Source organism: Mirounga angustirostris, unplaced genomic scaffold (genome assembly GCF_029215605.1).
Source record: "Mirounga angustirostris isolate CCGP_5_RB_7025 unplaced genomic scaffold, mMirAng1.0.hap1 SCAF_5, whole genome shotgun sequence".
NCBI classification, from domain to species: domain Eukaryota; kingdom Metazoa; phylum Chordata; class Mammalia; order Carnivora; family Phocidae; genus Mirounga; species Mirounga angustirostris.
Window position 1 is genome coordinate 58486280 of NW_026991713.1, and position 67536 is coordinate 58553815.

Genomic DNA, 67536 nt, shown 5'->3' on the forward strand with positions numbered 1-67536 from the left:
TAGGGGTGGGGCCTCCAACGGAGACGGGAGCCAGAGGAAAGGAGTGGGCCCGGGGGCGAGGAGGAGGCGGCCTCTCGAAGACCACCTCGTCACCTTGCCTCAGCCCAGCCGCCCGGCGCGGGCGCTCAGACTGTAGCTCCGGGCCGCTTTCCCCACCTTGGCTCGCACACGCTTCCTCCGCTTGCTCGAACCGGGCGGAATCAGGCGCCGCTGGGTCCCGCCCTCCCAGGCCGAGGTGGCCCCGGGGCCGGGGGCACCAGGAGGACCCCGGGCACCCCGAGGTCCGGCCCTCGGCGCCTTCCCTTCGCGGGGGTGGGCGCTGCCTTCCCGGTAGGGGCCACGTGGCCCTGGCCGGGCGGGGGGCTCGGCCCTCCCCTCGCCGGCCGGGTGACTCAGGCCGCAGCTGTTCCCGCGTCACATGAGGGAGGCAGGCGGCCACTGGGCGGAGGAGGCGGCGGGGGAGGGGGCTGCGGCTGGAGGCCGGGGCGGGGCCGCGCGGCGGGCGGGGCCGCAGCCGGGGGGGCGCTGCTAGAGAGCCCCTGGACCGCGGCTGGAGAGGAGCGCACAGCCTCGGGGAGCCCAGGTGAGGCCGCGGGGCGCACGGGCGGCCTCGGTCTGGGTGGGAGGTCGCGGGCAGCGTCCTCCGCTGGGGCCCGCCCCGGGTCCCCGAAGATCCGCCGCGCTCCCGAGGCCCTCGCAACTTTGCAACTTTGCAAAGTTCCGGAGGCCCGGGCGGGGTTAGGTGGGGGGCCGGCTGCGCTTGTGTTTTGGGGGAGGTCAGAGCTCCGGAGAAGGCGGCTGGGGCGGGCGGTGGTTCGCGCTTGGGCCGAGGACCGTTTGTAGCGGCTGGCTGGGTGGGGAAGGGGTGTTGGCCGCTGGGGGGCTGGCGGGCCGAGGGTGGGCGTCGGGCTCCGGCTTCGGTCGGCGCCCTGGGATCGGGCCCGGGAGGCGGCGGGGCGGGTCCGGGCTTCGCGGCGGTCGCCCCCACCCCTCTCCAGCCCGGGAGAAGAGGGGGCTGGGAGACGTGGATCTGACCGCGGGTTTCCGGGTGGGAGGGGCCGGGAATGGGGGCAGCGCAGGGAAGGCCTCGAGGGCCGGCAGGGAGCACGGAAACCGAGGTCCTCCCGCGGCCGGTTCTTATCCCCCTGCGCTCCCCTCTGCCCCAGGCCCGGCAGCCATGGCGGTGGAAGGAGGAATGAAATGTGTCAAGTTCTTGCTCTACGTTCTGCTGCTGGCCTTCTGCGTGAGTGGGAAGGGAGACGATGGGGACGCGCTGGCAGGGTGCGGGGAGACCTGGATCCGGAGTGGTGAGGGCTTGAGCGGCCGAGAATGAAGGCAGCTGGAGACCAGATGCGGGAGGAGAGCCCGAGGAACAGGCCGAAGACAGCATGGCCACCCCACCCCCTCCAGCTTTCGGGGTCCTCTGAGGCTTGTTTGGACCAAGAACGGACAGCGTGGGTGCGCAGCACCCTCCCCCTCTCCCCTTCTGGCCCTTCCTGTCTGGTGACCCAACCACTTGTGATACCGGGCAATGGGGCAACCAGCCAACGGCCGGCCTGATGGCTATCGCCGTGGGGCTTCCCTCTCCTCCCCACCCTCCCCTCCGCTCTCCCTTACCCCTCACTCCTTTCCAGTCCCTCATCCCTCATCACTCCTCTCAGCTGCTTGGGGGTGGGGAAGGGCTCTGCCCACCTCAGTTTGCTCCTGTCCTGGGCTCCTGGCTTCAGAGGCTGCTCTTTGTCCAGGGAGGGGCACACCACTCCTGCCTCTTTTTCTTCTCCCTTCTCCTCCCTGGCCTAGTGGGCCTGAGGAAGCCTAGTCACAGCTGATGAGGATGGGGCGGGCTCTGGAAGACAGTGAGAGGGCAGTTCTGGGAGCCCTTGAGGCCCATAGGAAGCACCACTCTAGGTGAGGAGTATGTGCCCTGGGGTCAGGGCTTTCTGGGAACTTCTCTTTTGGCATTTGATCAAACTGTGGGGCCAGTATGGGTCATCCTCTTCCCCTGCAGTCAAGTTTCCTGGAGGTGTGAGAATCTGCCTCTCTGGGATGGGGCTCCGGCCGTGTCCTGGGTGTATCTGCTGCCCTCCACCACGGAGGACTGACGGGTTGTGGGTCTGGCCTCACCCCGACCTGCCCTCCTCACAGGCCTGTGCAGTGGGGCTGATCGCTGTGGGTGTAGGGGCCCAGCTGGTCCTGAGTCAGACCATCACCCAGGGGGCCACGCCTGGCTCCCTGTTGCCGGTGGTCATCATCGCAGTCGGTGCCTTCCTCTTCCTGGTGGCCTTTGTGGGCTGCTGTGGGGCCTGCAAGGAGAACTACTGTCTTATGATCACGGTGAGCTGGGTGTGGGGCCAGCACGGGGGTCCAGGGCTGTGGGGAGGGTGTCCACGGAGGGGGCTCACGAGGTGAAGTGAGGAAAACCTTTATGAGTGAGCTAGAGGCTGGTTGGGCCACGGCAGGCCACTCTCACCAAGACTCCAAACCTGACCCCGGTCCACCGTGCCCGCAGTTTGCCATCTTCCTGTCACTCATCATGCTGGTGGAGGTGGCCGCAGCCATTGCTGGCTATGTGTTTAGAGACAAGGTAAGCCGGGGAACAGGGGAGGGCCCTACCTCAGAGGTCTGGCTGCTCTGGGATGTGTGTGCCCTGAAGTTTGACCTCAACAATGCTCCTTCCTCTTCCCAGGTGATGTTAGAATTTAATAAGGACTTCCGGCAGCAGATGCAGAATTATCGGAAAGACAACCGCACGACTTCGGCCCTGGACAAGATGCAGGAAGATGTGAGTGAGGTTGCTGGGAGCAGGGGTAGTGGGGGAAGAAGATTCTTACCTTCACATTGAAGGTGGAGGTTCACGTAATAACCTACTCGCTATTTCTCTTCTCCCGCAGTTTAAATGCTGTGGGGCAGCTAACTACACGGACTGGGAGAACGTCCCTAGCGTGCCCAAGGGCCAAGTCCCTGACTCCTGTTGCATCAATGTCACAAAGGACTGTGGGGTTTCTTTCCAAGTGAAGAACATCTACCCTGAGGTAGGGAAGAAGCTGAGATAGCAGGGGACTTGGGAAACCTGGGGAAGATTTCAAGGGTTGAGAGAGGGACCAGGGATGGATGTGGAGAGGGTTGGGGCCCTGGGATGGGAGGGGATCTGGGAGTGCTAGGGATGGGGGGAAAGGTACAGAGAGTAGGGGAGAGCCAGAGGGACCAGGGAAGGTGGGTGGGAAGTTTCTGATGATGTTCTTGCCTTGTGTGCCCGCTACCCTTCAGGGCTGTGTGGAGAAGATTGGGGGCTGGCTGAGGAGAAATGTGCTGGTGGTGGCCGCAGCAGCCCTGGGCATTGCCTTTGTGGAGGTGAGCGGCGCCCCTGGGACTCATTCTGGGGCATCTGGGCAATAGGGGCAGTGGGAGGAGGGTGCTGCGGAAGTCCTGGCCTGGGGACGGGGGCCCTGGTTGTGTTTGGGGTCTCTTGGGTGGGCCTGGGATACTTTGCCTTTCTGACTCCTCTCCACCGCTCTATCTTTACTTTTAGGTACTGGGAATTGTCTTTGCCTGCTGCCTCGTGAAGAGTATCCGAAGTGGCTATGAAGTGATGTAGAGGGTCTGGTCTCTTCAGCCCCCTCATCTAAGGGAGTGGGGTAGTACACCAGGTTTTTCAATTAAACGGATTATTTTTTCAGACTGAAAAAAATAGTCTGTTTGTCTTGAAGAGTGATAACTTTAGCCTTTCCTTCTCCTCACCCGTGTTCCTGTCCTCTGGGATCTTGTTCTGTGTGCACCTTGGGAAGGAAGGCGTATTTTGGGGGGGTGTTTGGGAAAGGCGGGTTTTGCTGAAGGCGCTGGTGGGGCTTGCAGTGGAAGTGGGGATCTGGAGGAGGATGGGGCCCACTGCGCTCCCTGTCTCCTATTCCTGTACTGCCAGGTACAGTGCTGCAAGGTTCATGAAGCCATGTCCTGCAAAAGTCCAAGGGATTCCCCACAAAGGCCCTACCCGGGAGAGGCCAGCCCAAATCTACCATGGACATCTCTTCCTTGGTGTTCTGCCCGCCTCTGAGGGCCTAGCAACTCCCTCCCAACAAAGGGGACCTGGCTCCTTTTAGGGTGGTGGTAAGTTGCTATGACACCTTTGTGGCCAATACCATCCTTCTTGACTCAGATAAGAGGACAATTTAGGGGTTCCTGGGTGGCTCGATCGGTTGAGTGTCCGACTCTTGGCTGACTCAGGTCATGATCACAGGGTCATGAGATCAAGCCCCATGTCGGGCTCCCCGCTCAGTGGGGAGTGAGATTCTCTCCCTCTGCCCCTCCCCTCGCTCGCATGGTCTCTCTCAAATAAATAAATCTGTAAAAAAGAGGGGGCGCCTGGGTAGCTCAGTCAGTTAAATGTCCTGCCTTTGGCTCAGGTCATCATCTCAGGGTCCTGGGATTGAGCCACACATCAGGCTCCCTGCTCTGTGGGGAACCTGCTTCTCCCTCTTCCTCTGCCTCCTCCCCCAACTCGCGCTCTAGCCCAAATAAACAAACTCTTTAAAAAAAAAAAATAAATAAAGAGAGGGGACAATTTAAGTGGGTATTACCTTTTTTCCCCATGGAACCCACCCAGCCTGGTCCTGACCCCTCTTCACTACCTTCCCTCCCTCCCAAGAAAAATAGGTTATGGCCCTTTGTACTCTGAACACCGAACTGCACCTTTACTCTTAGTAGAAAAGAAAGGAAACGTCCAACAGTGCCCTCTGGTGGCCATTCCAGGTACAGCTTCAAAGAGCACCGATGCGCCCAGTGGTTGCTAGTGGTTTTGCAGGTACTCAACAGGCCAGGTACCCTGGGCATTAAGTCAGCCTAGGGGGTAGCACTTAAATGGGGTCAGTCTCCCACTGGACAACTTCATTTCTGCCCACCTACAGTGTTTTGTTGTTTGTTTAACAAGACACATTTATTGAGTGCTTATTTTGTGCCAGGCATCAGGCAGTACCAGGGTGGGGGCAGAAACAATGTCTTGCCAGAAGGCTGGATTCAGCAGACTGCCTGGGCGGGCTTGGGAAGGACCCAGGTGAGCACAGCATCCACCAGGCTGGCTGGCAGGTAGGAGGCTGGCAGCCAGAGCAGCTTGGCGTCCCAGCCTGGGCTGTAACGGGTTCTGGGGTAACGAGCAGTCAGGGCATGCTCCAGGCACCTGCTCACCTTGGTCAGGTCCGTGTCACAGATCAGGTTCATGATGCGCCGCTGCACTTCCAAGTCTGCATCCCAGGAGGTGGTTGTAATCAGTGTCCCTTCCCACTCCAGCCCATGCCAGGCCCTGTCTTCTGGGTTCTGGAGCTGGTCCCCAGCAAAGGTCAGAGGGACCCTTAGTCCCTCCCCAGTTTGGCAAGTGGGCAGGTTCCATGTGGCCTGGGTGTTCTTCTGTGGCACCCCATTCACCCTCACGTCCTCCCAGCAGGCTGGTGTAGGACAGGCCTTTCTGGCACTCTCCTTTCCCCTCGGATGCCCGTGTGGGCCCAGATACTCACATTTGGTGAGGAAGGCCTCCCCATAGCGGGCCTGTGTGGCGGGAGGTAGCCGTGCCCAGCACTCCTGCAGGGTCTCCTCCAAACACTTGAGATTTGTCACAGAGGTTCGGAAGAAGCCAGGCTCCACGATGGAGACTCGGACCCCAAAATGAGCCACATCCCGCCTGGATGGGGATAGAGGGAGGTTTCTGGCTTCTTGCCTTTATAGGAAAGGGATCTCAGGGACTTGGGTGTGGGGGCTAAAATGGGCAAGTTATCACAGGCCGGGAACCGGGGTATTGAAGGTAAAGGGGATCCCTGCTGTCCTGAGATGGGGTAAGTGGGCCGTGTATTTTTGAGGTTTGTTTTCCTTTGTAGTCTAAGATCTAGAACAGGGGTGAGTAAACTTCTTAAAGGGCCAGACAGTAAATATTTTTGGCAATACAGGCCTAAAAATAAATGATATCAGTCAGGTAGGTACTTACATAACCATTTATAATGTAACCATTTAAAATGTAAACACCAGGGGCGACTGGGTGGCTCAGTCGGCTGGGCATTCGACTCTTATTTTGGCTTGGGTGGTGATCTTGGGGTCATGGGATTGAGCCTTGCGGTAGTGGGGAATCTGCTTGAGATTCTCTCTCCTCCCTCTGCCCCTCCCCCCATGCACGTGCATGCACTCTCTCTCAAATAAATACTCTTTTAAAAAAATAATAAAATGTAAACATACCATTATTAGCTGGTAGGCAATTGGCCAGATTTGGCCTAAGAACCAGTTTGCCAACTCCTGACCTAGAACTACCCCATTCCCTAGGTCCCACAGCATAGGGTTTAGTCCTGGGTGCTGGACATGAAGGGTGTAGACTGGTATTTGCTGGGCAGACTGCAGACACACAACTAACCTCCTTGACACAGATGCAGAAATCCAAGTATAAAGTATGTGTTCCATGATGCTGATTGGAAAATTAAAGGACCAAGGGATAGGTACAAAAGTATATGAAATTCTTTCCTGAGTGATGGTGAAGAAGGCAGGCTTCCTATAGAAGGTGGGCTGGCTGGGGGCACGTGTACTGCTCAAAATTCAGGCCCTGATCCCCTGTGGTACTTGCTGAGTGTCCTTTGTGCTCTCATGGGACTTTGAACATTATTAATTTTTTTTAATTTCTTTTTTTTTTTTAAAGATTTTATTTAGGGCGCCTGGGTGGCTCAGTTGGTTAAGCGACTGCTTTCGGCTCAGGTCATGATCCTGGAGTCCCGGGATCAAGTCCCGCATCGGGCTCCCTGCTCAGCGGGGAGTCTGCTTCTCCCTCTGACCCTCCCCTCTCTCATGTGCTCTCTCTCTCTCATTCTGTCTCAAATAAATAAATAAAATCTTAAAAAAAAAAAAGATTTTATTTATTTGACAGAGAGAGAGGGAACACAAGCAGGGGGAGTGGGAGAGGGAGAAGCAGACTCCCCGCTGAGCAGGGAGCCTGATGCGGGGCTCGATCCCAGGACCCTGGGATCATGACCTGAGCTGAAGGCAGACAGGCGCCCCCAATTTTTTTTTTTTTTTTAAAGATTTTATTTATTTGAGAGAGAGAGTGAGCACTAGAGAGAGCAAGCATGAGTGGGAAGCAGAGGGAGAGGGAGAAACAGACTGCCTGCTGAGCAGGGAGCCCGACACGGGGCTTGAGCCCAGGACCCTGGGATCATGACCTGAGCCAAAGGCAGATGCTTAACCTACTGAACCACCCAGGCGCCCCTGAACATTACTGTTTAAATATGAAGGGCAGGAGAACATAAAGATGAGGGGCAGGCAGACCTGGGGGTAAGTCCCACTGCTTCCACTAACTAGTTGTGTGGTCTTGGGTAAGTTATGTTACCCTGTGGATATTAATGCCTATCCCTTAGAGGGCTGCTGGGAGAAACAGAGGAGAAAATGTTCTGTCAAGGTACTAGCTCATCACAAGTAGTAGTTACTAATACTACTACTAGGAGCAACAGTTAGTTGAGCCCTAAACTGTCTCCTCTTCAGGATCCCCCCATGCTGGGTTTTAGTCATCTCTGCAGGGCAGCCCAGGGCTCTGCACCCCTCACCTCAGGCTGTCAGAGAAGGCCTCCAGGCCAAACTTGGAGACACAGTAGCCCCCACCATTGGCCGCCAGGCGACCCAGGACACTGGTGATGTTGACCACCCGGCCCCGGGCCTGCTGCAGCAGGGGCAGCAGGGCAAGGGTGATGCCGATGGGACCGAGTGTATTCACATTCAGCACCCGCTGGAAATCATTCTGTGTGAGCCACGGTGTGGGCCCAATGATCCCGGCCACACCAGCATTATTCACCAGACCAAAAAGCCCTGTGGAGAGATGAGACAGATACCACAGGGTAGGTAAGGCATTCCGACGCGCTCTCTCCCGATCATTGCTTCTTCCCCACGCAGTCCCTCCCGCTTCCCGCTGCCCCTGTGAGTGAGCACCCCGCATCATGGTCCCAGTGGCCCCGGCACTACTCACCTGCTTCCCCAACATGTGTTTCCACCCACTTGGCTGCCCGCTGGACACTCTGGGGATCCGTGACATCCAGCAGGGTGGTGTGGAGGCAGGAGGAGGCCACCCGCTCTAGGTCCTCTGCCCCTGCGGGGGTCAGGCAGCCGGCCAGGACTCGGAAGCCTCTCTGGTCCAGTCTCAGGGCCAGAAGCCGCCCGAAGCCTGAGTCACAGCCGGTGATGAAGACGAAAGCATCGCTGGCGGGCAGGCTCTGCTGGTCCCTGAGTGACCACAGCACTGCCCAGAGCAAGACTCCCAGCAGCAGAGGCAGCCACATGGCCAGAGCCCAAGAGACCGGCAGGTGGCAGCCGAGGCTGCGCAGGAAAACTTGTCTAGTTTACTCTGGCTCTTAAACCCTTGCCCCTAACCTCCTCCCTAGCTAGAAGTCTGGTCTGAGCAGATTGAGAAATTATCTGCTTGGCAGGTAACTGGCAAACGCTGGCTCACCTAAGCAAAGCAAAGATCCAGGCAGACCCTGTATCTGCGGCCACCTCACCTAAAGCCGGATGAGTCGGGGCCGGGGCACAGGAGCAGAGGAATCTGCTTGGCTTTCACCTCTCCTGCTAAGCCAGCGGCATCTGAATTCCCTACATGTAAACTGGGCCTTATTTTTGGAAACATGTCCAGGGCAAAGAGCACTTCAGTCCTGTTGGCCCCAAACTTCTCACCGCATCTCTGAACCTGTTTTCTATTCTACCAGTGGGGCCAGCACCCGCCATGGCTCAGCTGGGAGCTGTGGAGGGTCAAGGGCGATCGTGTGTGAGGAAGCACATGAAAAGCTTCCGGCTTGGACTCATCAACATGTGCGAGCCTAGGAGAGCCCCCCCAGAGTACCCAGCTCCCGGGCCCCTGCTTACCTCCTCTGGGGAAAGCTAGCAGGTAGCACAGTGCCTGAAGCGCCTTCTTTTGCTCCGTTTGAGAGACTTTGCTCCGTTTGAGAGACTTTGCTCCCAGTCTTTCCAGGCTCCCACACTAGCTACAGCTAATGCCAAACTCCACAGCGGGTAGCCTGGGTCCCGGAAGTATTAAGTGTGTGTGTGGGGGGAGGGGCTGGGAGGAGGAGCCAGGGAAGCTGGAGGCCCCCAGTCAAAGCCAAAGCTTGGCACAGGCCAGGCGTGCCCAGGCCCCCTTCTCGGCTGTCTTTTCCAGCCAGGGTGCCTGATCACCTCTGTCCTGGACTACCAGGAGGAGGGATATGTCAAGGATGGGCAGCTGCCCCTCTCTGTTGGTGACCTTGGACCTGCCACTCCCCCTCCTTCCAAGTCCCCAAGCGCCCCCATGCCCAAGAATTAATCTCCAACCTGGTCCGGACTCATGACACTGCTTAGCACCAGGCTGGGAGAGGCCCCGAGCACGTGGAGAGGCAGAGAGCCAAAGCCGGGACCAAGCCTGCTCTGTGTCATATTTCTCCTCTGCAGGAAACTGAAGTCCTGAGTTAGGAAGCTTGGGGCAGGCACAACTAACCTTCTCTGGGGAGGTGTGGGAAACTTCCGCCCTCTGCTTATGCAACATGCACCAGCACCAGGCCCAAAGAGGAAAGGGGGGTGGGACAGTAAGAGGACGCTGGTTCCACCCTTTACCCAAAAGGTAACTGTCACTTAGGGAAACAGTCTTTGAATCTTCCACTCCTACCCACCACGCTGGGCTAGTAGCTCTTTGAAACATACGACGAGAAATGGAGGCTTGTGTTTTATTCTTGGCCTGTCAGCTTCCCCCATGGGGGAAGGAGGAAGGGTGGCGTGGAGGGAAGGGAAGAGGGGCTAGGAGGGGGCAGACTGCAGCTGCCCTTTGTACACATATTCCAGTGCGGTGGCAATGGTGCGCATGTCCAGCTCGATGCTCCGAGCCCAGTTCTCCACATCCCCGATTTCCTGGGAAGGGGAGGAGGTGGGAGGCTGGGAATCAGGGTGCGTAGAGTGTGGCAGGCAGGGACACCTCCATCCATCCCCTAGAAAGGGCTTTGCTTGAACCCACCAACTACTTTTCTCTCTCTAGCTTCTCTGAGACTGGGGCCATAGATACCATCTCTGGGACCATCCCCATTTCCTTTTTAACCTGAGGCCTGAGCTGACCTGACTGGAGGCAGTCAATAGGGTCCCAGTGATGTAGGGAGTGTGGCCCACCTTGAGTGCCTGATTGAAGTTCTCCACCATCCCGATCCACTGGCCTGTTTGCTTGGCAAACTGGGCAGCCTGGACCTGTAGGGTCTTCACCTCATGGTCCAGCTTTCTCTGGTTCATGTAGGCCTGGGCCACACTAGAGGTTGGAAGAGGGATGAGATCACCTCACCCAGCTGGTGGGGACTGGTCTCCAGGACTAATATTCCACTGCAAGGGTGGGAGGGCAGCCAGCAGCCAGACTGGGGAAAACCTCATGATTTTGGCCATTCTTGGATGTGATGCAAATGACTACCATTCATGCAAATGAACCAGCTTCTTCCTCCCACTCCCAGCATTCCCAGGAGAGCCTAGCTGGGAGCTGACTGAAAACTTACCATCTCCTACCCCGCAAAGGAATTCCTAAAGCTGGGTGAGAGAAGGGAGGATTAACCTGGAGGGAATATCCCTGGGGAAGAAGCTGGGAGGGTAGCGGGGGCTCAGAGAAGCTGGGAAAATCCAGCAGCAGGGACACATCTGGCCGTGCTTGGAAGCCCAGGGATCTGTGCAAGAAGTTGGGAAGGGAAATTGAGCCCCTCCCTGAATCTGGGGTGGGATGGGAGAGCAGCCCCCCTCCCCAGGAACTCAGGGTCAAGAGAAGATATCCCAAGGGCTTCTTCTTGGCTCTCAGTCTCTCTCCCAACCCTTCTCCTTTCGCCCACACAGATGGAGGAACACACACACACACACACACACACAATCTCTCTCTCTCTCTCACCCTTTCTTCCTTCTGCTCTGGGCAGTTTTTTCCTCCTCAATCAAGATTGGCTGCAGTTACCATTAATGCCAAGAAGTTGCTATCACCAAACCCCTGCTCTGCCCCCCTTCCCCCAATCTCCCCATCCCACAACAACTGTTCTCTCCCATTGGCTGGTGAGTCTTTCACTCCCCATCCTAAAGCTCTAGGTCATCTGGGAGACTCCATATCCGGTGCCCACCCCCCACTGGAATCTGTGGGGGCTGGAGGGGGCAAGGGGTTGAGGTGGGTGGAGAGAATGGGAAGGACACCTGACAGGGGCTGAGATAGACTAAGCTTTTGTTTTCCTTTCCAGGGAACAAGAGGACCCGTGGGCAGCAACACAAAACCCTTTCTAATCTGGCTTTGGCTTAGCTGTCCTCTAAGCTGGAAGAGGGGTGGCCGCTAGCAAAGGAAGAGCAGAGGGAGAAGTCTGGGCCAGTCTCACAGCAGAGCCCAAGAGGCGCCAATGTGGGAGGGAGAAAAGGGGGCAGACCTTGTCCTTTCTCTTTGGGAGACAGCTTGGCCATAGTGGGGGGGGGGTAGTGTAGGAGCTGAAACAGTAATAGCAGGGGGGCTCCCAATGCTTTAAGAGAGTCGCCTGGCAGTTCCTAAAATCCTAGTTCTTCCTGTTGACCTCCCACTTTCACATTGAGTGAAGGGAGAAGTCTGGAGGGGAGGGAGATCAGAGGCCCCAACCCCGGCCTCCTTGTCCCCTAATCTTCCCCAGAGATGAGTAATGAAGATGACAGTCCCTGTATGGCTCATTTGGGTGACTCAGTCTCTGGATTCACAACCAAGTTATTCTACTTGTCCTGGGGTGGAAGGCATCATACTGCCCCCTTTCTTCTAATCATCATCTCAGCACTCTTCTGGGTCACTCAGGGTCAAGAGACAATATTCTTTGCTCCTTCCCAAGTCTTTGGTTGTTGCTGGCATTCTCCTATAGGTGGTCTCTGGACCCGGAAGGAAGGGACGAGATGGCCTGGCTCTGCTATAGCTCGTAGCATAGGTTCTGCCCTCACCCTCACCAGCTGTGCCATCTCTCTCCTGTCAGCTGCTCCCCAGGCCTGCCAGAGGGTGGGAGGTAGAGAAGGAGAGGGTGGCAAGTTTCGGGGAAGGGAGGTGCTTGCCCTCCTGCTGAGGCAACAGCTGCACTTGGAGGGGTGAAGGGAAGTGGGCAGATGGCATCAAGCTGTGAGCACCAGGGAGGTTACTGTGGGGAGGGGGGACTCTGGCCGCTTCTCCAACCACTGCAGCTGCTCCTCCTTGTGCAACGTTAGGGGTCAGAGCTGACTCAAGCCTCTCCCCATGAAGTTAAGCTGGCGGAGGGGAGGGGAGGGAATGAAGGGAGGGAATGAATGGAACACCTCACCCCCTCAACAGCAATCTGAGGTCTGGACCTTGTCAATGCCTAACTTGTGTGTGTGTGTGGAGGGGCGGGGGGTGGGTGCTGATGGGGAGTTCATACCCCACATTGAGGTGATCCACCAAAGCTTCTGTCAGGCAGGTCGCTGCAGTGATAGCCTCTCGCCTCCTCTTCTCTGGGGATGGGAGGATAGGGATTGGAGCGGAGACTCGGTTTTCTGAAGGGTGCTAAAGGGTCGCCACCCATTAATTACTACTCCGCTAGGTGCGGGAACATCTCAACTAATCTTACAGTGCCGGAGTTGAAAAGGACCTTGCAAAACATAAAGCAAGCCTTTTCATTTTATTGTTTTTCAAAATTTTTATAAAAAAAATTTTTTTTTCCGAATTCTTTTCATTTTAGAGGTGGGTTAACTGGTACTCTGGGAACGGAAGCGACTCGCCCAGGGGCGCCAACGAGTCAGTGGCAGCCGCCCAGGACTCCAGACCCCGGCACTATTTTCCCACTATCTTGGCTTGAGGAACGGTAACTCCCGGATTCCCAGGCCAGATCCTCGAAGGGCCCCACCCCCATTTCCGTCGTTTCAGGCCTCCAAGACTCTCATCTCAGTCGGGCCCCAACACCCGGGTCCCTCAGGAGCGTCCCTTCCCACTTTCGGGCCGAGAGGCTCCCTGGGCCAATCGGCACAGCGCTGTTCCACGCGCAGGGGCGGGGCGAGGATGCGGGGAGACGGAGCGTGGGGGGCATTAGGGGGAGGGGGCGGCTCGCAGTGTTGCCAAAGGGACCAGAGCCCGTTGGCAAGGAAACGGGATTTCCAAAAAAGCGCCCCCGCCCCCTCCCCGCAGCCCGCGCCCACCAGCCCGCGTCCTTCCCTGCATCTGGGCCGTTACTCGAGGTCCAGGCTCCGGGCTGAGGCTAGGCCGCGGCGGGAGAGAAAACGGCGGACGGGGACGATCGGCTCACCCTGCAGCTCCTTGCGTTCGTTCTGCTTGGCCTGGTGTTCTTTCAGCAGGCGGGACAGCATGGTCGCGGCGGGCTGGGGGCTGGGGGCTGGGCGCGCCAGGCCCCCTCCGACCGCAGAAGCTGGAATCCGCAGCGCGGCTCCCGCGGGGCCCGGGTCACGTGACCGCAATGTCACGTGAGGCCGGGACCGCCCCCTTTTGAGCCCGGGGGTGGAGGGTGTAGAAGATCTTGGCTTTGAACCGAGGGACTAGGAGAGGGTTGGGGGCAAATGAGCTCTGGTGTTTTGCGGGGGCTCCCTTTTTTGTGAGTGTTGGAAGTTTTCTTTAGTACGCGTATCGCGGAGCCCGTTTTGATCGTCTCCTTTGGATCTCAGGGCTCCCGGGAGGGTCGGTACTGCCGGGCTGTGCATCATTGTTCCATTACTGGGGGAGCAGAGGCTCCCTGGACTCATTGGAATTCTTTTCCTTCCCTCGCCTTTCCGTCCTGGCAGCTCTGGTCGCTTCTCCGTTGATTCTCAGCACCCTCCCTCTGGGAGGGAATGCTTTCCTCTCTTTTCCCGCCCCTTCGCTTCTCACCACCCTGCCAAGATCCCTCAGCTCTGGTGATCACTGTAGAGAAGAAGCATTTTCGGCATTTCAAGCGGCCTCTTAGGGAGCTTTGCTAATTTGGCTGGCTATGTGTGGTGAATGTATAATGCCATCTCTGTCCTTTTGTGGTCAGGGAATGCGAACCCTTTCAGTCTTACCAGAAGAGTAAGTCCTGCTGTCACAGTAAAAGGTAAATCATATAACACCTCTCTCAACTAAAGAGAAATGCTTCCGGGATTAACTCCAACAAGAAAAAATTATAAATATCACCATCATGTTCTTGATATTGCCATCGTTTCTCTTGGTGCACCACGCACTAACATGCTCAGTGTCTCCGGGCAAGTTGCTTATGCTCTGGATTTTGGTTTTCTCCCTAGGAAAATAAGGGGATTGGATTAAATCAGTAGTTCTCAGCCCTGGCTAAACATTAGAACCACCTGGGGAAGTTTTTAAAAATGCTCTGGCCCTAGACTGAGTAAGTAGATCTCTAAGGAGTGGAACCCAAGCATAAGTATTTTTTAAAAAGTTGTTCATCTGATTCTAGTATGCATGGGACGTTGGGAATCACTGGACTAAACCATATCTAAGGCTGTTTCCAACTTTGGCATTCTCTCCTTTTGTGATTCAGTTACATAGTAGAAAATTGGCTTCACGATGTATACTTACAGGGGAAGAGAAATAGGTGCTGATTTAGAATAAAACAGTCTTGAATTTCCTGAGAAAGAGTTGAGGATTACTGATTGATTGAGTCATTCAGCTATTTGCAGAGCAGCATCTTAAGTCCTGGGAGGTGTGCAACAGTGAAAGGATTAGTGAATGAAATGGTTAAGTGGTAGCATGAAGCAGAGCGGTAAATGCCACCAAGATAAAAATTCTGAATAAAAATGTTGGATACTGCATATGTATGTGTCTATGCTTATATGTGTACTATAACTTATTTTTCCAACATTTCCTGAGTACTTACCATGGGTCAAACCCTTTACACATATTAATTCATTTAATCCCTAGATCTATGGTGTGAATTATTGTTGCCCTCAATTTTCAGATGGAGAAACTGAGGTACAGAGCAGTTAAGTAATAGAGCTGATAACTGGTAGAGCTAGGATACAAATCCAGGCTATCTGACTCCAGAGCCTGAGTGTAACCACTGTCCTATGCCGCATAAACCATGGGAAAGACCCCAGGAGGGGAGGCTCTGTGTTTTGTCACTATGCCCTTCTAGCTTGTGGGCACAGTTGGAGGGAATCCTGGTTGGGGAGGAGTGTTTGGGAAGAGGCTCCGTTCCAGCGTGGGGTTGATCAATAGAAGCGGGAAGAGTGAGAGCGTCACCGGGCAGCCCAGTCCTTCCCCCAACCCCCGCTTGGCTCCACCTTTCAACTGCAGTGAGCAAGCAAAATAGAAGCACATTGGAAGATGCTCGGTGCCTCACTCGCAGAGACGTGGGGCCTGGGAGAGAAGAGCAGGGGTTGGAGGGAGTACCAGAAAATGGTTACTTGGGGATGTGAAACAGAGGGCAGGGGCTAATGAGGGGGGTTGGTGTTGGGGTTTTCGGTGGTGAGTTTGTGAATGTTAAGATTAGGCTGACTCAGGGAGAGTGCCAGCCCATCCTGTATTACCCTCACCCCCCTGGCACAACCGCCTGACATTTTCACAATCAGTATAGAGACTGCCGGGAATCTGCAGACATCAGCCCCATCCCCCTCCCCACACACTGGCTGTTCCTTTGCCCTAGAGCTGGGCAGAGGACATGGGTACCTCTATCTGGGGACTCCAGCTGATCTCTCCAGGGTCATCCTCCAGATGCTCTTTTTCTAGGCTTTTGCTGCTCACTGTGTAACTTCAGTTTCTGCTGAGTTGAAGCTCAGCTCCCCACCCGCCTTTGGGTGAGATGGACACAAGCTTCATGAATCTCTGGAGAATGACTCTTGACATTTGAAATCTCTTTCTGCCCGCATCTCTTTATACTCCCCGCCCCCCAGATTTTTTTCTCTTAGAATGAATGAATGCAACTCCACGCTCCTTTCCTTCCCCACTCATTTCCTTGTTCTTTTGAGGTCTTTTCCTGAGTTAGCTTTACTTAGCAAGTTCTAAACTGAACGCCTGGGCCAAACATTAGGGCCGGAAGCTGCTGAGTTGTTAAGGGTTGGATGAGGACTGAAGGAGAACATTGGAGTGAGTGGAGAAGGCTTCTCATACTGGGAAGCCTGGCTGGGTTTCAAGAGGGGGGTACTGTTGGTGGTGTGGCCAAGTTCCAAATGTTGGACTGCAGCCAGTGCTCAAAGAAAAGGGGCCCTCAAGACAGTCTAAATGGCTCCCCGTGGGAAGTGACCTCCCAGTCCTTCTCCAGAAAATGCATGGGTTTCCCTTGGATCCTCAAAGATGAGAGCAGTCAAGTCATTTCCCCAGTGATTCCTCTCAATCACATTTATATTCTCTCTCTCCCAGCCACTCCCATAGTTCAAGCTTTGGCTACAGCCAGAATTCAGAGGCAGGCAGAAGGATTCCAGTGCTGGAGAGGTGGGTGGGGTGAGAAAGTCCTCATGTTGTGTGTGTTGGGGAGGAAGAGGCTGACCCTGGGACATATGCTCCAAGGCTCTGCTGCCAGATGAGGTGGAGGGAGAAGTTAACCCTGCAGTGTGTTCTGGAAGTGTTTGCCTGTTAGCTAGAGGCAGCAGCTGGAAAATGTGTAATCTGGGGAAGCTGAAAAACAGGGATCCCAGATGGAGGCAAAAAAGGTTGTTAGAGGGGGAAGGGGCTGGAGAAAGCCTCAGCTTCCACTGAGATCCGGCTGTAGCCTTTGCTGGGCCTGGACATTCATTTTTTTTTGAAAGCTCTATGCCCAAATAATTTTTAAAATTATTTTGAAATAGTTCTAGACTCAGAGGAAGTTGCAAAAATAGTACATGAAGTCCTGTGTACCCTTCACCCAGTTTCCCTCACTGGTGACATCTGATATAACTGTAGCACAATATCAAACCCAGGAAGCTGACATAGGGACACTGGTCACTGGCTTACAGGCCTTATTCGGTTTTCATCAGTGTTCTACACACATTTATTTGTGTGTGTCAGTGTGTGCGCGTGTGTGTAGTTCTACGCAGTTTTAGCCTGTGTATAGATTTGAATAACTACCACCAAAATCAGGATGCAGATCTCTTCATTACCACAAAGGAACTTCCTGTGCTATCTTTTTTTTTTTTTTTTTGCATTTATTTATTTAATTTATTGAGAGAGAGAGAGAGCACAAGCTGGGAGGAATGGCAGAGGGAGAGGGAGAAGCAGGCTCCCCACTGAGCAGGGAGCCCAGACTTGGGGCTGGATCCCAGGATCCCATGATCATGACCTGAGCCAAAGGCAGACGCTTAACCGACTGATCCATCCAGGCGCCTCTATTTATTTATTTTTGAAGTATAATTAACACACGATGTTATGTTAGTTTCAGGTGTAATGTGCTATCTTTTTATTCTCACCTCTTCCCATCCCTGTCCCCTGGCAGTCAATAATCTCTTCGTCATCTCTATAGTTTTAATTGGTTTTAATTTCATGACTTTCCAAACTCTTGACTCAAATACAAGAAGTTCTTGGCAGGTTGTTTATTCAAACACCGAGCTTCATTCTCCAGATCCCTCTAGCTTTTTCATTCCGCTCCCCCGCTTCACCTACAACGTTGTGGCCCATTCCAACAGTCTTGTCTCACTTCTCCTTTAGGGAAAATCGACATGTCTAAATTTACTAGGCTGGTCTAGGACTCTTACATTCCCCCGCCCTCCCTTGCCCCACTATTTATAGCCAGGCTAATTTTGGGCAGCCTCTCTCTCTTTTCCTGCTCCTTCCTCGTGTGGCGGGTGAGATGACTTCTCAAATATTTGGGCAGAGGAGGTCAGAAGCAGATTCTTGGCATTGTGGTTTCAGCCTTGGATTTAGCAGGAGCCAGTGGGGTGAAGATGAAGGGAGGCAGAAGCTGCAGGTGCAGAGAGGAAGGCACCTGGGCCTCTAAAGGCATTTGACCCAGGTTGGAGATCTTGGCTCAGAGTCAGGAGTCCTGGGTTCTATACTGATTTTACTACTCTGCATTCTCATATCAGCTCTACTGTCTGGGGCTCTGAGATAGAAAAGGGATAGAGAAGGCAGATCTGAGGGATAATAAAAGTAGGATCCTGGTGCCGGCTTGTTGGCAGCACATGTGTTTCCTCGATAGCCCCTAGTTAGAGGTGTGCTAGTCCCCTTGAGGGAATGTCTACAGTATAGTGTTGCAAAAACAGAGGCCCAAATCTTCAAATGTATAGTAACTTACCCAGGGCAAGGATTGTCCCAGGGCCAGCAGAGTGAGAGCCTACCTTTCTGTTTGTTTTTAAAAGTATAGTCTTGGAAAAAGAAATAAGAGAGACAAAGGGAGCATGGGAAGAGAAATTAGGTAGGGTGCATTGGGGCTTTTAAGAAAGTGAGGGAGAGGGGCACCTGGGTGGCTCAGTTGTTAAGCGTCTGCCCTTGGCACAGGTCATGATCCCAGGGTCCTGGGACCGAGCCCGGCATTGGGCTCCACGTTCGGTGGGAAGCCTGCTTCTCCCTCTCCCTCTCCCACTCCCCCTGCTTGTGTTCCTGCTCTCGCTATCTCTCTCTCTGTGAAATAAATAAATAAAATCTTAAAAAAAAAGAAAGGGAGGGAGAAAAGAAAAGATATATTTTTTAAGATTTCATATTTAAATAATCTCTCCCCCCAACGTGGGGCTCAACCTTATGGCCCTGAAGTAAGGGTCACATGCTCTCCCAACTGAGCCAGACAGGCACCCCATGAGAAGAGAAAATCTTAAGGATATGATAGACTTGGAGGGACAGAGACAACATTGGAGGCATTGAGAAGTCTTCAGAGAAGGGTTCCAAGTGATAGAGACAAGAAAGGGGACAAAAATAAAGTTTGGGATGAGACAAAACCAGATAATGAGAGAGGGAAGGGAAAGATGGATAGGTGGATATACAGAAGACCGACACCCAGTGAGAAGAGGAGGTGGGAGCAAGCGAGGTTCCAATTGTGCCAAATTATTTCCTATCTCTCCTCCTGGCCCCATTTCTGGATTGGAGTTATAAATAGCAGAGGGCTGGAAAATGTCCCCCCCCCCCCCCTTTGCTTCTGTCTCAGCCTGGGGGGAAGGGAGAGGAAGAGAGGCTTGTGGCTCCCTGTGGAGATCTTGCAAAGCCCCACCCAGATCCTTCATGGATCAGCCGGGGACGCTGCCCTCTCCAATCCTTTCCCGTCAGAGGTGGGAAAAGGACAGTTCAGGGAAGGGGTCTGTGAGTCGAAGACATCCTTTCCATCTCTCTGCCTCTTGGGTCCAATCTTTTTCATCCTTGCCCTTGCTCTTCTTTGACCCCCACTCCCTTTTCCCCAGCTTAATTAATTTCCTCTTCCTCTATCAATCACCCTCAGTAATTTTTTCTCCCTTCATTCCATTCCATTCCTTTTTTTTTTTTTTTTGAAAGCTCTATGCCCAAAGTGGGGCTGGAACTCACCATCCCAAGAGCAAGAGTCCCGTGCTCTAAGGACTGAGGCAGCCAAGAACCCCCCCAGCCCCCACCATTCCTTATTGATCAAACTCTTGCCCTTCTTTCTCCATCTCTTTTCTCTGTTTTCTTTCTACCTGCCTCCTTTGCTCTCCTCCCAGACCTGCTGAGTTTCTCTCTCTCCTGCTGCCTCTGTCTTTTCCTCAGTTCTCCTGAATGCTGACCATGTGGCTACTAGCATAGCCGTTGTCACTGCCGGGCTCTGGGTGGTGGGATGGGATGGGGCGGGATGTGGTTTGATTCAAAGAGCATGCTAGGCGCTCTACGTGACCACGGAGAGAAGGGAGCACCAAAAGACCACACAGGACCCTGCCCTTTCATCTCCCTGTCTGCATCTCTCTTCCCAGACTGTCCTTTAGCCTCAAGCACTTCTCATTTCTTACCCTCCTTTCTCTTTTTGGTCCCTTTCTGTCTGTACTTGTCTCTCCCTCCCCATCCCCAGGCACCGCCCCCACCACTCGGGGGCTGGGGCAGGAGTGGGGGGGGGAAGGGCAGGAGCGCGCAGGCGGGGGCGGGGCCAAAGCCCGGGTGGGGATCCTGGCGAGCAAGGCCGGTTCCCACCCCGAGTCGCCAGCCTGGACCTCCCTTTGCGACACCGCGAAGCCTCCACCTGCCGCGCGAGCGAGGGGCGGGGCGGAGGGCGGGGCCGGGGCGCTGCCCCTGGGAGGAGGCGGGAGCCGGAGCGCTCTCCTGGCCTGCGGCTGCTGCAGTCCTAGCCGGTGCTGGGGCAGCGGGGCAGCGAGGAGGTGGGGCGGCGCGGGGACGGGGCGGTGGAGCGGCGGGAGAGGGGTGGCGAGGAGAGAGATTGCGAGAGCCCTGAAAGACGTGCGAGACTCGAGACCAGAGACCCGCCGTGGGAGACCTGGGGCTGCGGGAGGGAGCGAGTTTTCTTGCGCTCGTGCGGAGCGCGCCCAGGGTTCGCCGCATGGCCGGGACTCCAGGCCGTGATCCTCGGGGCGCCCCCGGGATTTGTTACTTTCTTGGCTCCCTGCTGGCCGGACTGCTCGTCCCGGGTGCTGTCGCCTTCAATCTGGACGTGATGGGCGCCCTGCGCAAGGAGGGCGAGCCGGGTAGCCTCTTCGGCTTCTCTGTGGCTCTGCACCGGCAGTTGCAGCCCCGACCCCAGAGCTGGTGAGTCACTGCACCCGCCCAGAGTCCCCGTGCCCGAGCCACAGACTTCCCCCCAACCCCCCACCCCATCTCTCAGTCTTCCAACCCCATGACGATTCAGGGTATCCACAGATATCCCATACTTCAACCTTGCCTTACCTGCCTTGGGTCCGGAGACGTACCCTCAGGGCCTGAGACCCAGGGTCTTGCTTTGGGGATGAGTTGGAGAGGGAGGCCCTTGTCTTGGCAGGTTTCCCCCAACTTGCATCCTTGCCTCAGTCCCAGGGTCTGGGACTCCCCTCCTTCAGAGGGCTGGATTCCCTCAGGAAGGGGGGCTGGACATCTCGTCTCTGCTTAGGGCAGGAGGAGAGGGAAAGGACGGAGAGGTTGAAGACTCCATGGGAGGGATGGAGGGTAGACTCCAGAAATAACTTCCCGTCAGAGCATTGCCATGGGGTGGGATGAAGACAGCAGGACATTGGAGGCCAGGAGAGCCCTGCCATTCTATTCTGTGGCTCAAGACCACGGGGAGGTTGGAAGAGGACCTGGGAGGGTATGGCAGCTGGTACTAGATGGTTTTATGACAGAATGACAGGAAGCAGAGCCCCCAAAAGTTGTAGCAGCAGCAGCGAGAGAGAGCGAGAGCGAGCGAGCGAGAGAGAGAGAGAGAGATATCCAGGAGGGATGCTGGCCAGGTTGTTCTCCTTCCTCCTCCTCAGGAAATTTCCAGGTCTAGGAATCTCAGCATTGGGGGAAAGCAGGGAGGAGTGAGGGGCAGAGGACAATTCTAGTTATTTTCTAATCAGTTCAGGACTCATGGGAGATGGACACATATGTGTGGGGCCTGTGTCTGTCATGTTTCCTGTGCTGTTGGCTCCAGCTACATGTATGATTTTAAAAAGAGAGACAAGGGGAAGAAAGCTTCCCACCCCCCTCCTGCCAGGGGGCTTTTCTTTCCTAGGCTGGTGCCTAAGCCACACTAAGTGTCCATTACTGGGATCAATGCTGTCCACTGGGATTGTCTTCTCCCTGATACCATTGGCTTGGGGGCAGAGGGTAGGGACAGGAGCTCATTTCTCTTACCCTGCTCGAGGAGGAGGGGCTAGCTCTAATCTTTTTTCTTCCATTATCCCTGTCATCAGGGAGCATGGTCAGTGGTCCCCCAAACTTTGGAAGAGATAGAAAGCAACTGACTTCATCTCTTCTTCAGCCCTTCTATCTGCTTCCTACCTCATCTCTGTCTCCCTCCCTCCCTTCTTCCCCCATCAGCCAGAGTTCCAGGACTGGAGGCCTTTTTAGGACATGCTGAACTCTCTGAGCTATTTCCAGGCAAATTCTAGGTTATTTTTAATAGCTTGGTCTCTTGTTATTTCCCCCTCCTCTCTGAAGGTGGCCCCTGATTCGGTCTCCGAGAGCCAAGCTGGGGGCTTTCCCAGGGGGACCTGACTGCCTAACCCTGCTTTTGCTCCAGCAAGGGGTGCTCTGCTGCCTGGTGGCACATGAGAGACCAGCGGCCTTGCTCAGTCCCTAGCTTGTGTGTTGCAGGTCGCCTTCACCAGCATCCACTGATCGAAAGGCCTCACCTGTTTTGATGTCTTTCAATCTTCCCCCTGGATGAAACTTTGAAGCCTAACCTTCTTTGCTCTGTGGCTTCAGCCTCATTTATATCTTGCAACTGTAAAACGGAGTTAAGCACTAGTACTACCAGGTAGTTGTGGGGTTTAAGAGTTCTTAGTATATAGAAAGCCCTTAGAATAGCGCGAGGCCCAGAGGGAGTGCTGTGAAAGTGTTAGCACTGTGATTCGTGTATCATGCTCCACAGAGCTAGAGAATAGCTTCAGTGCCTTACTGCAAGCCTGGATCCAAACGCTTGGCTGGATCTCCCTGGTTAAGTCAGCCTTCAGGCCAAGCACCCTCCCCAGAGGGCCACCCAGATTGAGAGTCAGGGAGGGCAGGCCTTGGGTCAGAGCCTTGGAGTGTGTGCAGAATTGAGAGGTGCGGTGGTAGTGGGCTACTCCTTTGCTTCCACTTAGCCAGGCTGCTGGGGAATCCCTCTGCCCCCAGCTGCCAACACGTTCTTGCTTTTGCCTGCAGTGGCTGCAGCGGAGGCTCTTGTTCTGTCCGGAGGCCTGGGGTGGCTGGGGATGGTGGGATGAAGCCAGAAAAGTGTGTGATGGGCGCAGAGGTGGAGGGACTAGAGAGGCCGCATGTGGGAACTCTTGTTCCAGGGAGGGTGGGCTGGTCTGGTCCCCACTGAGAGTGAGGCTGGCCATATATATGTATGCGGACCAGCTTCTTTCCTCCATGTGGACCCCTTCCCTCCACCCTCCTCCCTACTCTAGACCTCTAGGGGAGATATTAGCTTCTCTTGGTGCTTAGCTATGTGCTATGAATAAGAGAGCCCCAGTCCTCCAAGATATGGCCATCTCTGAGTTTGGAGGTGGGGGGATACTCTGGACTTGTCTGAAAGTTGGCCATGCCACCTGGTTTCCTTCTCTGTGCAGGGTACCCTTCCCTTCCCTTCCTTCTGTTCTTTTTCTGGAGTGGTCTGTCTCAGTGTTCTGGAGATGGCCTGTCATTGGTATGGTGGAAAATGCATGGGTTTTGGAATTAGGCAGATGTGGATTTAAATTCCAGCATCCTGCTTAACGCGTCTCAGTGGGTTTCCTCATCCGAAAGACAAGAAAAGAATCCTCACATAGGATTGTCATGAAGCTTAAACGAGAGCATGCATGAAAGCTGCCTAGCCTGATGTCTGGACCATTAGGTAGAGGGTGACCAATGTTAGTTCCTCATATCCCTGGCATCTAGCCGAGGGCCTGACCCACAGTAGGTGCTGAATAATGTTACTGCCTGTCTCACCGGTGCCTGACATGGGGCTTGGCAGGCGATAGGTTCCCAGTACATAGTTGTTAATGAATGCCGAATGCATGCCCTCTTCCTTGCCGCTCCCCGCCCCCTGCTTGGTCTGGACGCCGGCTCTGATGCGGGACGACAGCTGCTAAGAGACCAGAGCTGTGGGAAGGGAGAGTGGCTCTGTGCCCTCCCCTCCTCCTCAGAACTGGCCCAGTGCCCTGTAGATGCCTGTCTGCAATATTGCCTGAACAGCTTCGGGCCCTGTCCCCCAGCAAGGGAGATGGAGGAAAAGAGTGTGGGAGAGAGGCCTCGGGGTTTGCCCTGCCTCCACTTTTGAGTCTCTCCTGTGAAGAGAGATCCTTGTAGTCAGCTGGGTGCCAGTCACCTCACCTTACCCCTTCCTTCACTCCTGGCCTGGGGTTCAGCCCCAGGGGACCCAGGCAGCCTCCATTCCCAGCACAGTCCTCCCCTGGGGAAGAAGCCTTGGCTGTGATCATGGAAAATTGTCCTGCCAAGAAAGTTGTAGCTGGGAAAGTGTCTGAGGGGGAGGTAGGAGAGAGGACAGGGTGGGGGCAGGGAGGGTGGGAGGAATGGGGAAAATCATGGATGTGGGGAGGGGAGGGACGATGGATGGGAAAGGGGATTCAGGGTATGGGCAGAAAATGGGGGTAGGATGGGAGACAGATGAGAAATTTGCCCCTACCTCCATGCCAGCTAGAGTGACAGATAGAATCCCGGGCTGGCAGTGTTGCTGGGAGGATGGGGTCTCTGATGGGTCCCTGATGAAGGGTGACGAAGGACAGGCCCATATCTAGCCCCTTGCTTGGCCTCTGAAGCTGGTCCCTGGGCCACCTCGTGGTGCCAGTCTGGGCCCCTGTTACTTTTGCTCTCAGCATTCTTGGCATTTCTGGGAGGGTTCCAACTGGACTGGGTTTGGGGAGGAGGGCAGAGCTTGGGGATGGGGCCAGGAAGTGGGTAGGAAAGGCCTGGTCAGGAACAGGTGCTGGGAACAGGCGGTTCTTTCAAACTAGCTGTGCTGGCCAGGCCACTTGGCTTGGCGTGCGCGTGCACGCGCGTGTGTGTGTGTGCATGTGCGCGCACGCGCGTGTCTGTGTGTGTGTATCCACAGTGCACGTGGGCCCTCATCCAGAGAGTATGTGCATATGTAATGTGATGATTGCATGGCCAAGCGTATTAATTTGCCCTTGCCAGGACTCGGGGAACCTGACTTCTGGCCTTCCTCCTTAGTTCTTCAACATTTGCTTGGTTCTGAGGGGTCGGGTCTGGGCAGTGCTGGGGAGGCACGGCACTCTGGCTGCCAAAGCTGGCCCCTGCCCCATTGTGCAGGCTGCTGGTGGGTGCTCCGCAGGCCCTGGCTCTGCCTGGGCAGCAGGCGAATCGCACCGGAGGCCTCTTCGCTTGCCCCCTGAGCCTGGAAGAGACTGACTGCTACAGAGTGGACATCGACCGCGGAGGTGAGGACCCCGCAGGGTTGGGGAGGGGGCATGGCACAGGAAGGGGAGGAGAGGACTCGGCCTCCTCTTCCCTCTCCTCATTTCCACCATCCTGCCTCCAGCTGACGTGCAGAAGGAGAGCAAGGAGAACCAGTGGTTGGGAGTCAGTGTTCGGAGCCAGGGACCTGGGGGCAAGATTGTCGTGAGTACCATTTCTTGTGACTGTGTGCCAGGGTGGGGGTGTGTGTGTGCACAGGTGTGCTTATAGAACACAGGTTGGCGTGTCGTATGATGGCCTCATTCCCAGGACCAAAGGTAGAAGACATGGTGCCTGTCCTTATAAATTTAAAACCATCTAAGCATCCATCTATCCATTTGTCAGACTCTTACTGAGAACCTTTTAAGCATCAGGCATTGTGCTAGTTACTGAGAGAGGAAATGTAAAGATGGGAAAAAGCCTGGTCCATGGCTCACAAAGCCTACTGAATAGTTCTGGAGACTCTCGTTCTCTGTTTCTCTCTGTATCATCACTAACACGTGCAAACACAATTAATAATTGGAGTCACCGTAGGGCAGAATATGGTTAATGTTTTTTTTTTTTTTTAAAGATTTTATTTATTTATTTGAGAGAGAGCATGAGAGGGGGGAGGGTCGGGAGGGTCAGAGGGAGAAGCAGACTCCCTGCCGAGCAGGGAGCCTGATGCGGGACTCGATCCAGGGACTCCAGGATCATGACCTGAGCCGAAGGCAGTCGCTTAACCAACTGAGCCACCCAGGCGCCCCTATGGTTAATGTTTTTGAAGAATTTTTTAAATTTTTGTTTATTTGAGAGATTGAAAGTGAGAGAGAGAGCATGAGCAGGGGGAAGGGGGAGCAGACTCTCCGCTGAGCAGGGAGCCCGATGCGGGACTCGATCCCGGGACTCCAGGATCATGACCTGAGCCGAAGGCAGTCTCTTAACCAACTGAGCCACCCAGGCGCCCCTATGGTTAATGTTTTTGAAGAATTTTTTAAATTTTTGTTTATTTGAGAGATTGAAAGTGAGAGAGAGAGCATGAGCAGGGGGAAGGGGGAGCAGACTCTCCGCTGAGCAGGGAGCCCGATGCGGGGCTGGATCCCAGGACCCTGGGATCATGACCCGAGCGGAAGGCAGACGCGTAACCGACTGCGCCACCCAGGCGCCCCAGAATATGGTTAATGTTAAGGGAGCGGTACAGTCCCCAGTATGTGAAAGTCCAAAGGAGGAGTGGAGAGAAAAGACTCCCGCGGGGGCAGTGCGGGGTAGAGTTCAGCCAGCCTTTCAAGAATAAGCAATGCTTCAAGAGTGGAGAGAGGAGGAAGTTCTTCGCAGGCCAAGTGGTGGCACTTACAAAGATCCAGAGTCAGGACCAGCTTGGCCTGTCGGGGATAAGCACATAGGGGGTGCTGTGTGCTGGCTTAGTGGGGCCTGGGTCCCCAGGCAGAATGCGGAACAAGGCTTCTTCCTAACAGCGCAGGGAAGTGAGCGCAGCTGGGATAGGTATGTGTATGTCGCCTAGCGCTGGGCTGGGTGGTGGTGCCCAAGTAATGTGTGTGTGTCTGCGTGCTTGGCTGCACGTGGGCTGTGTAGCTCCAGCAGGTCACTGGCCCACACGGGGCTGAGGGGCGGATGACCCCGTGTCGCTTCCTCCCACAGACCTGCGCGCACCGCTACGAGGCTCGGCAACGAGTAGACCAGATCCTAGAGACCAGGGATGTGATTGGTCGCTGCTTTGTGCTAAGCCAAGACCTGGCCATCCGTGATGAGCTGGATGGTGGCGAATGGAAGTTCTGTGAGGGGCGCCCCCAGAGCCACGAACAATTTGGGTTCTGCCAGCAGGGTACAGCTGCTGCCTTCTCCCCCGACAGCCATTACCTCCTCTTTGGGGCCCCGGGAACCTATAACTGGAAGGGTGAGTCACCCCTCAGGGAGGGGAGAAGGGAACCAAAACGTCCTCTTACCTCAGAGATGGGACTGGGGGCAGCACGTGGCCAAGCATGCCCACACGTTCACTGCCATGTCGCCCTGGGGCACTGCCGCGTCCTCCACCCCCGGCATGCCAGCACGCACGCGAGTGGGGGAGTCTCCCCGCCTTCGAATGGCTGAATGTTGCCCACCATGCTGGCATGAGCCCCCACACGCACGGCTGGGCCTGCTCGCTCCAGCGCGCCCGCCCCACGGCATCACCCCCTTTCCCGTCTCCGCACGCTGCCGCGGGCTGAGCTGACACTCGGTGAGTGGGGCGGCAAGTCTGTGGGACCGGCGGCTTGGGCTGGGGAAGGGGAAGGGGTAGAGATAGGGCTGCGAAGGAGAGGAGGGGCTTCCCTGTGTGCCTGTCTTAACTGGTGTCTGGCCTGAGAGGTGCTCCTCGCTCCCTGGCCCGGGCACTAACAGGTCTGTCCTTGCAGGCACCGCCAGGGTGGAGCTCTGTGCGCAGGGCTCAGCGGACCTGGCGCACCTGGACGACGGGCCCTACGAGGCGGGGGGTGAGAAGGAGCAGGACCCCCGCCTCATCCCGGTCCCTGCCAACAGCTACTTTGGTAGGGACCCCTCCCTGGCCCAGAGCTGCTCTAACCCTCTGCTCCTCTCTCTTGTCCTCCCTCTCCACGCTCCCATCCTTCTGTCTCTGTCTCTGTCTCTGTCTCTCACCTTTTCTCTCTCTGTCTTTCTGTTTCTGATTCTTATCTCTCTGGTCTTTTTGTCTCTCTCATATTCTTTCTCTCCCTCTTCCTCTTCTACCTCCTTCTTCTTGCCTTTATGTCTGGCTCTGTCTCCCCACTCTGTGGCCCCTCCTCTGGATGTCCCTTCCCTGGTGTTTCCCCCCACCTGCCCCCCGCAGGGTTGCTCTTTGTGACCAACATTGATAGCTCTGACCCTGACCAGCTGGTGTATAAAACTTTGGACCCCGCTGACCGGCTCCCAGGACCAGCCGGAGACTTGGCCCTGAATAGCTACTTAGGTTTGTAAGCTCCCACCACGTCCCCCTGGGCCCTGGGGGCTTGGCCTGGCCTCCCCTCCTCTCCTGCCCTGCCCTCACCAACACACACCCAGGGAAATACATATTGGGCCCAAATTTCAAAGAAGAGCTAGGCCCAGTGACCAGGCCGGAGAAGATGCCCCGAGGGGGATGGCCTAGGGGGCTGTGAACAGGGCTCTCCATGGAGGAAGAACCAGGTGGGTTGAGGCTGTACTGGGAGAGGAGGGTAGAGCTCTAGTGGGACTTGCTCTGAGGGATGGAGAGTGGACACATGCCAGAGAAAGGTCTATCCTTGTTGGTAAGTCCCTCTCATTGTTTCATCTGCAGCCCTGTGCAAAGGGGGAGGAAACCAGGCCTGGGAGATGTTTGGGTGAATCAAATTCTTTCCCACTCCCCCTTCTCTCCCCTCTATCCACATGAAGACTTCCCTTCCCTGCCAGCAGGGATGGAGTGGGGGGCAAAGAAGGTGCATTAGATGGGGCTGGGGCCTCCTGGGTGTGCAGAAGGTAGAGCAGCTCCCTGGGGACCTTAGGCATGGTGCCCTGCTCGGCTCTTGCCCAGCTGGCTGACCTTCCTAGCCATTGCCTTTCTCTTTCTTCCCCAGTCCCTGAGGCTGACCTCATTGCACTTCTTGTGCCAAACTCTAGTCTCTGGGTGTGGGAGGGCTGCCAGGCCCTTGGAGGGGGAGGCAGGGCAGTCCAGCTGTGGTGGTGATAAACTGGAGGGCACCTGTACCTTTTGGCTCCAGACCTGTGAGGAGGGGGCAGAGTGGGGGGGGCGGTGCCTGGACGCAGCTAGGCTCCTGAGTCTTTCTGGGAGGGCTCACTGGTAAGTCACCCCCCGCCAGGTTTCTCCATTGACTCGGGGAAGGGTCTGGTGCGTGCAGAGGAGCTGAGCTTTGTGGCAGGGGCCCCCCGTGCCAACCACAAGGGCGCTGTGGTCATTCTGCGCAAAGACAGTGCCAGCCGCCTGGTGCCCGAAGTTGTGCTGTCTGGGGAGCGCCTGACCTCTGGCTTTGGCTACTCGCTGGCTGTGGCTGATCTCAACAATGATGGGTGAGAATGGGCACAGGGGAGTGGAGCCTGGGGGAGGCTGGGCGGGCCTCCGGCATCTTTCTGACTGCCGTGGCTGGGGAGGGAGCCACACTGACTGTTTCCCTCTCTCCGTAGCTGGGCAGACCTGGTAGTGGGTGCCCCTTACTTCTTTGAGCGCCAAGAAGAGCTGGGGGGTGCCGTGTATGTGTACATGAACCAGGGGGGTCACTGGGCTGGGGTCTCCCCTCTCCGGCTCTGTGGCTCTCCTGACTCCATGTTCGGGATCAGCCTGGCTGTCTTGGGGGACATCAACCAAGATGGCTTTGCAGGTGTGATTGGGAACTGGAAAGCCCCGGGGGAGGGAGGGTCAGAGGCAGGGATGGGGAAGCGCCTCAGAGGTCAGGGGGAGGCCTTCTGACGGCTCTGGGAGAGAAGCAACCTGGGCTGGCATCTGAGCTTTACCATTTACCAGCTTTGTGACTTGGGTCAAGTAAACTTTCCGAGCTGGTAATATCTGCAGAGAGTAGCTAAGAGGCTTAAAAATGATGTGTGTAAGATGCCTGGGACTTAGTAGCCTCTCAATAAAATAGAAAACATACTATATGGAACTGAGTGACTGAGGGAAGGTTGGGGTCCGGATGACTGCCCCCCCCCGCCCCACCCCAGTCTGATTACCTTTTTCTCATACCCACAGATATCGCTGTGGGGGCTCCCTTTGATGGGGATGGGAAAGTCTTTATCTACCATGGGAGCAGCCTGGGGGTTGTCCTCAAACCTTCCCAGGTGAGGGGTTCGTTGGGATGAGGTGTGGGGGGAGTGGGTGTGGGGGGAGTTAGGGGGGCAGCAGAGGGCAGGGGGCAGAGCTGGGGGTCATGCTGTGGGGGAGCTGATGGTCTGGTCCTGCAGGTGCTGGAGGGTGAGGCCGTGGGTATAAAGAGCTTTGGCTACTCCCTTTCGGGTGGCCTGGACGTGGATGGGAACCATTACCCGGACCTACTGGTCGGCTCCCTGGCCGACACTGCTGTGCTTTTTAGGTGAGCTCCTTCCTCTCCTCTGCCTCTGCCTCTGCCTCTGCCTGCCTGGGATCAGCTGCCCTCTTTCCCTGCCTCAGAGTCTCATGTTTCTTGTGCTCGACTCCCCATTCCCCAGGGCCAGACCGGTCCTTCATGTCTCCCACGAGGTCTTCATTGCTCCCCGAGCCATCGACCTAGAGCAGCCTAACTGTGTTGCTGGCCACTCGGTCTGGTGAGGCGGGGTCCAAGGGGAGGCAGGGAGATTTCAGGGCCCACTTTTCCCCACTCTCCCTTTCTCTGCCCAGTGCGGGGCTGGGGGCTGGGGCCGGGGGGCAGGAGTGAGGCATTGGCCCATCAGCCTGGCCTGGCTCAGGAGCTACCCTTGCCCCCACAGCGTGGACTTGAGGGTCTGTTTCAGCTACATTGCAACCCCCAGCAGCTACAGCCCTATTGTGGGTGAGTGAAGTCCTCCTCCCCTTTCCTGCCCCGCTGGGCTTCAGGGTGGGTCACTCTGAGGTAGAGAGACGGGCATCTCAGAGATAGGGTTAGATTAGAGCAGTTCCCCAGCTCACTGGCTCTTCTTTTCTCTCCACATGCCACAGCCCTGGATTATGTGTTAGATGGAGACACGGACAGGAGGCTCCGGGGCCAGGTCCCCCGTGTGACCTTCCTGAGCCGTGGCCTAGATGACCCCAAGCACCAGGCCTCAGGCACCGTGTGGCTGAAGCACCAGCATGACCGAGTCTGTGGAGACACCATGTTCCAGCTACAGGTGGGCCCTGACCCCTTGGCCTCTGAGGGTCATTGTCACTGCATGATTTCTTTTTTTTTGATTCCTTTTAGCTTCTTCCCTAATATGCTCACAGCTCATTCTTTGATCTCAACTTTTGGGAAGCCTCCCTTATGGGCTGACCTCCTCTTCACCTGCTGCCTTCTTGTGCCTTCTGCCTTCTGTGTGCAGAGTACAAGTTCTATCCTCCCTGGAGATGGAGATGGCAGGTTCCCTTGTCATACCTGGTCCTCAAAAGCCCTGGATCCTGGTCTCCTCCCTTTTCCACCCCAGTCGCTCTCCCTCCCCCTCACTCTGGTTTCTACCTCTCTCTCTCTCATCTCTGCAAGCTTCTTGCCAGGTTTCAGAATCTGTGCTAGGTCTGGCTGGGGCCTGAGGGTTGTTCTAGTGTCCACGTCCATCCTTCCTCTTCCCAGGAGAATGTCAAAGACAAGCTTCGGGCCATTGTGGTGACTCTGTCCTACAATCTCCAGACTCCACGGCTCCGGCGACAGGCTCCTGGCCAGGGGCTGCCTCCAGTGGCCCCCATCCTCAGTGCTCACCAGCCCAGCACCCAGCGGGCAGAGGTGAGCATGGGTTCTGGCTTAGCTCAGGAGAAGGAGCTGGAAGGAGTAATGATCATCATCCCTCACAGTGACAAGCATTCATAGCTTCCAAAACTCTTTCACAGGCTACCCCAGCAGTTCCCCATGTCTCTTGGTGTTGTGACAAGTAGACCACAAAATGGAAAATGGCTCAAGTGATCATGTGTTCCTCGTTAGAGGGGACACTGATCTTCCATTCTATGCGTTCATTCAGGGGCCCAGGCTGATGGGGATCTGTCATCCTCAGATGTGGCCCCCAAGGTCCTTAGGTCACCTCTATCCCTGTCAGCTGGAAGGGGGAGCGTGAAGCTCCTCGTATGGCTCTCCTGGCCAGCCTGGAAGTGATGCCCTTCACTTCTCTTCACATTCTAAATCCAGAATCAGTTACACGCAAGGGAGGCTAGGGAGATGTGGTCTGGCTGTGGGCTAGCCTTCTGGCCTCTACCTCAGCGCCATCACTGCTCGTTTTACTGAGGAGGACACAGCTCAGGGTGGTTCGGTGACCGGCTCAGTATCACACCGCTAGTAAGCAGCAGATCTGAGGGTTGAAGCCCTGTTGCTTAATCTTGTGATACTCCACCCCACTGTGTGCCTTGGCGACACATTCACCTCCTGCCTCACCCCTAGGAATGACCCTCTCCTCACATCTCTCCCTAGATCCACTTCCTGAAGCAAGGTTGTGGTGAAGACAAGATCTGCCAGAGCAATCTGCAGCTGGTCCATGCGCGCTTCTGTGCCCGCATCAGTGACACGGAGTTCCAGCCTCTGCCCATGTGAGGGGGGAGCGAGGGGGCAGCTGGGGTGGGAAGGCAAGAGTTCAAGGAAGAGAAGGAATCCCTCTCAGGAGGGCCAGGCCGAGGGGCGGGGCTGAGCTTGCAGACCGAGGGCGGAAGCTGATAATTCAGAAGATGAGGGTCAGCGATGGGGCCACAGAGGCTCTCCTGGCAAGGAATAACATGCCTGCACAGGACGTATAACAATACACAGTTTATGTGCAGTGCACTGTTTAGTCTCCCCAACCCAGTGAGGTAGGCATTATTATTAGCTCCTTTGTGGATGGAGAACAGGGGGCCTAGAAAGGTTAAGCTCCTTGCCCCAGGTGAGGAAGTAGGGGAGCTTGGACTGGAACAGCGGTCTCCAGGCTCCCCATCTGGTTCTCTTGAGTGTGGGAAGACCTGAGGCTTGGACTGGCATGGAGGCCGATGTGGGGGAGCCAGTGGGAGGGGAGACCAGGGAGTGGAGGCAGGCAGCATGCCCCGGGTGGGGAGCAGGCAGGAGAGGGAGAGGCAAAGGAAGATGTTCAGATTTAGAGTGTGAGTGGGATCTGACCTCCAGGGATGCAGATGGGACAACAGCCCTGTTTGCCCTGAGTGGGCAGCCGGTCATTGGCCTGGAGCTGACGGTCACTAACCTGCCCTCGGATCCAGCCCAGCCCCAGGCTGATGGGGATGATGCTCACGAAGCCCAGCTTCTGGTCACCCTCCCTGCCTCTCTGCACTACTCAGGAGTCCGCGCCCTGGACCCCGCGGTGAGGGCCTGCGGCAGGGTGGGGTGGGGTGGCGGGGGCTCTGGTAACCCGGACTGACCTCTCCTCCTTTCCTCACTGCAGGAGAAGCCGCTCTGCCTGTCCAATGAGAATGCCTCCCACGTCGAGTGTGAGCTGGGGAACCCCATGAAGAGAGGTGCCCAGGTTGGCATGTCAGCCCTTATCCCTGTCCGAGTGCCTCTCTAAGCCCTGAGCCCTTCTCCAGCCCCTAGCCTTCCCTGACTCTAATCGCTCTCCACTCTTGGCCTAGGTCACCTTTTACCTCATCCTTAGCACCTCAGGGATCACTATTGAGACCACAGAGCTGGAAGTGGAACTGCTCCTGGCCACGTGAGCCTGGGGGGGCTGGGGGTGGTGAGGGTAGGGGCAGCTGGGTTGATGTCCACCTGGATGGGGCTCTGCTGTTTTCATCGGAGCCCTTGGGGTGGCGCCCATGCCCCATTGCCCATGCGTGCTCCTGCCCACACACCAGGATCAGCGAGCAGGAGCTTTATCCGATCTCTGTCCGAGCTCGTGTCTTCATTGAGCTGCCACTGTCCATCACAGGGTAAGCTCTGCCCAAATGGGCGCATTGGCTGGAGGGGTGGGCATTGCTACTCCCAAGCCCTGGCCTGGGCTCTGCCTCCTGACCCTCCAGTCAGCCAGGCCCCAGGCCTCCTCAGCCCCCCCGTTCTGACCCTTCCACGCCAGGCTGGCCATTCCCCAACAGCTCTTCTTCTCTGGTGTGGTGCGGGGTGAGAGCGCCATGAAGTCTGAACGGGATATAGGCAGCAAGGTCAAGTATGAGGTCACGGTGAGTGTCCTGGTAAGGCCCCTGGTCAGGCCCCTCCCTTCTTGGCACAGAGACTGGCTGAGGCATGTTCCAAGGCTGTGGTTCTTCCACCCTATGGTAGCATGATGATCCAGCGAGTTCAAGGCCTCCCCTTGCTCCTGGACCTTGATTGTGGGCAGGTGTTTTTGTTGGGGCCTTGGCTGACCATTTCCTGGTCATCCCTGTGTGGACATCTCACCTGCTGGTCTGGTAGACCATGAGGGTCCAGGGAAGCTTTTCTGCCAGGGGCTTTAGCTGGGGGTTGGGGACAGTGGGGGAGGGCTGATGTCTCTCCTTAAAACTCTGCCCGTGCTTGGCTGGGGCCTCCCCTCGCAGGGACATCTCCAGGCCTTCCTGGTTTTGGCGTAGGCAGAGGATGTTGCCTGGTGGGGTCTAGGATCCCAAGTCTTTGTTGAAATTCTGCTTCCTGAGGCCTTCCCCTCAGCCCTTGTCCCCTCTGTCTCTGCAGATTTAAGGCCCACTCAGAAACGGAGCACCCTCCCTTCACACTCCCTTCTGCCCACAGGTCTCCAACCAAGGCCAGTCGCTGAACACCCTAGGCTCTGCCTTCCTCAACATCATGTGGCCCCATGAGATAGCCAACGGGAAGTGGCTGCTGTACCCCATGCGGGTGGAGCTGGAGGGCGGGCAGGGGCCCAGGCAGAAGGGGCTCTGCTCCCCGAGGCCCAACATCCTCCAGCTGGTGAGGCTTAGGCAGGGTGGTCAGGGCCACTGAGGCAGGGTGGAGGGGGGTTAGACTTTGGGAAGGATGTCATGGCGGCTGTGGGAGGCTGTGGGGGCCCAGGGGGAAGGTAGTGGGGAGGAGATGGCATCTCAGGATGGCTTTGTTGGGAGGGACACTCACTGCTCCCACTCCCCGCATCCAGGATGTGGACAGCAGGGACAGACGGCGACGGGAACTGGAGCAGCCGGAACAAGAGGAGCATCCTGAGCAGCTGGAGCCCAGCACGTCCTGGTGGCCGGTGTCCTCCGCTGAGAAGAAGAAAAACATCACTCTGGTGAGGGCAGGGCAAACACGGTACAGTCCGAATGAGGGGCGGGGCTGTTGGTGATGTCACAGGGGATGCGGGGGGCAGGGAGCTTTAGGGTGCTGGGCGTCCAGGAGGCTGGCCTGTTGACAGGCGTGATGGTCACACACCTGGAGCGAGTTGACAAGACAGTTTATATCACACCCGTGAAGCAGCTGCTGACACCGCGGGTCCCCCTGTGACCACCAAGTATTCACTCCAGAACAGTGCCCTTGACCTGCAGCGAATTAGCCACACAATCAAGTACTTGTTGGGCATAGTTTGGTTCTTTAAGTGGATGTATTGAGCCAATGAGCACGCGCTCTGTGCTCTTCCCTTGTAGGATGGTGCTGCCAGTGGGTGTGGAGGGGACAGGCTGGGGGGTATTTGGCCCGGCTGCAAGGAGGTGGAGACCTGGGTGTGGAAGGCTGGGCGGTAGAAGGAGTCAAAGAGACTGTTGGCAGGGGGATGCGAACAGATGGGCTGGGCCTGGCGGCATCTGTCTGGGAGGGAGCTCCACTGTCACACCCTGTCTCTCGTGGGGGCCCTCAGCTTCCCTGCTCCCGGAGAGCATGGCAGGAGGCAACACGATGGCGCGTGGGGGTACCGTGAACTTGCATCATGGTAGGTTCCCTGTCACAGGTATCGTCCTGCCTTCTCCATGTGGCTGATTTCCCCTGAAAGACCTCCCTTTCTAATGAGAACTTTGATTTTTTCACTTAAAATTGCCTTTACACAAACTGGCCAAGGATTCTTGAGCTGCTCAAAAGTGGCAAAATAAAAAGACGATTCAAAGAATTCAAATGCTCTCAAAGGCCTTCTCCTGTACGTGAAGTGTGGTGAATATAACACAATTTTTAGGCAACTAGATCATCAGGTGGGATCGGGCCAAACGGATGTAGGTGAGACCTGGAAGGAGCAGGGCTTATGTCCCCCGTGCCCCAGCAGCAACTGGGACAGCCTCCTCCTCCTTCAGTGGGTTTGGGCTTAGCATAGGAATGTGGCTTTGCCTGACATGGACCTGGATTCAAGTATCTGTTCTACCACTTACCAGCTTGCTAGCTGTGCAGCCTGAGCAAGGTCACCTGGCCTCCTTTTTTTTTTTTTTTAAGAATTTATTTTTAAGTCATCTCCACACCCAACGTGGGGCTCAAACTCACAACCCCAAGATCAAGAGTCTCAAGCTCCACTGACTGAGCCAGCCAGGTGCCCCTCTTTTTTTTTTTTTTTTTTTAAGTAATTTCTTTGGCCAACAAAGGGCTTGAACTCATGACCCTGAGGTCAAGAGTTACATGCTCTATGGACTGAGCCAGTCAGGCACCCTGCACCTGGCCTCTTTGAACTTTAATTTCCTAGTTTGGAAAATGAGGATGATAATAATATGCATCTTGCAGGATGGCTTTAATAAGTACCTTACAGCTAGGAGATGCTCAGTAAATGGGACTGTTGTAATATAACATAAACATTAACTGGGAAACTACAAAACTGGAAACTGACAGCTGCTGTTGTCAAATAAGAGACCTCCTCCCTGCTCCCCATGTATTTCAAGGCCAGAGAAGCCAGATTTGGGGTAGGCTGCTCTTTTGGACCATGGGGTTAGTTTGGGAGGACTTCCTGGAGGAGGTGAGTTTGAGGTCGGCTAAGGAAAATGGGAGTGATATGAGTGAGGAGCAAGGGCAATAGGGGGTCCAGGGTGTGGGAGCTCATGGATGGACGGACAAAGTGAAGTCTCTGGGCAGATTCTGTGTCCGTGTGAGTGCATATGTGAGGGTGCTGGGCCCTGGGGAGGCTCAGTGGGCTGGGGCCAAGTGGCTCAGAGCCCTGCCTGTCCCGGTCCCTAGGACTGTGCCCGGGGCACTGCCAACTGCGTGGTATTCAGCTGCCCTCTCTACAGCTTTGACCGCGCTGCTGTGCTGCATGTGTGGGGCCGCCTCTGGAACAGCACCTTCTTGGAGGTAAGGGCACTGTGGCGGTGGGGCTGGCATCTTCCTCCCCAGCCGTCCCTCTGGGACTCGCTGCTCTTTCTGCCTTCTCCCTGTCCAAGTGCAGCACACTCTTAACCCAAGGCAGGCAGAGACGCCCTCTGTATTGGGCACCATGGCACTTAGAATTTCAGGAGCTGGGGCGGGGCGCGGGGGGCATTGAGGAGAAGGCTGTCCTCTGCTCCCTTAGGAGTACTCAGCTGTGAAGTCCCTGGAAGTGATCGTCCGAGCCAATATCACCGTGAAGTCTTCTATCAAGAACTTGCTGCTCAGAGATGCCTCCACGGTGGTGAGCTGCAGGCCTGGCGAAGCTGGGGTGGGGAAGCTCTTCTTTCCCTCTGCTCCAGTCCTTGTTCCCTTAACCCTTCATTCCCCAGATCCCCGTGATGGTTTACCTGGACCCTGTGGCTGTGGTGGCAGAAGGAGTCCCCTGGTGGGTCATCCTCATGGCCGTCCTGGCCGGGCTGCTGGTGCTGGCTCTGTTGGTGCTGCTCATGTGGAAGGTGAGGCTTGGGCAGGCGGCGCTGGTGGGGGCTGGGCCTCCCTGCCAGGCGGGAGGCCCTTCATGCGATGGTCCTCTGTGCCACCCGCTCTCTCATTTATTTGGCCCATCGACACTGAACGCTTGTGTGTCCCAGGGACTCTGTCGGGCTCCGGAGTTTCAGAGAGAAGTCAGATGCAGATCCTGACCTCCGGGGTCTGATAGTCTCGTGGGGGAGGTGAGCCTTGTAGGAAGGACCAGGCAGAAGGCGCTAGGGCCAGCGAGTGCAGTGGGAGTTCAGAGGTGAGAAAGCTTGAGAGCGGGTGGCTTAGAAGAAGATGGGGTCATAGGATCTGGAGGTGGGAGATGGCGTGGGTGGGACCATGGGAGGCAGAGCCATGGAGGCAGGGAAGTGGGAGCTGATTTAACGAGAGCATGGCAGGGAAGGCTGGGAAGGAAACTGTGGTAAAGAAGACACAACAGCGTGGAGAACAACCTCCAGGGACTGCCTCCAGCACGGAACTCAGAACCTTCACATACCAGGCTCTACATGGAACCGTCTTCGAACACAGTGTAGACAGAATCCCATTTGTGTCTGGGGTTCCACCAAAAAGCACACACGTGCACATGTCAGTACAGGGAATCGCATCCACCACCCATCGTCAGACCCTGCACCACATGCCACATCTGGGCAATGGAGGACCATGCATGTCTTTGGGGCCCCCTGGAGAACTGCCTTCAGTCCTCCCCGGACCAGGTGCGGACCAAGCGCACTGTTTGGTAAATGTGAGTCATCAATGGACCAGGCCTCTGGCTGAGCATCCAAAGTGTGGGGAACCTGGCCAGTCTTCGGGGACTTCATGAAACTGGCTCCAGAATCCCTGCTCCCTGCTTTCTTGGAAGGGGGACAGAGTAGAGATAAGGGCCCCCACCCACCCCTCCTGAGTCTTCCCATCCTCCACCTCTTTTGCTCCCCTCCGCCCTTGACATCCCAGTGTGGCTTCTTCCATCGGAGCAGCCAAAGTTCATCTTTTCCCACCAACTATCACCGGGCCCATCTGGCTGTGCAGCCCTCGGCCATGGAAGCTGGGGGCCCAGGGACTGTGGGGTAATTGTTGTGTGTGTGCACGTGTGTGTGCGTGTGAGTGTGTATGTATGAGTAGAGCCCCCAGCATTCAGGGGACCAGGGTGAGGAAATGAGATTGCACGGGGGTGGTGTGGAACGGGGGTGGGAAGTAATTATAAGGGGGGTATTATAAGGGCAAGTACACACGACCTGAGGCATGCACAAAGGGGTGGCCGGGCTCATGCAGTATGAGCATGTGGGGGTGCAGGGAGGTGCCATGCATGGCTTTTCTGTGGGCATGAGTGTGCAGAGACAAATGTACAAGGACATGCCGTACGGTCTGAGCATGTAGGAGCCTCGGGTGGTCCTGAGTGTGAGTGTGCAAGGGGCACATTTCCACCTCGGTATAGAAGGGCCAATGTGTTCATGATGTAGGGCGGGGCAAGGTCACTATATTCATGGACTTGGGAGGGCCCTGCCCCGAGGGAAATGCTGTTTGAGTACACGGGGTGTGTGTCTGAGGCTCGAGAGGAGTCATTCCCAGTATGCAGGGGTCTAGGAAGTCATTTTTTTGTCTCAGATCTCGTTTATGTTCTGGGGCATGCTGTTGGGTCTCTTAAAAAAAGCTTGGGTGGGATCTGCGGTCCTGCTGTTCCATCTTCAACCCCCGCTTTCTGGAGCCAAGGGATATGTCCTTGGTCCTGCACCTTTGGCCCCTCCTGGTCTTTCTCTCGCCGTGGGGGAGGACCTGGGGGCCCGGCATTAATTGTGGCACCTGTGGGGGCCACGCACCGCACTGGATGCTGTTCCACCCAGCTCCTTTCTGCTGCGGTTGGTACTTTCTCCCCCACTGATGGTGGAGGCAAGGGGCTAGGCTGTGCTGGGATCTGCTCCAGGGGCCTCAGCCCTGCAGGCTCCTCATGTCTGGCCTGGGGTCCTTACAGATGGGATTCTTCAAGCGGGCACGGTACCCCGAGGCCACTGTGCCCCAGTACCACGCGGTGAAAATCCCGCGGGAAGACCGGCAGCAGTTCAAGGAGGAGAAGACAGGCACTATCCTGAGGAACAACTGGGGCAGCCCCCGGCGGGAGGGCCCTGATGCGCACCCCATCCTGGCTGCTGATGGGCACCCTGAGCCAGGTTCCGATGGGCATCCCATGTCAGGCACCACCTAGCTCCCTGGGTCCCAGCCTGGCCCATGGGTCCCCTCCACCCTTTCCCCCCGACATGGCTCCTTGGGATGAAGAGGGCAGAGTGGGTTGCTGGTGCCCCATCAGGATGTGACAGGATCTGCTTCCTCAGGGGCATAGGCATCCCCCCCCAAGGAACACCCCCCAAAACTTCCCTTAAAACAGTGTGTGATGAGGGCAGTAAATCAGGAATGGGGTTGTGGAGTAGGGGAGAAGGGCAGTGATGTCCTGATGCAAACGTGGGAAGAGGGACTCTGATCCCTCTCTCTCCCATTCACCCTATTTAACAGGACCCCAAGGACCTGTCCCCCTGAAAGTGCCTTAAGCCCAGAGGGTTGGGGAGGAGGTTGTGTTGCTGACTCAGGGGCTCTTCCCTCCCTAGTTTCCCCTCTCCTCTGACCTTAGTTTGCTGCATCAATCTAGTGGATTTTGTCTATTTATTAAAAAATATTTGAGGACAAAACCTCTGGCTTCTTTGCTGAGTCCTGCTCCCCCGGTCCAGGGTCTCCAGGAGAGGACTGCTTCCTTCTGTAACCCCCACAGCTCAGGACAAAGGTGGTAGTGGGAGGGAGGGCTGGGCACATGGGTGTGGTCTCAGATGAAGAGGAGGGGGACCTTTACTAATGGGAACAAGGGAACTGCCCTAGCAGTGGGTGGGCAAAAATTGGGAGACCCCGTCTAGGGATTTGCAGTCAAGGACATGGCAGGACATCGCTTTCCTCCCTGTGGTCAGGTTAGGAATAGAGCCTTCTCACTTTGGCAGGAATGATTGAAGTTAGACACGGGGGCAGAGATGGGGGAGGGAGGAAAGGGGCGGTGGGGGGAATGGCTTCTCTGCCTAGATCCCCCTCAGTAGAAGACAGGTTAGGCGGTAGGCGGGATTGCTCTGGCTGGAGGCAGGACTCGGGAAGGGTTATTTCACAGCCTTTCCCATGATGTGGGGCCCGATAGGCAACCACTTGAAGGGAGGGGGATGTTGTTCCATTTGGAGTTGAGAGAACTGGGCACTCTCGAGGTCCTTCCAGGTCTCTCTGGTGAGGCAGCAGCCGTCCCCAATGTGTCTCCAGGTGGGCTCTAAAACTTGCTGCCACAGGAAGGCCCAGCTTCCACGTGGCTCAGCCACATGCTCCCAGAAAAAGAACACTCCTCCCTGGGAGAGAAGAGAGAGTTAGCGTCCCTTCTTTGCTCCGTTCTACAACATCCTCTGCCCTCACCTCCACCCCGCTGACCACGCCTGGTCAAACCTCTTGGTGAAGCGGGGGTTGTTGGTCAGCAGGTTCATGAAGCACATCATTCTGCTCCTGACTTTCTCCGTAGCCCCTGGCTCCTACCCTCCCAGTCAAAAGCGCATCTGAAGAAGTGGGGGTGACTGGTGAGCGATCTTTAAATGATGGCCAGGGGGACAGCCAGCCAAAGAATGGCCAGAGGGACAGCTTAGCCGAGGGCAGACAGATGGGGAGCTGGAGATACAGGAGCAGAGATCTCACCATGTACAGAGACGCTGTCTTCTGAGACTCAGACACATACATCCAACCTTATCCTGTGGCCGACATCCCGGGGAAACCTTGCACCTGACTCGTGACTAATGCTGCCGTTCCTTCAGCCCTTTTCTCCTTGCTGAACCCTCTCTAGGTGATCTCACGCACCCCTGTGCTCTGAATTTACCAGCTACAAGCTGGTGACTTCCACATCTCTATGTGCAGGCCACATCTTTCTCTGACTTCCCACAGCCTCTATGGCTTTTCTGCCTGCCTGTCTCAGTGGCACCTCAGACCCAACAAGTCCCAAATGCGTTCCTCTCATTTCAGCAACTGACACTTCCCTCTACCCTCCCTCTTCCCCTCCACCAGTCACTGATACCAGAAACTCGGAAACCATCCTAAACTCCTTTCCACACCCAGGTCAAAATCTTATAGCTTCTATGTCCTCTAATATCTCTATCTAGAACCCTTTTTTTTTTTTTTAAGATTTTATTTATTTATTTGAGACAGAGAGAATGAGAGAGACAGAGAGCACATGAGAGGGGGGAGGGTCAGAGGGAGAAGCAGGCTCCCCGCCGAGCAGGGAGCCCGATGCGGGACTCGATCCCGGGACTCCAGGATCACGACCTGAGCCGAAGGAAGTTGCTTAACCAACTGAGCCACCCAGGCGCCCCTAGAACCCTTTTTTATTTTCCCCACTCCTCCACATCCTGCTCAATCCCTCAGATCTCAGTGTAAACATCACTTCCTTAGGTGTCTCTCCCCCCTCACCCCCCAACCGCTGCGTTAGGGGGCTCTCCCGTGGGCTTCCGCAGCACCCTATTCTGCCCCATCGAGGCCCCAGTCATGTTCACTGTTCACCAGCAGGTGGGGGTGGATGGGTGTCCAACGCGCTAGCACCCCGAGGCCCTATCCTGGAGCGGCCAATGCTGCGTCTGCCTGCCCCACGCCCGTTCCCCCTCCGCGCGGCTCACCGGCCTCAGCACTCTCTGGACCTCCTGCAGGACCCTCCTCGGACTCTGCACGGAGCACAGCACCAGGGTGCTGACCACCACATCCATGCAGCCATCTGCCAGTCCTTTCATGTCCTCTCCGGAAGCCACCACAAACTGTTCGTATTGGAGATGCTTGTTCGCAGCCATGCTCTTTGTCAGGAACTTCTCAAAGTGGGGGTTTGGGTCCAGGCAGGTGATCCTGCAGCCCGCTGGGTAGAACTGGAAGTTAGCACCAGTGCCGCAGCCCAGCTCCAGCAAGGCCACCTTCCCGGAGGCTCCCGTAAGCCCCTTTATCTGGCCAAAGAGCTCCTGTTTCTTACTCCCCATCTTGCGGTTGCACTTGGCAGTCAGCACAGCCATCAGGTAGGGCAAGCCGATTTGGCACAGGGGCTGCCAGCAGCCCAGCAGAGCCATCAGGTGCAGGGGCAGCGTGAGGAGCAGCACCAGCAGCTGCAGGAGGCGCACCAGGGCATCCATGGCACGCCGGCTCGGAGGGGCGCTTCCGTTGGGACGCTGGCCTTCTCGCTCTCTCCAGCGCCGGAGACAGGAGTCTCTCCGCCCCCTGCGATGGGACTTCGTTCCCTGTGTCCTACTTGTCCACTTTCTCTCTGCCAGGGTGTGGAGGGTACATGGAATGTTTGCAGAGGACGCAGGGACTATGGCCCCATAGTTTTATGTGGGGGGAGCCGGGGTCCTGAGTGGTGCTGGTGTCCTGAGTTCTGGGGCCCTGCCAGTTGAGGGTGGGGGTGTGATCATTTCAGAGAGGAGTGGGAAGGGCAGACGGGGACAGGTCTCAGATCACAGCTTTATGGGGGCCCAATGCTGGGACAGAGCTGACTCATGGGCATGTGCTGGCCTCATTCTGTCCCCAGGATCTGTTCAGGTTATGCAAGCTGGAAAATCTGGTTGGGTTCCCCTGGCACACCCCCAGGGCTCTGTAAACTGTAACATGCCTTTGCCCCAGATTGAAGCCCAGCACAGAGGATTCAGGGGAAGGCCGGATTGGTCAGGAGAAGGAGGGAGATTTCAGGTCAAAAGAAAGGCATTTTTTCAACTGACCGGTTCAAGACCACAGTGCCCCAGCAATAGAAGAAAAGAAGGGAGAAAAAGGCAGCGTGGAGAAGCCCAGGTCCCAGAGTTAGTTCTGCCATTGTAACTTGCTGTGTTTCTTTGGGCAAGTCTTTTTCCTTTCTGGGCTCCAGTTTCTCAACTGTAAAATGGGGAGATGAAGAGAGATTGGAGGGGCCTTCCATAGTTGCTAAGGTCTCCCCCTGCTCCTACATTCGTGTGATCTAAGGAGAGTGGGGGAAGACAGGAAGCAGGTGACCCTAGCTGTCCTCACAGCCCAGGACCGTACTCCCGACGCTTCGGTCCCGTGCTACCATGGAGGCAGGGTGGTCTCAGAACCCAGACTTTGGGGTGACAGGCATCTTAGCAGAAAGTCTCCAAATTATTATGCGGTGGCTTCTCTTTTGGCTGAAGCCTCCCTCAGAAGCTTGGGGGGAGCTCCCCACAGATAGTTCCACAGGCTGCCCACCAACTGCATAGTGGCCAAAGGAAATTTTGTATAGAGAAAAGAAAATCAACAGCTTGGCATTATACAAGAGGGAAATTACAATAGTCTAAAATCTCATGAGTAGCATTTCCCAGGGCCACTGATGGCCTCTGGGGGAGGACTGAGTTTAAACAAAGTCCCGGGTTGAGAGGGGTGCTCTGTCAAAGCCCACTGCCTCTGCCGTCCAGTCAAACCCACCAGTGGATCTGCTCCGGCAGGCGGGGGCCTTAAGAGAAGAGGTGTGGGGACAACTCCTGAGTCAGGCAGGGATGAGCTATTTCAGGAAAGTGTCTTTTCCCGCACGGAGCTGCCCGAGCCAGGGGCAGCCCCCACGCTGCTGGTCAGGTGAGAGGTTCTGTGCCCCCACAGTCAGACACATTCATCTCTGGGCTTTACTTCTGTTGTGACTGTAAGGGAGGCAGCAATTCTCCCCACAGCAGGGGTGCGAGCTCACGGAGGAGGTGGTAATGATCCAAGCCCGATGAGAACGCGGTGTGGGCGCGGAGTGGCTTTTCTGCTGTAGTGAAGAGTCAGGGGAAGCCGAGCCAACTGGGGGACAAGAGAGGCTCCTCGGAGCGGGGATAGGAAAGGGAGGGTGTTCCCGGCAGAGGAAAAAGCAGGTGTATGGACAGACGCCGCCTGCCCCTTTCTGGAATGGATGAGCAGCTCAGTTTAGTGGAGAATGGGTGAGCTGCAGAAGTGGTGGGAGGTGAGGTCAGAGAGAAGTCGCTCCGTGGAGGTTTCTCTTTGCTTTTAAAAGAATCATTAAACTCTTTTCTGGAAAAGGTAATACATTCACATGGCACAAAATTTAAGAGGTACAAAGAGACTAGAGAGAAAATTCTCTCTTCCACTTTAGTCTCTCAATGACTCAGATCCCCTCTCCGGAGGCACCAAACATCACAATAGCAATTTCTTGGAATCTTTCTGGAGATGGAGATGATCTGCGAAGTAGCAGATGACACACCCACCCCACATTTAGATGCATACACACACGTGTGTCTACATATTCCTCTTTTTTTTTTTTTAAAGATTTTATTTATTTATTTGAGACAGAGAGAATGAGAGACAGAGAGCATGAGAGGGAGGAGGGTCAGAGGGAGAAGCAGACTCCCTGCCGAGCAGGGAGCCCGATGCGGGACTCGATCCCGGGACTCCAGGATCATGACCTGAGCCGAAGGCAGTCGCTTAACCAACTGAGCCACCCAGGCGCCCCTACATATTCCTCTTTGTTTACACAAATGGTAGTACATTGTACACACTCTCGAATACCTTGCTTTATTGGTTTAGCAGATACCGCCCAAGAGTCTTCCAAAGTGGCTATTCCAATTTACACTTCCACTAGTAACATTTGGTGTTAGGCATCTTTTATCTATCTATCTATCTATCTATCTATCTATCTATCTATCTATCTATCTATCGATCTATCTATCTATCTATCTATCTATCTATCTATCTATCTACCTACCTACCTATCATCTGTCTATCATCATCATCTAGTTATCTATCTACCTATCATCTCTACTCACTCATTCATATTATTATTGACTCACAGATTTCCTGTTTTATTCAATGGGCTGTAGCCTAATACCCTCTTTGTACAGTTTTAATGATGTATAATTATGTGTAAGAAAGCACACATAGTTGTGTATGCTTGATGGGTTTTGACATATGAATACATCTGTGAAACCATTACCACATTCAACACAGTGAACATGTGTACCAACCGTGAGAGTTTCCTCACGTCTCTTTGCAATCCATCATTCCCTCTTTCATCCCCATCCTCAGGTAACCACTGGTCTGCTCTGTCACTATAGGGTAGTTTGCATTCTCTAGAATTTTATATAAACGGAATCCTATAGTATGTACTTTTTAAAAAAAATTTTTATTCTTATGTTAATCCCCATACATTACATCATTAGTTTTAGATGAAGTGTTCCATGATTCATTGTTTGTGCATAACACCCAGTGCTCCATGCAGAATGTGCCCTCCTCAATACCCACCACCAGGCTAACCCATCCTCCCACCCCCCTAGTATACTTTTTGTCTGGCTTCTTTCTTTCTTTCTTTCTTTTTTTTTTTAAAGATTTTATTTATTTGAGAGAGCGAGTGAGCGAGCGAGTGAGCACACAAACCGGGGGGCAATAGGCAGAGGGAGAAGCAGGCTCAATCCCATTAAACAATGATTCCCCATTCTCCCCTCGCCCCAGTCCCTGGAAACCACCAATGTACTTTGTCTTTATGATTTTGACTGCTCTAAGTACCTCCTATAAATGGAATCATACAGTATTTGTCTTTTTGTGACTGACTTATTTCACTTAATCTAATGTCCTGAAGGTTATCCACGTTGTAGCATATTGAAGAATTTCTTCCCTTTTAAGGCTGAATAATATTTTGTTATATGTATATACCACATTTTGCTTATCCATTCATCTATCAATGGACACTTGGTTTGCTTTTGCGATTTAGTTACTGTGAAAACGTGGGAATACAGGAGTGCCTGGTGGCACAGTGGTTAAGTGTTGGACTCTTCGTTTCGGCTCAGGCCCTGGTCTCAGGGTCGTGGGATCAAACCCCACCTCAGAATCTGCTTCAGATTCTCTCTGCCCCTCCTGCTCATGCTCTTGCTCATTCTCTCTAAAATAAATAAATCAATCTTAACCCCCGTCCCCTCAACGTAGGTGTACAAATACCTCTTTGAGACCCTGCTTTCAATTCTTTTGGGTAAATTCCCAGAAGTGGAAATGCTGGATTATATCGTAATTCTATGTTTGATTTTTTGAGGAACCAACATACTGTTTTCCATAGCACCCATTAGGAATGATGTGGGCTGTAAGACTGATGAATCACAGACCTGTACCCCTGAAACAAATACTACATTGTATGTTAATTAAAAAAAAAAAGAATGATGTGGGTTTTGGGGTTGAGACAAAAATCCCCATGTTAAATAAGTAATGTAGTTACATTTAAGATAATTTTACTTCTTCCTTTCCAATTTGGATGACTTTTATTTCTTTTTCTTGTGTTGCTTTGGCTAGAATTTCAACTGTGTTGAACAGAAGTGGTGAAAGCAGGCATCCTTTTCTTATATATCTCAGAGGAAACGTTTTTAGTCTATCACCATGGAGTATGATGTTTGCTCTGGGTATTTATAAGGATTATGTGAAATATATTTTAGGGAGAACTGACATACCTTTTTGTCCAAAAGTATGTTATGTGTCCCCAACTGTTCATATCTTCTTTTGTCTCATCAGTAGTATTTCAAAGATATCGTCATGTAGATACTGAACATTTCTTAAGCTTCTTTCTAGTTATATTACTTTTTTTTGACTAATATAAGAGGAAGTCTCTTCTTCACTTCTATCTTCTAACTGGTTTCCATTTGTATATATATCTCATCATTTTTGTTTCTGTGTATTAGTTTTGTACCTAGTCATCTTATTAAATGTTCTTACTGTTTATAATTATTTTTTTATTTGATTCTTTATTTTTTTTAGGATTTATTTATTTATTTTAGAGAGAGAGAGAGCGCGCGAGTGAAGGGAGGGGCAGAGGGAGAGAAGCAGACTCGCTGCTGAGCATGGAGCCCCACACGGAACTCAATCCCACGACCCTGAGATCATGACCTGAGCAGAAATCAAGAGTTGGACACTTAACCACCCAGGTGCCCCTCTTTGGGTTTTCTAAGCATAACACAATCCGTGCCAATAACAGTAATTTACCTCTTCCTTTTCAATTTTTATATCTTTTATTTCTTTCCCTTGCTTAATTGATTTATATAATTCCTTAGAACAATGTTAAATAGTAGGATGGGTACTAAATCCTTTTCTTGTTGCAGAAATTAATGGGACTGCTTCACATGCTTTCCCATGGGCTATATCTATTTTCTCTCAGCTTTTCACCCACCTTTTTATTCTCTGCTCTGTATTGCTGGAGTTAAGAGCCTGCATTTACCTGGCTCACTTGCTTCCTAGCTTCTTTGTGGGTTCTGCCGATAGTGAGCCCTGGAGGAAGAGCAGACCGCAGGAGGAAGAAGGCATATTCCTGCTGCCAGGTGCATGGTGTGGCTGTTGTTGGCTGTGGTGGTTCCAAAGCAGCAGTGGATTCCATCAGCCTGAGCCAAAGGCTGCACCTTTTCAGCCGTTCCATCTCTGCCCTCTTCGGCAGATCTAGAACATGTGACAGTGTCGGCAGGACAGCGGCAGGGTTTGTGGGCTCCAGTCCCGGGCTGTTAGCCACTTATGATCTCTGGGAATCATCCCTTATTCCTTTTGCCCCTCCAAACTTCCTAATTTTTCCCCTTGGAAATATATATATATATATATGTTAAACCAAGGGGACAAATGTATATGTTTTAAACCATGGGGAAAACACATATATATGCTTTATATATATCTATATGTATCTTATTTTTAAAAAGATTTTGTTTTTATTTATTTATTTGAGAGAGAGAGAGACAGAGATAGAGAAAGAGCAGCTCAACAGAGAGCCTGACTTGACTCAGGATTTGATCCCAGGATCCTGGGATCATGACCTGAGCTGAAGGCAGACGCTTAACCAACTGAGCCACCCAGGTGCCCTATATATATATATATATTTTTTTTTTAAATTAAGTTTTTGGCTTAACATATTTTCTAAAAGACACATTTATTTATTTTACAGAGAGAGAAAGAGTGCGTGCATGAGCGGGAGGAGGGGCAGAGGGAGAGGGAGAGAGAGAATCTCAAGCAGACTCCCTGCTGAGCACAGGACCCAACTTGGGTCTCAATCCCACGACCCTGAGATCATGACCTGAGTGGAAATCAAGAGTCATTTGCTTAACTGACTGAGCCACCCACGCGCCCCTTGGGTTCAACATATTTTTAGCCAGTTCTCTACATTACGTTTCTTCTGTTTTGAAAGCATTGGAGTGATTTCTGTTTGCCTGACTAGACTTTGACTGAGCCACCCATTGAGAATGACGTGGACGTTGGGGTTGAGATAAAAACACTTAATAGTGTTAAATAAGTATTGAGATGAATGTTCATACCAAATCCTCTGTCCTCTTAAAACCTCTCTCCTATCCTTACTTTCCATTGATGAATTTACATCATACGTTATGATAGAAGTCATCAGGTGTGAACGTCTTTATTTTCTACCACGAGGCCTACAGATTACCTGCCTCTTCTCCCATCTTTCCTCTCTTATTATAATGGAGGGCATGTTGTTACTTCTGTCGAGGGTTAATCTCTCTTTATCTGTATTATACCCTCTTACTGTCTCAATTTTTCACATAACATTGAAACTTTACTGAGATATAGTTCACAAAAACATATACCTTAAAATTCTCCAGTTTAAATTACAAAATTCAGTGGTTTTTAGTATATTCAGAGTTGTGCAACCACCACCACAATCAATTTTAGAGTATTTTATCACTCCGGAAAGAAACTCTATGCCTATTAACAGTCACTCCCTATTTCCCCCAACTCCCCATTACCACCAATCTGCTTTCTGTCTCTAGGGGTTTACCTATTCTGGACATTTCATATAAACGGAATCATACTCTAGCCCTTTGTGACTGACTTCTTTCATTTAGCAGAATATTTCCAAGGTTCATCCATGTTGTAGCATATCAGTGCTTCATCCTTTTTATGTCCAAACAACATTCCATTGTATAGATATATATACTATATTTTATTTATACTTTCATCAGTTGATGTTCCTTTGGGTTGTTACTGCTTCTTGGGTATTATCAACAATGCTGCCATTAATTTTAACCTTAAGTTTTATTTCCTCTCTCTTAGATAATTTATCTCTATGGATCTTTCAACATACTATCATCTCTAATATATGTCAGGTTAATAACAAAGCAACCTTCTCAACTTCACGTCTCCCTTTAGCTACCACCCCATTCTATAGATCTACTTCACAGCCATACTTCTTTCATTCCCTCCTTTTATTTTTTTTTAAAAAGATTTTGTTTATTCGAAAGAGAGAGAGAGGGCAAGAGAGTGAAAGAGAGCATGAGCAAGGGGGAGGGGCAGAGGGAGAAGCAGACTCCCTTCTGTGCAGGGAGCCCGACGTGGGGCTCGATCCCCGGACCCCGGGATCATGATTTGAGCCGAAGGCAGACGCTTAATCAACTGAGACACCCAGGTGCCCCCCTCTTTTTTTTTTTTTTAAGTGCCCAGCATGGAGCCCAAAGCGGGGCTTGAGCTCATGACCCTGAGATCACAACCTGAGCTGAGACCCTAAGATCAAGACCTGAACTGTGATCAAGAGTCAGATGCTGAACCTGACTGAGGCACGCAGGTGCCCCATGGCCACACTTCTTGAATCATTTGCTTGTGTTATCTCAATTTGCTCACTTTCCATTCCCTCTTCCACCCTCTTCAATCCAATGCCATAATAAAAACTGTTCTTGGGGTGCCTGGGTGGCTCAGTCGTTAAGTGCCTGCCTTTGGCTCAGGTCATTATCCCAGCGTCCTGGGATCGAGCCCCGCATCGGGCTCCCTGCTCGGCGGGAAGCCTGCTTCTCCCTCTTTCACTCCCCCTGTTTGTGGTCCTCTCTCGCTGTGTCTCTCTCTGTCAGATAAATAAATAAAATCTTTAAAAAACAAAACAAAACAAAAAAAAACTGTTCTTACTTTACTTGAACATTGCCAGATCCAGAAGCTATTCCCTGTTCTTATCTTTTTTTTTTAAAGATTTTATTTATTTATTTGAGAGAGAGAATGAGAAAGAGAGAGCACATGAGAGGGGGGAGGGTCAGAAGGAGAGGCAGACTCCCTGCTGAGCAGGAAGCCCAATGCGGGACTTGATCCTGAGGCTCCAGGATCATGACCTGAGCCCAAGGCAGTCGCTTAACCAACTGAGCCACCCAGGTGCCCTCCCTGTTTTTATCTTATTTGACCTCTTACCAGCCTCAGGAACAGTTGGTTACTACTTCCTCGTTGGAATACTATCTCATCTAAGCTGTCCCAACATCATAGCCTTCTTGTTTTTATACCCTTGGATGTTCCTTCTCAGACTCCTTTCTTAGGTCTTTCTTATCTACTCAACCTCTAGATTTTGTTTCTTTAGGTTTAGCCTTAGGTCTCCCTCTGTCTACATTATCTCATTAAGTAATTTCATCCATTTTCATGGGCTTAAATATTCACATCTCTTTAATGCAGACTTTTCTCCTGAGTTTCATTCAGATTTGCATATCCAATTGCCTATGTGACAAATTCCTCAGCACGTGTGCTGGATGTGTCACTTAACATGTCCAAAATGGTACTTGTCAAGTCTCTTTTGCCCATTCTCCTGACCATCTCAATAAATGGCATCATCAGCTTCTCAATTGCTTAAGCAAAAACCTAGGACTTATTTTATTTCTCTTTCTCCTGCTTCTTTACCCCCCTCTCCCTCACCTCTTCTTTCTCCTCCTTCTGCTTCTTCTCTCTTTCTAAACTTTGTATAATGGAAGATTTTGAATACACACAAAAGTTGGCAGAGTCAGGCACCCCCATGTATACACCATCCAGCCCCAACACAACCATCAAGCCATGGTCAATCCTGCCCCATCCATATCCTCACCCACTTCCCCCTTCCACCCTGGGCATTGTTTTGAAGTAAACCCTAGACATGTCATTTCATCTGTAAATATTTTAATATATATCTTTAAAGATACGTAACAAAAAATATAACCAGAATATTATCATACCTGAAAAAGTCTAACATAATTCCTAGGACTCATTTTTTGAGTTTCTTTTTCCCTTACTCCCATATCCAAGCTATCTCCAAGTCCCACCAGCTCTACTTCCTGATTTATCTTTATTTTATGCACTTCTAGCCTCTCCACTGCACAGAGCAAGGCACAACTCTCGTCTGTCTGGCCCATTATGATAGCCTCATAACTGCTCTCCCCACTGCCAGCCCCTACTTAAAATCCTTTAGTGAATTCCCATCACCATTAGCATAAAATCCAAAATCCTTATGGTGGCCCAAAGCCCTGAAGATCTAGCCTCTGCCCACTTCACCCCATTCTCCCACACTCACCAAGCTTGAGCTATACAATCTTTCACTTCCTCACTCTCTTCTTTTTGCTTCAGTGCCTTTGAGCTTGTCATTTCCTTTGCCTACTATGCTCTCTTTCTCTGCAGCAGTCCCCTCCTCCCTCCTACCTACTTAACTTTTACTTACCTTTCAGGTCTTAGAGTGCAAGCATCCCTTCCTTTCCCCCATCTAGGTCAAGAACTCTTAGCTCAGTTTGTAATTACTGTTTGTTGCTGTTATTATCTAATTAGTTTCTGTCAATAAGTTTCATAAGAGCAAGGATTATGTCTTTTTTTCCGTATCATCACATATCCAGCACCTAGTATGGTGCCTGGCAAGTAGTAGACACTGAAAATGAGACAGATATAAACTAAAGGGACCCCATGAAAAGCTGCTTTTTTGTTCCCTTTCCTGCTTCTATTCTTGCTAGGACCTACACCCCTCCCTTACACAGGCCTTATAGAACAGATAAGGTATGTTCTCCTTGTAAAGGTCAAGGAGTTAATGATGTCTTTTGACCCTTCCAGCACAATAGATAACATCTAAGAAGGGACTGGGTGAGGTTGTCAGAAACATTTTCCAAGACCACCGACTCGCCAAGATCCCGGGCTGCAGGGCGTAAGTGACTCATGGAGGACATCTATACACCTGTCTTTGTTCCTGGAGGCCTGAGAAGACACATCAGGACCACAATCCTCAACAAGAACCCAGGACCCCAAGCAAAGATGAGACTCACTCTCCTTTCCTTTCCCAGTGTCCCAGACTCTCTGGGTGTATCTACACTCTCTCTATGTCTTCAATATACTACTCTCACTTCCTCTCAGCTTGTATTTGATTTGCATCCTGCGCGAAGCCAAGGACCCTCTTGGCTGGTCCTGCGTGACCCCCTCCTCCCTCTGGTCCTTGGACCCAGCCAGCATCAAAAACATGTGTGATCAATAAAACCAATAGTTTTTATCACAATTTATAATTGAAAAATTTTGTCAATAATTTAAAGTCTGGGGTTTCCTCTACTGAATTAACTCTACATTGTCAGAAAGCGTATTTCCCTCTTCATTGCCATATATACTCAGGGCCATTTCTAGTGTCAGTCTCAGAGATCACTCAACACATATTTATTGGATGGATGAATAAAAGGTCTATATCACTGAGAAAGGGTCCATTTCATTGAGAAATGTCTGTATCATTGAGGATCTTATATGCCAACCTAAGGAGTTTGGATCTTATCCTATAGGAAATGGGAAGGAATCATATGGTCTGATGGCTAGTTGGAAGCATCTCTCTGATGACTGGATTTACAGGAAAAAGACTGGGAGACCAGCGGAGAGATGATTTGCATGACATCAGCCGTAAAAACATATTTTTCTAGATGTATCTCCTTTGGTAAGGGAAGCAAAAGCAAACTTAAACTATTAGGGCGACACCAAAATATAAAGCTTTTTCACAGCAAAGGAAACCATAACAGAACAAAAAGACAACCCACTGAATGGGAGAAGATATTTGCAAGTGATATATCCGATAAGGGGTTAATATCCAAAATACATAAGGAACTTATACAACTCAATGCAAAAAACCCCAAATAATCCCATTAAAAAGGCAGAAGATATGAATAGACATTTTCCCAAAGAAGACATCCAGATGGCCAAAAGACACATGAAAAGATGCTCAACATCACTCATCATCAGGGAAATGCATATCAAAACCACAATGAGATATTATCTCACGCCTGTCACAATGACTAAAATAAAAAACCTAAGGAAAAAAAATGTTGGTGAGGATGTGGAGAAAAAGGAACCTTTGTCCACTGTTGGTGGGAATGCAAACTGATGCAGTCAATGTGGAAAACAGTATGGAAGTTCCTCAAAAAATTAAAAATAGAACTACCATATGATCCAGTAATTTTACTACTGGGTATTTACCCAAAGGAAAAAAAAAACTTCTAATTCAAAAGGTGTATATGCCCCTATGTTTATTGTAGCATTATTTACAATAGCCAAGATACAGAAGCAACCCAAGTTTCCAAAGATAGATGAGTCGATAAAGAGGCTGTAATATATATATATATATATATATATATATATATATACAATGGAATATTACTCAGCATTTAAAAGAATGGGATTTTGCCATTTGCAACAACGTGGATGGACCTAGAGGGTATAAGTGAAATAAGTCAGAGAAAGACAAATACCACATGATTTCACTCATATGGGGAATTTAAGAAACAAGACAGATGAACAAAGAAAAAAATAGGCAAACAAAAAACCAGACTCTTAAATATAGAGAATAGACTGATGGTTGTAGGGGTCGGGGAGGGGATGAGGGGAGGGGTGAAATAGATAAAGGGGATTAAGAGTACTCTTATCGTGATAAGCATGGAGTAATGTATAGAATTGTTGAATCACTATGTTATACACCTGAAACTAATATAACACTGTATGTTAATTATCCTGGAATTAAAGAAATAAATAAAAATTAAAAAAAAGAGAGAGATGATTTACAATGGTCCAGTGAAGGGATAATGAAAAATGGAACAATAGTGGGGACAGAGAAGAGATTTATGTAGGAGGTGGTAAGAAGTAGCATTTTATTTTTCATTTACAAAATTTTGGTAAAATATGCATAATATAAACATTACCATTTAAATCAATTTTAAGTGCATAGTTAGCGGCATTAATTTCATTCCCATTCGTGTTACTGTGCAATCATTGCCACCTTCCATCCCCAGAACTTTTTTTTTTTTCTTTTATGATTTTACCCACTTATTTGACACAGAGAGAGAGAGAGCACAAGCAGGGGGAGTGGCAGGCAGAGGGAGAGGGAGAAGCAGGCTCCCTGCTAAGCAAGGAGCCTGATGTGGGGCTCCATCCCAGGACCCCAGGACCATGACCTGAGCTGAAGGCAGATGCTTAACTGACTGAGTCACCCAGGCGCCCCATCCCCAGAACTTTTTTATCTTCCCAACTGAATCTCCATGCCTGTTAAACAATAACTTCTCATGAGCCCGTGGCAACCACCATTTATCTATATATTTATTTTCTAAAAAGATTTATTTATTTATTTGAGAGAGACAGAGAGAGCATGAGTGGGGGGAGGGGCAGAGGGAGAGGGACAAGCAGACTCTCCAAGTTGAGAGCCCCATGTGGGGCTCGATCCCAGGACCCCGAGATCATGACCTGAGCTGAAGTCAGATACTTAACTGACTGCTCCACCCAGGTGCCCCAAAGATTTATTTATTTATTTTTGGTGGGGAGGGGCAGGGAGAGTCTCAGACTCCACGCTGAGAGCGAAGCCCCGTGCTAGGCTCAATCTCAGGACCCTGAGATGGGGCCTGAGCTGAAACCAAAAGTGAAACCAACAGTCAGATGCTTAACTGACTGCACCACCCAGGTGCCCTGTAAACATTTATAATTCTTAACAGTTTACTCAGACTTCTGATTCTAGTCACTGGAGGCAATTTACCAGAATAAGGACTTTTTTTTTTTTTAAGATGGTGAATTTGGTTTTGGCATGCTGATTTGGAGGTGAAATGTCCATTGAGCAGTTAAATATGTGAATCTGGAATTTTGAAGAGCGTTTTAGGCTAGAGATAAATATTGGAGACCCATTAGCATAGAGGGGGGTTCTGGTCTGGAACTCCAAACCAGCAGCTCTTCCTGTCCTTTCTGATTTGGTTGGATACATTGTAATTCCCCCAAGCCAAGCACCTGGGAGCCATTCTTTACCCTCCTGTTCTCTCACCCCCGACCCCATTCAATTCATCACTAAATCTTGCCGTGTACTTCCAAATACCTTTTTTTTTTTTAAGATTTTTTTTTATTCTTATGTTAATCCCCATACAACATCATTAGTTTTAGATGAAGTGTTCCATGATTCATTGTTTGTGCACAACACCCAGTGCTCCATGCAGAATGTGCCCTCCTCAATACCCACCACCAGGCTAACCCATCCTCCCACCCCCCTCCCCTCTAGAACCCTGTTTGTTTTTCAGAGTCCATCGTCTCTCATGGTTTGTCTACCCCTCCGATTTCCCCCGCTTCATTCTTCCCCTCCCGCTACCTTCTTCTTCTTCTTTTTTTTTTCTTAACATATATTGCATTATTTGTTTCAGAGGTACAGATCTGAGATTCAACAGTCTTGCACAATTCACAGCACTTACCAGAGCACATACCCTCCCCCGTGCCAAATACCTTCTTGAATCTGTCTCCCCTGTCTTATCCCAACCGCCAGTGCGGTAAATTCAGACCCATATCATCTGGTTTCTGGACCATGAAAACAGCTGCCTAGTTTTGTCACCTTCAAATCCATTCTCCACGCAGCCCTCAAACATGATTTACCTAAAACAAACATCACCATGCCATGCCCTTAGTTAAAAATCTGAATTGTTTCCTCATTGTCGTCCAGAGGATAAAGTCCAAGCTGCTTACTACGGCAGAAAGGCCTTCTGTGATCAGCCACTGGTTGACATCTCAGCCTCTTTTCTGAGGCCTTCTCCTTTGCTAATGTGCTTCGACAACCCCAAGTGCGTGCAGTTCCCCTGCTACCCAGCTCTTTCATTCTGGAGCCTCTGCCAGGCGGGTCCCCTACACCTCACTTGGCTTACTCCTTCTCTTTGTTAGATTCATTCAGGCTCTCCTTTGTCCAGAATGGCTTTCCTGCTGACTCCCTAATTCTGATACTATCCTGAGCCTCTTTTCCCTCACACTGTATACAGATACTATTGTTGTACTTACCATATTGTGCCAAAAATATCTATTTACGTGTCTGTCCCCTTTAAAAGCCCATTGGCTTATGGGGCACAGGGACTACGTCTTATATGTATCTCTAACCCCAACACAGTAATAATCAATATTGTTTGCAGAATGAATGAATGCTCTAAAGGAACCATATGTATAAGTAGTGAACAAAACACACATATAGGAAACTTTTTAAACAAGTTTTTATTTAAATTTCAGTTCGTTAACATATAGTATAATATTAGTTTCAGGTGTACAACGTAATGATTCAACACTTCCATACATCACCCGGTGCTCATCACAATATATAGGAAACTTTTATGTGAAATTCAAAGCAGTATTGCATGTGGTTAGTGCAAAATATGCATGGGACAGACTCCAAATTCTGTGAGCTGGAGCAAACTGCGAGGGGACAATTTCTCCTCTTCCCTTGGTGACATTAGGACTGTTGTTACTGTGAAATATATTTTTTTTATTTTGCAAAATGGCAATAATTAATATTTAGAAACTTGCTACTCAGTGTAGTCCCTGGACCAACAATATTGGCTTCACCTGAGTATTTGTTAGAATTGCAGTCTTGGGCCCCACCCCAGACCTGCTGAATCTAAATTTGCATTTTAACAAGGTCCCCATGAGTAAGAGACAGGTGGGGCTAGGTAGGGAGAGATAGATAGGGGACTATGTGACCAGGCTTACAGAATCCCCAAAATGTGGAGGTGTGGGAAAACCAGAGATAAGGGAACAAACCGGACCCCCCTGCCCTAGGCATGGGGGGATGGGTGTCTTTTTTATTATAATCACCTGTGACCAACAAAGAATAAGCAGACCCTAAAAAGGAAGCAAGCCATTGAAGGTGTTATCACTAGTCCTTGCTCAATGGTGATATCAATAGAGATGTTAAAAGGATTTAAGTTCCCTAGTTGGCTTTCTATAAAAGACCAACCCTAAAGACCCTCCTTGGCAACCCTGTCCGGGCCCCTCTCACTCCTGAGAGGTTTTTCTGTGTATTCACTTAATAAACTTTATAGCTTTACTCACTCTCCTTTGTCAGCGAGATTCATTCTTCGGTTCTGTCAGACAAGAACCTAGCTCTCCCGCATCACCCAGGTCATTCCTACGTGTATTCAAGTTTGAGAAGCACTATTTCGAGGCTGTGAGCTCAGATCCTTAGTTGCTCTCGCTCCTCCAGGAAGCAGTGCGGTGTAGGGCTTGGCTGGACATTCCAGGGCTTGACCTCAGGGAGGAATGGTGGCAAAGGACTCTAGCAGCTGTGCTCACATAGTCAGGTCTAGAGACTGAGCCCCTCATAGGTGGGGCTAAACAGGAGCTGTCGGGGGCTGGCGACTGGGCTTGGATAAACAGGACCAAACGGAGTCTGGCCAGGGTTAGGCAGGGAGGCAGGAGGACCTGGATGGAACTGATGGGTGAGACAATCGGGGCCTGGTCAGTGAGCAATGGTCAGGGCCAGAGGATCAGATGAGCCCATTCCTGGGGTTGGGGCAGGGACTGGGGCTGGGCGCTCAGCTTCAGGAATGGGGCGAGGTGCAGGCTTGGAGTAAGGGTCAGAATGTTGAGTGTAAACAACATTCTTGTTAACCCAAAGCAATAATTTACCTTTTGAAGGGGTGGCTGTGCGAAAATGTCCTGCTTTATCCCGCGGCTGGCAGGCTTTCATCTTCGGTCTCTGGTCATAAGGACAACTCACAGTGAGCAGGTGGTGGGTGGCAGAGTTGCTGGGGCCCCCCAGCACCCAAGTGTGCTCTTCTTGTTGTATATATCTGTTGTGTGACTCCTGCGTGTACCCTCTTATGTTCAAATGTGATGTTTTGGTATTTCACAGCAAAAATCATGGAAGCCATCAGATATGTGTTAGAATGCACACCGTGCTATGTGTGAAGTCTTGACACCTGCCCTTTCCTTCCGTCAGAGAAGAGAGTTGTGGATCAGAATTTGCACCTGGCCTGGGAGGGCTGAGTGACCAAGTAGAGATACTGCAGACTTGGGAAGAAGGCAAGTGTTCCTTAGCCCAGTCCCGTTAGGGTTATCATTTTGAAGGAATAGGGTCAAGATTTTTTTTTTAAAGATTTTACTTATTTGTGAGAGAGAGAATGAGAGACAGAGAGCATGAGAGGGAGGAGGGTCAGAGGGAGAAGCAGACTCCCCGCTGAGCAGGGAGCCCGACGCGGGGCTCGATCCCAGGACCCTGGGACCATAACCTGAGCCGAAGGCAGACGCTTAACGACTGAGCCACCCAGGCGCCCCAAGGGTCTATAAGGACTCTTTTGCTTGTATGATACAAGGGAATGGCATCCCTTCTAGTCTTCTTCTGGACTGTTCTTTAATAGTTCCCTCTTACAGAGTGGTGTAGTGCTCCAACAGAACACAGGGGATGATTTTTTTTCTCCTGGGGAAGCCCAGAGAGGCAGGAGGACATGATCAGGGGCTGAGATGCAGCCATGAATTGGGGAGGACGCACTTCTCACCTCCTTGGGTTTGTGAGGAGGAGCCAGCACTTTGATCTACTAAGCTGTAGGTGGCTCTCCTAGCAAGAGAGAACTTGAAGTTGATTTATCTGAATTCTCACTCCCTCCCACTGGGAAGCAAAGAACTCCCCAGTAGCCCAGAAAGGAGGAGCGTTATTACTAGGGGGAACCAGGAAAACTGCAGGGCCTGGGCCTTGTATCCATGAAGGGCCTCAAGTATAGTGTTTCCCTTATGCCAAATAAGGTCATATTGTCTTTGTGTTTATTAGTTGTGTTCAAAGTTTTGGTTGGTTAAAAATAAATATCTAAAGTATATCAATATTTTAATAACTCTGTTCTGACATTTCTTTATTTTTTAATGTACCCAGAGCCTGGAAAACGAAGAGGAATAGTCTTTTTTTCAGTCTCTGAGTGGGCCTGCCTGCCACATCCAGGTTGTAGATAGAATGTGAAGTCAGTTATGACAATTGTAGAAAGTTACTCATGGTTCTGTATGTTTCCCCTTGCAACATAGGCACTAGAAAATGGAAAAACCATGAGTGCTAGTCTTATGGACCAACTTACTAATATCACAAAAGCTGGTGACTCACTCCTCGCTCACCTCAGCAGCTCCAGTCCTGCCCGGCTACTGAGACACTCCTTGTCAGCGCTGGCCCTGGTCTCCCAGCACGGCTATTGCACCCCCACGCCCCCAAAACCGTGGTCGTGGGGAAACAGGGCTCATCCTGAGGTTTTACGACTTTAGGATCTGGCAAAAAGCAGACCTGAAGTCCTTGAAATCTTTTTTGGTTCCATTGTTTCTTCAGGACCCACCCCTTTCTGAGACCCCAGGGAACTATGAAGGAAGTGCGATTAAAACTAAGAGCAGGAAGAAGCACTTCTGGAATGGTGGAATAAAGACCTCTGAAAACATGTTTTTCCATAAAAGCAATAAGAACACTGACAAAAATTGTCAAAAATCAAGTATTTCAGAACTCTAGAAATTAACCAAAGGCTTACAACCCAAAGAGCATTTTTTTTTTTAAATGGTGAAATCTTGAAAGAACAGTGAATTTTGTGGTGTTTTAACTTGCCCTATTCTTATCCTCTTTCCCCAGCTCCACGTAGCTTTGAAACCAGCGGCCTTGGATCCACACTGCAAAACCCAGAATCCTAGCAGCTACTGGAAGGCATAGAATGGGCTTGAGTTCCCTAAAGAGCTGTTTCCAGAGAATTGTCACTATTTGACTTGTCTGAAAGATCCCTGGGAAAGCCCTAGGGCTTCTCTTCATTTGCTCAGTGAGGAAATCCCTACCTTGAGGGCAGTGGTTAGCAATATTTAAAAACGGCTGCTGCTTAATGTGGCAATCTTGTGGGGTGAACAAGAGGCTGGCTAAAATCTTGAAAGGAGAATTTGGGGATGTCAATAGGGGGCCTTGAAAATCTGAGGGTCTAGAATGCAAGGTACACAGCTGCACATCTCTCACCTCTGGCTGACCTAGGGACTCTACACAAGCCGGAGATGAAGACTAAGTGGGAGTTGTAAACTGCTGGAGAATCAAAGGCAGGCTGCAATACATACACGACGCCTCAGCAAAGCAGGGAGATTCAATGGTCAAGGCACTTAAAGAAATCTCTGTGTGATCATTAGCTCACTGCTAAGCTAGCCAAGCAGAGACTTAAGTGGCCATATGTAACAAAGAATATAGACTTTATAGAATTAGTCCAGGAAAGTCACAAAATAAACAACGATAACAAGCAGCAACAACAAAAATCCCAAAGGATGTGGGAATCCAATTTTTAGAGCTGCCACATAATGTTATTTAAAATGTCCAGTTTTCTTTCTTTTTTTTTTTTTAAAGATTTTACTTATTTTTTAGAGAGCGAGCAAGCGAGCGAGAAACAGCATGAGAGGGGAGAGGGTCAGAGGGAGAAGCAGGCTCCCCGCTGAGCCGGGAGCCCGATGTGGGACTCGATCCCAGGACCCTGGGATCATGACCTGAGCCGAAGGCAGACGCTTAACCATCTGAGCCACCCAGGCGCCCTAAAATGTCCAGTTTTCAACCAAAAACTGAGACATGCAAAGAAACAGGAGAGTATGGCCCATCTACAAGTAAAAGAAAAAAAAAGCCATAAATAGGATTGCCAGGGAAGGCCAAATGTTGGACACATAGTATTCTCTTATAATCTTTTTTATTTTTTTAAATTGTTTTTTAACAATTTTATTTATTTATTTGTCAGAGAGTTAGAGAGAGAGTGCGTGTGCTCACAAGCAGGGGGAGCTGCAAGCAGAGGGAGAAGCAGAATCCCCACTGAACAGGGAGCCCGATGCGGGGCTCCATCCCAGGACCCTGGGATCATGGGCTGAGCCGAAGGCAGACGCTTAACCGACTGAGCCATCTAGGCATCCCAATACTTTTATTCTTTTTCTTGGTCAGTCTAGTTGAAAGTTTATCAATTTTGTTGATCTTTTAAAAGACTCAACTTTTTGTTTTGCTGACTTTCTCTATTTTTAAAAATTCCTACTTCATTTATTTCAACTTAATGTTTATTATTTCCTTCACTATAGAGTGAATCCTGTATCCCTATAAAATGTTCTTCTTTATCTCTAGTAATAACTTCTGTTTTAACCTCTATTTTTGCCTGGTATTAGTAAAGGCACCCAACAACAAATACAGGAAGCCAAACCTGGAGAACTGAAGGCAGAAATGGACAGCTGAACAGTAATATCTGGAGACTTCCACATTCCACTTCCAATAACGGATAGAACAACTAGGAGGAAGATCAACTGAGAAATAGAAGGTATGAACAACACTATAAACCAACCAACAAGTGCTGGATGTGGAGAAATTAGAACCATCATCTATTGCTGGTGGAAATACAAAAGGGTGCAATTATTTTGCAAAACTGGCAACTTGTCAAAATACTAAACTTAGAGCTCTCATATAACCCAACAATTCCATTCTTAGGTATATACCCAAGAGAGTTAAAACCAAATGTCCACACAAAAGCTTGTACATGAAAGTTCATAGCAGAATTATTAATAATAGCCCCAAAGTGTAAACAACCCAATGTCTATAAACTGATGAATGAATAAATAAAATATGATATCTCCATACAATGGAATATTATTTGGCAATAAAAAGGATTGAAGTACTAATAATATGGACAAAACTTGAAAAAATTATGCTGAATGAAAGAAACCAGGCACAAAAAACCATACTTTGCATGATTCTATTATATAAAATGTCCAAAATAGGCAAATCCATAAGAGAGATATCAGATTACTTGTTGCGGAGGTGGGGGGGTGGGAGGGCCGGAGGGGCAGGGAAGGAGAACAGGGAGTGACTACTTCGGGGTATGGAGTTACTTTTTGAAATGATGAAAATATTCTAAAATTAGATAGTGGTGATGGTTACACAATCCTGTGACTATACTAGAAAACGAACAAAAACAACCACTGAATTGCATATTTTAAATAAGTGAATTTTTATGGTATATAAATTACAGTTCAAGAAAGCTATAAAAATAATAAAAATAAAACTGGGTCCCTTCTCTGCCTCTCCACATTAAAAAGAAAATAAGAGCAATGATTTCTACTGTAGGATCAATGGTTTTCAGTGATTTTGTCCCCAGAGGGACATTTGGCTGTATCTGAAGACATTTTGTTTGTCACTGTTTTGGGGAAGGGTGCTCCTGGCATCTAGTGCATAGACACCGGGGATGCTGTGAAGCATGCTACGATGCACAGGACATTCACCAAGAGAATTATCTGGCCCCAATCATCAGCAGAGCCAAGGTTGAGAAATCTGCCCTAGATCAACTCTATCAAGACAGAGCAGGGTACGTGGCGCACCCCACGTCTCCTACAATCCCAGAGGTCCTTTGATGTGATGGCTTCCCCTGTGTTGAGGGCACTTATTAGAACCCATCCTGGGTAATTCACTCTGAAGGCAATGCAAGGATGTGAGCCGCAGTCATCTCTCTAGGATTGTCCTTGGGTGAAATTTCTGTCTGGTCCTGGCTCTGAGAATAATTTTACTGTGCTGAGTGGCCTGTCTCTGTTTTATCTCATGGACACTGACTCTGGAACTGATCAGACTTTCCTTTTTGGATTGGCTGCTAAACAGTTTGGGCCAAACTTGTGGCTCACCCTTAACAAGGGCATAGGTCTTACATTTTGATTTTTAGTTTCATTCCTGGCTCCATCTTACGTCCCTACCTTTCTTTTTAAAAACATTTCCTTCTTTCTCTTTCTTTCCTTTGTTCCCACATTTAGTTTTTGCCATCTTGGGGTGTTCGATCTGTCCTGGTGAGCTATTCATGCTGTGCAACAAAAACCAAGACAGGGTATTAACACATAGAACTAGTGAGTTTCTCTGTAGCTCTGGGATGGAAGTGGGAGGGAGGAGGCAGACAATCAGGTGGAGCTGTGGTGGTTACAGGGGCAGGGTGAAGACTGTGGGCAGGGAGCAATGACCATCCCCAAAGGGTGCACTTGTCCATGTTCCAGAAGCCAGGCTTGGTGGTGAGGGCATGAGGAAGTAAGGGACCTCTCAGAGGAGGTCAGCTGTTCCTGGTTGCTGTGCGGGACCCTGTGGCCTCTTGGTGTTGGAAGGAGCTGGGCTTTCAGAGGTCACATAACTGATGTGGGGACAGAGCTGGTAGGAAAAGGGACCCCATGATGGGCAGGACTGGGTGGTGCCTTAGGGTGTCCTGGACCGGGAGCCAGGGGTTTGGCTTCTAGGTTTCAAGTCCCAGTTCCACTCTTGTCGGACAAGTGACTTTGCAGTCACATGGTTCCTTAGTTTTCCCATCACTGGAACACGGGAGTAACACCTGTTAGGCCTGTCTCTCCGGTCAGTGTGAGGACCAAGAGATAATGAAAGGAAATTGCTGAAGTGCTCTATTCATTGCTAGGCTGCCAACTTTTTCCTTTTTTCAAATGTTGAGGGACAAAAGTCATTGTGGACCTATGTGGCTGGGATTACTGCTGTGCTCATGGAGACGTGCTCATTTGGAGCAGGTAATTGCTGTTGCAGAGGCCCTGGGGGCTGTGGAGCTGGGAAGCAGTTCTGAGGGAAACAGAGAGACTCCGATGACAGGAGGGAATTAATTAAAACGTACACAACACCCACGGGGAGAAAATATTTGTTAATCATTCCATACATACATCCAGAGGGATGCAAGTTACAGCTTAGGCTTTTAAAGTAAGACGTGTCTCGGGGGTTGGAGAGGCCAGTCCCAGGCCCCCACCTCTTTCTCTCAGGAGCTCTTAGCACCTATGAGATCTTCGCTCACCAGTTTTCCCTACAAAGAGAAAGCTTGCCTCAGGAGAGTAAAGAAGGTCGGGGGTTCAGCATAAGTGGATTTCCTAGACTCGGGTGCTCTTTCATGATCTCTAGAGGGAAGGCCTAGTTTCTTGGGTCTAACCGTGATGTCTTCAGCTGCATCTTGAGGCCAGTTTCATCTTCTGATCTTTGTGGGATTGGCCAACAGTTCATTTTCCTTCCTCTTGGCTCTCCTCATGTCCCCCCATGAACATACACCCCAGATGCCACAGCCAACCAATTTCTATTTGCACATAAAATATTTGCACGCATAAAAATGTGACCAAAAGACCTCTCCTTGCCCTTGAGGTCTGCGAGAAGAGAGGCTCCTGAGCCTTCTGTTCACTGAGTTACGACTTTCAAGGTATTTTTTTTTTTTTAAGATTTTATTTATTTATTTGAGAGAGAGAATGAGAGAGAGAGAGAGAGCACATGAGAGGGGGGAGGGTCAGAGGGCGAAGCAGACTCCCCGCCTAGCAGGGAGCCTGATGCGGGACTCGATCCCGGGACTCCAGGATCATGACCCGAGCCGAAGGCAGTTGCTTAACCAACTGAGCCACCCAGGCGCCCTCAAGGTATTTTTCCTTCAGTCCCACACTTTCTCCAATCTTGGTATCCTTTTTTTCTTATGGTTTTGAAATTTTACCGTCTTCTCAGACAAGGGTGGAAATGGATATAGTAAACTCACCTCTATCTCTCCGATTCATGGGGCACAACGCTGGTTTTGATTATACACCAGACATTGTGCTAAGTGCTTTTCAAACATTATGTTGTTGAATTCTTTTTTTTTTTTTAAAGATTTTATTTATTTATTTGAGAGGGAGAGAGAATGAGAGAGAGAGAGAGCATGAGAGGGGGGAGGGTCAGGGGGAGAAGCAGATTTCCCACTGAGCAGGGAGCCCGATGCTGGACTCGATCCCGGGATTCCGGGATCATGACCTGAGCCAAAGGCAGTCGCTTAACCAACTGAGCCACCCAGGTGCCCCGATGCTGAATTCTTGCAACAACCCCAAGAGGTAAGAATTATCTTTATTTTACATGTGAGAATACCAAGTCTCTGAGAGGTTAAACAACATGCCCACTGTCACTCAGCGGGTAGGTGGTGAAGGCAGGAATCTAACCTGAACGTGATCAGTGGCAGGCAGTTGAGGTAGAAGGGGCATGGGATTGGGTCAGAGCTTGGGTTTGAATCCTGGCTGGGTCACTGACTAATGGGACCCGGAGCAAGTCACACCCATCACCTCTCTCTCGGCCTCAGCATTGTCGTCTGTAGAGGGGTGATCATCATGCCTGGCTCACTAGGTGGATGATGGGATTTAACTGAAGTGGTTACTCAGCCCAGTGCTAGGCTCAGGCAACGCCACTGTCCCAGCTACATGGCGGGTAGCAGTCCCTCCGCTGGCCCCCACTGCTCCCCACATCCTGGGGTTCGAGCCTTCATGTATCCCCATTCCCTTGAGCAAATGGAGACATTGGTCCCTTGTCTCGTGGGCCTCTCCATTGTGCAGCTCACAACATGGCAGATGCCTTCCCTCTGAGTGAGAGAGAGTGAGAAAAACTGAAGTCATAGTCTTTTTGTAACCGGGATCTCTTTGGGCTAGAATTAGTGACTCACTCATAACTAACCATGCACAGCAAAAGGGATGGGATGTCACGTTTGAGGTTAGGTCACAAGAAGACTGTGACTTCAGTCTTGCACACTCTCTCTCACTCTTTCCTTTGCTCTCTCCCTTGGAGGGAAGGCAGCTGCCATGGTGTGAGCCGCCCTGATGTCCACATGGCGAGGAATTGATGTCCCCAGGCAGTAAGCACCTAAGGCCCGCCAACAGCCCCGTGAGTGAGCTTGGAAGCACACCCTTCTCCCTGGGGAGCCTTGAGAGAAGGCAGCCTAGTTGACATCTTCATTCCAGTCTTGTGAGAACCACAGGCGCCCAGCTAATCCACACCTTGACTCCTGCCTCAGAAACCATGCGATCATAAATATTTGTTGTTTCAAGTTACTAAGTTTTGAGGTAATGCTACATGGAAGACCATGGGGTGATGTGGTTTCTGTGGGAGAATCAGGGGAGACTTCTCAGAGGAGGTGTGTTTGTGCTGGGCCTAGATAGGATATGAACTTGAGGAGTAGGAAGAGAAAGATTCTCAAGCAGGGGAAGAGCTAATGAGTTTTCCAGGAACGTGAAATCTGATTTGGTGGAAATCACCTCACCTACATTCGTATGTGGATGAAAATATCCTACTTGAGGCAGGAGTGGCTCTTCTCTGTCCATGGTACGTGTCTGGATAGGGCCTGTGGTCTTCGGGCTTGGCTGCTTCCCATCTTGCCCTCGAGTGCTCTGGCACGAGGGCACCCCCATGTCAGGGGCATCGGGAAAGTTCCTCCCTTGTGTCTGGCCATGCTTTCACCTCTCCTTCCAGGGCTGCCTTTTCTACCAGCTCTGTTCTGTCTCCGTTTGCCTGCTTCCCCTCCACAGGATCCGTGTAGAGGCTCAGACATGGAGTTCTGCGCTAAAGCAGGAACATGGAAGAGGCTAAGCTTCTTGGTTGGGGGAGGTCCTATTTTGGTCCCCTGGGCTTCTTCTCCTGAGGGAGGAAGGGGCTTATGGTTTGAGCTCTGCCCATTTATAGGATGTCTGACTGCCCCCCACTACCGCCCCCAGTGGCCTCATGTGTCCCTTTGAGCCTTGCATACTGGACTTCAGGGAAGTACTGTTGACCCTTGAACAGGATGGGTTTGAACTACACGAGTCCTGTAGGTTGTTTTTTTTGGTACAGTACTATGAATGTGTTTTCTCTTCCTTACGATTTTCTTAATAACATTTCCTTTTCTCTAGCTTACTTTATTATGAGAATACAGCATACAATACATATAACATACAAAATAGATATTAGTTGATTATGTGACTGGTAAGGCTTCTGGTCAACAGTAGGCCATCAGTAGTTACGTTTTTTGGAAGTCAAAAGTTGTAAGTGAACTTTTGACTGTGTGTGTGGGGAGGTTGGTGCTCCTAACCCCCATGTTGTTCAAGGATCGACTGTATCCCCCCAGGTTACTGCACCACGAAAGCACCGTCGGTCCCTCAGGGCCCCAGCTGTGGTGTCTTACACCACTGATGACTCCTTTCTTCTTCTAAACATTTTGGTCCAAACTCAAGCTCTGCAAAGGGGCAGGTGCCAGTCTGAGAAGCTCCTGTTACTGGTGGGGCTTACTCTGGGGTTTTCATGGCTCCTCTTCCTATGTGTAGGACGGTCCCTGCACACAAACCTGCACACACGTAAGGAACACATGTGCATCCACATGGCACACATGTACACACAAGCATGTGCATGTACGCAGAGTTGGTAGGTAAAACAGAGGCTGAGGGAGGGCATTAGATGAGGAACCTGCCCTCAGCCCTAGCTCTGTCCCTGCGTGACTGTGGAAAAATCATATCCATCCCTCCTCCATCTTTGTTTCCTCTTTTGTAACATGATGAGATTAGAGCAGATGTCTCCAAGGCATCTTCTTTCTGTGATCTAGATGCGGACACATTACAAGGACATGTGGGGTAGGTGTTGGATTTGACAGAGACTGGGTTCGTAGTGTTCGGTTACACTGGCTTTGGGGGCAGATAGACTGTGAGTTCTGGCTCTGCTGCTAT

General features: G+C 51.6%; 5 protein-coding genes across 11 annotated transcripts; 2 read left to right on the plus strand and 3 right to left on the minus strand.

Moving 5' to 3' along the window:
- Nucleotides 1-437: 437 nt before the first annotated feature.
- CD63 (CD63 molecule) lies at nucleotides 438-3688 on the plus strand. The gene is made up of 8 exons (XM_045873251.3): nucleotides 438-583; nucleotides 1167-1243; nucleotides 2146-2334; nucleotides 2510-2584; nucleotides 2687-2782; nucleotides 2892-3032; nucleotides 3268-3351; nucleotides 3530-3688. The coding sequence occupies exons 2-8, from the start codon at nucleotides 1178-1180 to the stop codon at nucleotides 3593-3595; spliced, it is 717 nt and encodes a 238-aa protein (XP_045729207.1). The 5' UTR covers nucleotides 438-583; nucleotides 1167-1177; the 3' UTR covers nucleotides 3596-3688.
- Nucleotides 2236-9543, minus strand: RDH5 (retinol dehydrogenase 5). The gene is made up of 5 exons (XM_045873252.3): nucleotides 8869-9543; nucleotides 7979-8325; nucleotides 7563-7821; nucleotides 5505-5668; nucleotides 2236-5234 (listed from the first exon to the last, which is right to left on the minus strand). The coding sequence occupies exons 2-5, from the start codon at nucleotides 8286-8288 to the stop codon at nucleotides 5011-5013; spliced, it is 957 nt and encodes a 318-aa protein (XP_045729208.1). The 5' UTR covers nucleotides 8289-8325; nucleotides 8869-9543; the 3' UTR covers nucleotides 2236-5010.
- A 144-nt stretch (nucleotides 9544-9687) lies between these two features.
- BLOC1S1 (biogenesis of lysosomal organelles complex 1 subunit 1) lies at nucleotides 9688-13380 on the minus strand. Its single transcript, XM_045873253.3, has 4 exons — nucleotides 13236-13380; nucleotides 12375-12447; nucleotides 10135-10267; nucleotides 9688-9882 (listed from the first exon to the last, which is right to left on the minus strand). The coding sequence occupies exons 1-4, from the start codon at nucleotides 13294-13296 to the stop codon at nucleotides 9772-9774; spliced, it is 378 nt and encodes a 125-aa protein (XP_045729209.1). The 5' UTR covers nucleotides 13297-13380; the 3' UTR covers nucleotides 9688-9771.
- A 6740-nt stretch (nucleotides 13381-20120) lies between these two features.
- Nucleotides 20121-52279, plus strand: ITGA7 (integrin subunit alpha 7). Of its 7 annotated transcripts, XR_008505967.2 has the most exons (27): nucleotides 20121-20509; nucleotides 24692-24819; nucleotides 24921-25000; nucleotides 26474-26729; nucleotides 27226-27357; nucleotides 27657-27776; nucleotides 28642-28849; nucleotides 28964-29157; nucleotides 29523-29611; nucleotides 29735-29862; nucleotides 29978-30073; nucleotides 30236-30297; nucleotides 30444-30613; nucleotides 31048-31197; nucleotides 31873-31988; nucleotides 32551-32743; nucleotides 32825-32905; nucleotides 33012-33091; nucleotides 33234-33308; nucleotides 33452-33554; nucleotides 34099-34275; nucleotides 34460-34591; nucleotides 36442-36555; nucleotides 36773-36871; nucleotides 36960-37085; nucleotides 46849-47015; nucleotides 51895-52279. XR_008505967.2 is itself a non-coding variant. In XM_064591125.1 (26 exons), the coding sequence occupies exons 1-26, from the start codon at nucleotides 20304-20306 to the stop codon at nucleotides 37845-37847; spliced, it is 3465 nt and encodes a 1154-aa protein (XP_064447195.1). In that variant the 5' UTR covers nucleotides 20121-20303; the 3' UTR covers nucleotides 37848-37963. The 7 variants fall into 7 exon arrangements, 6 of the variants coding, with proteins under 6 accessions (XP_064447195.1, XP_045729213.1, XP_045729210.1 ...); XM_064591125.1 differs by lacking the exons at nucleotides 46849-47015; nucleotides 51895-52279 and adding an exon at nucleotides 37698-37963; XM_045873257.3 differs by lacking the exon at nucleotides 46849-47015 and having other exon boundaries at nucleotides 20122-20509.
- On the minus strand, nucleotides 39485-42406 carry TMT1B (thiol methyltransferase 1B). The gene is made up of 2 exons (XM_045873258.3): nucleotides 41775-42406; nucleotides 39485-40469 (listed from the first exon to the last, which is right to left on the minus strand). Exons 1-2 carry the CDS (start codon nucleotides 42270-42272, stop codon nucleotides 40233-40235), a joined length of 735 nt encoding a protein of 244 aa, XP_045729214.2. The 5' UTR covers nucleotides 42273-42406; the 3' UTR covers nucleotides 39485-40232.
- Nucleotides 52280-67536: the final 15257 nt, after the last annotated feature.

Coding starts and splice junctions, on each gene's coding strand:
- CD63 (XM_045873251.3), top strand. CDS start 1,178: ATGGCGGTGGAAGGAGGAATGAAATGTGTCAAGTTCTTGCTCTACGTT. Junction 1,244..2,145: donor TTCTGCTGCTGGCCTTCTGC/GTGAGTGGGAAG, acceptor CCCTCCTCACAG/GCCTGTGCAGTGGGGCTGAT. Junction 3,352..3,529: donor TGGGCATTGCCTTTGTGGAG/GTGAGCGGCGCC, acceptor CTTTACTTTTAG/GTACTGGGAATTGTCTTTGC.
- RDH5 (XM_045873252.3), bottom strand. CDS start 8,288: ATGTGGCTGCCTCTGCTGCTGGGAGTCTTGCTCTGGGCAGTGCTGTGG. Junction 7,822..7,978: donor AACACATGTTGGGGAAGCAG/GTGAGTAGTGCC, acceptor ATCTCTCCACAG/GGCTTTTTGGTCTGGTGAAT. Junction 5,669..7,562: donor GCCTTCTCTGACAGCCTGAG/GTGAGGGGTGCA, acceptor ATCCCCATCCAG/GCGGGATGTGGCTCATTTTG.
- BLOC1S1 (XM_045873253.3), bottom strand. CDS start 13,296: ATGCTGTCCCGCCTGCTGAAAGAACACCAGGCCAAGCAGAACGAACGC. Junction 12,448..13,235: donor CGAACGCAAGGAGCTGCAGG/GTGAGCCGATCG, acceptor TCCCATCCCCAG/AGAAGAGGAGGCGAGAGGCT. Junction 9,883..10,134: donor ACTTCAATCAGGCACTCAAG/GTGGGCCACACT, acceptor TCCCCTTCCCAG/GAAATCGGGGATGTGGAGAA.
- ITGA7 (XM_045873254.3), top strand. CDS start 20,304: ATGGCCGGGACTCCAGGCCGTGATCCTCGGGGCGCCCCCGGGATTTGT. Junction 24,820..24,920: donor AGTGGACATCGACCGCGGAG/GTGAGGACCCCG, acceptor TCCTGCCTCCAG/CTGACGTGCAGAAGGAGAGC. Junction 30,614..31,047: donor ACACCATGTTCCAGCTACAG/GTGGGCCCTGAC, acceptor TCCTCTTCCCAG/GAGAATGTCAAAGACAAGCT.
- TMT1B (XM_045873258.3), bottom strand. CDS start 42,272: ATGGATGCCCTGGTGCGCCTCCTGCAGCTGCTGGTGCTGCTCCTCACG. Junction 40,470..41,774: donor TCCAGAGAGTGCTGAGGCCG/GTGAGCCGCGCG, acceptor CTTCTCTCCCAG/GGAGGAGTGTTCTTTTTCTG.